Below are 72089 nucleotides of genomic sequence, written 5' to 3' on the forward strand. Positions count from 1 at the left end.
GAGGCGGTGGGGGGAGCTTCGGAGCCGCGGAGGAGTGCACAGCAACTGGGGTGCAGAGGGCAAAGCGGGGAGATTCCCGCACAGAGGATCGGTGCCGACCGGCACTCACCAGCCCGAGAGGCTTGTCTGCTCACCCGCCGGGGCGGGCGGCGCTGCGAGCTGAGGCTCGGGTTTCGGTCGGAGCGCAGGGAGAGGGCTGGGGTTGGCGGCTTGAACATAGCCTGAAGGGGTTAGTGCACCACGGCTAGCCAGGAGGGAGTCCGGGGAAAAGTCTGCACCTGCCGAAGAGGCAAGAGACTTTTTCTTCCCTCTTTGTTTCCTGGTGCCTGAGGAGAGGGGTTTAAGAGAGCTGCTTAAAGGAACTCCAGAGACGGGCGCAAGCCGCGGCTAAAAGCACGGACCCCAGGGACGGGCGGGAGACGCTAAGGCTGCTGCTGCTGCCGCCACCAAGGGGCCTGTGTGCGAGCACAGGTGACTCTCCACACCCCTCTTCCGGGGAGCCTGTGCAGCCCGCCACTATCAGGTTCCCGGGATCCAGGGACAACTTCCCCGGGACAACGCACAGCGGGCCTCAGGCTGGTGCAACGTCACGCTGGCCTCTGCCGCCGCAGGCCCGCCCCGCACTCAGTGCCCCTCCCTCCCCCCGGCCTGAGTGCGCCAGAGCCCCCGAATCAGCGGCTCCTTTAACCCCGTCCTGTCTGAGCAAAAAACAGACGCCCTCCAGCGACCTACACACAGAGGCGGGGCCAAATCCAAAGCTGAGCCCCTGGGGGCTGTGAGAACAAAGAAGAGAAAGGGAAATCTCTCCCAGCAGCCTCAGAAGCAGTGGATTAAAGCTCCACAATCAACTTGATGTACCCTGCATCTGTGGAATACCTGAATAGACAACGAATCATCCCAAATTGAGGAGGTGGGCTTCGAGAGCAAGAGCTATGATTTTTTTCCCCTTTTCCTCTTTTTGTGAATGCGTATGTATATGCTTCTGGGTGAGATCTTGTCTGTATAGCTTTGCTTCCACAATTTGTCCTAGGGTTCTATCCGTCCATGTTTTTTTTTTTTTAATTTTTTTTCTTAATAATTAATTTTAATTTTAATAACTTTACTATACTTTACCTACTTTCTTTCATTCTTTCCTTCTTTCTTTCCTTCTTTCTTTCTTTCCTTCTTTCTTTCTTTCTTTCCTTCCTTCCTTCCTTCCCTCCTTTAGACAACGAATCATCCCAAATTGAGGAGGTGGTCTCTGAGAGCCAGATTTATGATTTTTTTCCCCTTTACCTTTTTTTGTGAGGGTGTATGTGTATGCTTCTGTGTAAGATTTTGTCTGTATAGCTTTGCTTCCAACATTTGTCCTAAGTTTCTATCCGTCCCTTTTTTTTTCTTCTAAATAATTATTTTTTAATTCAATAACTTTATTATACTTTATTTTATTTTACTGTATCTTATTTCTCTGTCTTTTTTCCTTCCTTCCCTCGTTCCTTCCTTCCTCCCTCCCTCCCTCCCTCCCTCCTTTCTTTCCTTCTTTGCTTCTTTCTTTCTTTCTTTCTTTCTTTCTTTCTTTCTTTCTTTCTTTCTTTCTTTCTTCATACTTCTACTAATTCTCTCTACTTGTTCTCCCTTTTATTCTGAGCCGTGTGGATGAAAGGCTCTTGGTGCTCCAGCCAGGAGTCAGGGCTCTGCCTCTGAGGTGGGAGAGCCAACTTCAGGTCACTGGTCAACAAGAGACCTCCCAGCTCCACATAATATCAAACGGTGAAAATCTCCCAGATACCTTCATCTTAACACCAGCACCCAGCTTCACTCAACGACCAGCAAGCCACAGTGCTGGACAACCTATGCCAAACAACTAGCAAAACAGGAACACAACCCCACCCATTAGCAGAGAGGCTGCCTAAAATCATAATAAGGCCACAGACACCCCAAAACACACCACCAGACGTGAACCTGCCCACTAGAGAGACAAGATCCAGCCTCATCCACCACAACACAGGCACTAGTCCCCTCCACCAGGAAGCCTACACAACCCACTGAAACAACCTTAGCCACTGGAGACAGACATCAAAAACAACGGGAACTACAAACCTGCAGGCTGCAAAAAGGAGACTCCAAACACAGTAAGATAAGCAAAATGAGAAGACAGAAAAACACACAGCAGATGAAGGAGCAAGGTAAAAATGCACCAGACCTAACAAATGAAGAGGAAATAGGCAGTCTACCTGAAAAAGAATTCAGAATAATGATAGTTAACATCCCACTTTCACCCATGGACAGATCATCCAAAATGAAAATAAATAAGGAAACACAAGCTTTAAATGATACATTAAACAAGATGGACTTAATTGATATTTATAGGACACTCCATCCAAAAACAAGAGAATACATATTTTTCTCAAGTGCTCATGGAACATTCTCCAGGATAGATCATATCTTGGGTCACAAATCAAGCCTTGGTAAATTTAAGAAAATTGAAATTGTATCAAGTATCTTTTCTGACCACAACGCCATGAGACTAGATATCAATTACAGGAAAAGATCTGTAAAAAATACAAACACATAGAGGCTAAACAATACACTACTTAATAATGAAGTGATCACTGAAGAAATGAAAGAGGAAAAAAAAAAAACCTAGAAACAAATGATAGTGGAGACACAACGACCCAAAACCTATGGGATGCAGGAAAAAGTTCTAAGAGGGAAGTTTATAGCAATATAAGCCCATCTTAAGAAGCAGGAAATATCTCGAATAAACACCCTAACCTTGCACCTCAAGCAATTAGAGAAAGAAGAACAAAAAACCCCCAAAGCTAGCAGAAGGAAAGAAATCATAAAAATCAGATCAGAAGTAAATGAAAAAGAAATGAAGGAAACAATAGCAAAGATCAATAAAACTAAAAGCTGGTTCTTTGAGAAGATAAACAAAATAGATAAACCACTAGCCAGACTCATCAAGAAAAAAAGGGAGAAGACTCAAATTAATAGAATTAGAAATGAAAAAGGAGAAGTAACAACTGACACTGCAGAAATAAAAAAGATCATGAGAGATTACTACAAGCAACTCTATGCCAATAAAATGGGCAATCTGGAAGAAATGGACAAATTCTTAGAAACGCACAACCTGCCAAGACTGAATCAGGAAGAAATAGAAAATATGAACAGACCAATCACAAGCACTGAAATTGAAACTGTGATTAAAAATCTTCCAACAAACAAAAGCCCAGGACCAGATGGCTTCACAGGCGAATTATAACAAACGTTTAGAGAAGAGCTAACACCTATCCATCTCAAACTCTTCCAAAATATAGCAGAGGAAGGAACACTCCCAAATTCCTTCTGCGAGGCCACCATCACCTTGATACCAAAACCAGACAAGGATGTCACAAAGAAAGAAAACTACAGGCCAATATCACTGATGAACATAGATGCAAAAATCCTCAACAAAATACTAGCAAACAGAATCCAACAGCACATTAAAAGGATCATACACCATGATCAAGTGGGGTTTATTCCAGGAATGCAAGGATTCTTCAATATACGCAAATCTATCAATGTGATAAACCATATTAACAAATTGAAGGAGAAAAAACATATGATCATCTCAATAGATGCAGAGAAAGCTTTCGACAAAATTCAACACCCATTTATGATAAAAACCCTGCAGAAAGTAGGCATAGAGGGAACTTTCCTCAACATAATAAAGGCCATATATGACAAGCCCACAGCAAACATCATCCTCAATGGTGAAAAACTGAAAGCATTACCACTAAGATCAGGAACAAGACAAGGTTGCCCACTCTCACCACTCTAATTCAACATAGTTTTGGAAGTTTTAGCCACAGCAATCAGAGAAGAAAAGGAAATAAAAGGAATCCAAATTGGAAAAGAAGAAGTAAAGCTGGCACTGTTTGCAGATGACATGATACTATACATAGAGAATCCTAAAGATGCTACCAGAAAACTACTAGAGCTAATCAATGAATGTGGTAAAGTAGCAGGATACAAAATTAATGCACAGAAATCTCTGGCATTCCTATATACTAATGATGAAAAATCTGAAAGTGAAATCAAGAAAACACTCCCATTTACCATTGCAACAAAAAGAATAAAATATCTAGGAATAAACCTACCTAAGGAGACAAAAGACCTGTATGCAGAAAATTATAAGACACTGATGAAAGAAATTCAAGATGATACAAATAGATGGAGAGTTACACCATGTTCTTGGATTGGAAGAATCAACATTGTGAAAATGACTCTACTACCCAAAGCAATCTATAGATTCAATGCAATCCCTATCAAACTACCAATGGCATTTTTCACAGAACTAGAACAAAAAATTTCGCAATTTGTATGGGAACACAAAAGATCCCGAATAGCCAAAGCAATCTTGAGAACGAAAAAAGGAGCTGGAGGAATCAGGCTCCCTGACTTCAGACTATACTACAAAGCTACAGTAATCAAGACAGTATGGTACTGGCACAAAAACAGAACGATAGATCAATGGAACAGGATAGATAGCCCAGAGATAAACCCACGCACATATGGACACCTTATCTTTGATAAAAGTGGCAGGAATGTACAGTGGAGAAAGGACAGCCTCTTCAGTAAGTGGTGCTGGGAAAACTGGACAGATACATGTAAAAGTATGAGATTAGATCACTCCCTAACACCATACACAAAAATAAGCTCAAAATGGATTAAAGACCCAAATGTAAGGCCGGAAACTATCAAACTCTTAGAGGAAAACATAGGCAGAACACTCTATGACATAAATCACAGCAAGATCCTTTCTGACCCACCTCCTAGAGAAATGGAAATAAAAACAAAAATAAACAAATGGGACCTAATGAAACTTCAAAGCTTTTGCATAGCAAAGGGAAACCATAAACAAGACCAAAGACAGCCCTCAGAATGGGAGAAAATATTTGCAAATGAAGCAACTGAGAAAGGATTAATCTCCAAAATTTACAAGCAGCTCATGCAGCTCAATAACAAAAAAACAAACAACCCAATCCAAAAATGGGCAGAAGACCTAAATAGACATTTCTCCAAAGAAGATATACAGACTGCCAACAAACACAGGAAAGAATGCTCAACATCATTAATCATTAGAGAAATGCAAATCAAAACTACAATGAGATATCATCTCACACCAGTCAGAATGGGCATCATCAAAAAATCTAGAAACAATAAATGCTGGAGAGGGTGTGGAGAAAAGGGAACACTCTTGCACTGCTGGTGGGAATGTGAATTGGTTCAGCCACTATGGAGAACAGTATGGAGGTTCCTTAAAAAAACTACAAATAGAACTACCATATGACCCAGCAATCCCACTACTGGGCATATACCCTGAGGAAACCCAAATTCATAAAGAGTCATGTACCAAAATGTTCATTGCAGCTCTATTTACAATAGCCCAGAGATGGAAACAACCTAAGTGCCCATCATCGGATAAATGGATAAAGAAGATGTGGCTCATATATACAATGGAATATTACTCAGCCATAAAAGAAACAAAATTGAGCTATTTGTAATGAGGTGGATAGACCTAGAGTCTGTCATACAGAGTGAAGTAAGTCAGAAAGAAAAAGACAAATACTGTATGCTAACACATATATATGGAATTTAAGGAAAAAAATGTCATGAAGAACCTAGGGGTAAGACAGGAATAAAGACACAGACCTACTGGAGAGCAGACCTGAGGATATGGAGAGGGGGAAGGGTGAGCTGTGACAGGGCGAGAGAGAGTCATGGACATATATACACTAACAAACGTAAGGTAGATAGCTAGGGGGAAGCAGCCACATGGCACAGGGATATCGGCTCGGTGCTTTGTGACCGCCTGGAGGGGTGGGATAGGGAGGGTGGGAGGGAGGGAGATGTAAGAGGGAAGAGATATGGGAACATATGTATATGTATAACTGATTCACTTTGTTATAAAGCAGAAACTAACACACCAGTGTAAAGCAATTATACCCCAATAAAGATGTTAAAAAAAAAACAAATAAAAAAAACAAAACAAAACAAAAAAACTAAATTGGTATTTGTTTCAAATAAGTTAGTAAAAGTTCTAAAGTTTTTGGATACGTTGTGTATCCAATTTGGATACATTGTTATAAGGGTAGGGGAAACGGCTCCATCATACAGTGTTGATAAGGAATTTGGCAAAAATATATCAAAATTACAAACATAAACATGTATATCCTTGACTCTGCAATTCTATTCTAGGAATGTATTCTACAGTTGTAGTCACACAATGATAAATCTGTAAGCAAGGCTGTCCACATCAAGAGATTGGAAGCAAACTGAACATCCTTTAGTGCATGACTCATTAAGTAAATTGTGGTGTACCTGTACATTGTAATACAATGTATCCATAAATAGACTGCCAAGGATCTTAGAATTGTCTTCAAGGTTTGAAAAATCAAGATAAGTGAAAAAATCAAGGTGTATGTATGCATACACACACATTTATATGTAACAAACATATATATAGCAAATATGTATAGCAAAACATACATGTTTATGTATATATATATATAAACATAAGATTTGCTGTATATGTTACCACTTGTGGAAAAATAGAAAAAAATTATATATGCTCATTTCTGCCTGTACTATCTGAAATATACTTAAGAAACTGGTGGCATTGGTTGACCCCAAGAAGAGATGTGGGGTGGCTAACAGAAAGGGTTGAGGAAAGCCTTGAGTGTACAATTTTTGGGTTTTACAAGAGCAGTTTTGGAAGTCAGATGACACAATGGTCAAATGTATATTGTATTTTCCTTTCAGAAAGATTTACACAAACATTGTGGCATATGTACTCATTAGTTTATTTAATATTTATGTAGTGTTATTGTAGGTCAGAACATATTCTGGTGTGGAAGGGTGGGCTGTGATATCAAGGCATATACGATACTTTCAGTGCACCAGACTCAGTTCAAAGTGTTCTGCTTTAACTCATTTAAACTTTGCAACAACCCAATGAGCATGTGCTACCATTATGATTTCCATTTCACAGACGAGGAAACTGAGGGTCACAGAGGTCGAACTAACTTGTCCCAAACGGAACAGGTAGTGAGTGGCAGAACTGAGCTTTAAAATGTCTCTAGAGTCTGTGATTTAATACCAGGAGGAGGTCCAAAATTTGTGAGGCCAAGTGACAAATGAAAATCTGGCCAAGTGTTCAAAAATGATGAAGAATTTCAATACAGAAACAATAGAGCAAGAAAGCAAGCTGAGGCCCATCTGAACACAGGACCCCGTGGGACTCTACAGGCTGCGCACCCATGGAGCCGGCCCTTGTCACCATCCCACTCCCTTTCACAAAAAGGCCCCCTGCCCTCGTGGAGCTGACATTCAACTAACTGGAGGGGCCAAGTGGGTGACACATAATAAATAAACAGGCCATCAGTATGTGCCAGGAAGGAAAGCACAGTGCCACAGGGATGGTAAAGAGTGCCAGGAGGACAGAAAGGCTCTGCCTAAAGACACCTGCTTAACCTTGTTTAACCCTCTGTTTCCCTAATGTGTTTGACTATAGAATTATTTCATTGAAGTTAATTCAATATTTTTACTCTTTCCCCTTATACTGTCACCTCTGGAACTGAAGTTCTGCCAAACTCTTTTGGGGCAGCTCTGATCTTTATGAATCCTCTTATTCTATAGATGAGAAAACAGGGGCCCAGAGAGTCAGAGGGGCTTGGTCAGGGTTCCACGTGGCTGGTTGCATGCTCTCTAATGTGCCATGAGCAACTGAGGCCCTGCTAAGTTATTCCACGTCCATTGACGTGTTTCAGCAGTCAGAGACCTCACAAAGAACCAGGCAGCGTCCAATTGTGCTTTATGTGTGGTATGGGTTTAATTTCTTATTGTCCAATCATTACAGAACATCCCTTTCATCACCTGGTAAAACCTTTTCCTTTTAAAGCCTTCTTCTCCTTTTTTCTTGTTTTCAATTCTAGACCATGTGTGTACCAATGTTTTCTGAAATGCAAGGCAATGTCATACTTGATACCATCTTAAGAACTAAAGGATTTATTTGCTTCCAAAATAATGAGTTCTGTTAAACGATGAATGTATCAGTTAAGGCAAGAGTGCAATTTTTGCATCTGAAACTAGTGGCTTTGTCTTGTTGTGTGTGTGTGTGTGTGTGTGTACTGGAGTGCAGAGCTGAAATACAGGCAAGTGTTTACAGAATGCTAAATTCATTCATTGTTAAAAGGACACCCGTGGAAATTGTGCCAGAGGCTCTTTAGGTTGTTGAGATAGTGACATTTTTAAAACATTTGTCTTATCTTAAATTTTGCCTTAGATAAGATGCTTCCAAGTAGATTCTCTTCACAGCCATTTGCTTCTCATTAAAGAGGGAGACTTCAAGCTCTTCGTCTTACATTTAGATCAACTATTTGACTGAAACAGTGATTTTTCTTGACTTTATTTCATGAATTTCCTTGTTTGCATTGACCAACTCAGCCAGCTGTTTTGAATTCATGTGAACTCAGGGTCAAAGTGCCGATGCAGCTGAAGAACTGTAGAAATTAATTCTGAAAATGGCAGCAAAAGGAATAAGAACCTAAGCCCGAATGCGTGCTTGGGAGGCTAAAACTGATCAATTTCCTGGTCCCTAATTAAAACAAGACACCGAACACAACAGCAGCATAAAATCCAGTGCTTTTTCCTGGTGATGAATGCGACCAGCCTGCAAATTTCTCCTTGCTGGAAACAGAAATTCCATGAGCAACAGCAGTTAACAGGAAGCTTCCTGGCAATTTATGTCTGGTAATATGGACGTTTATCTTCTCACCGTCCAGACACTGTCCTTACCCTACTCCATTCCCAACATAGGTGCCCTTTGAAATTAAACCAATAAAACGAAAGAGGAAGTTTCTTTATTTCACCTATGTCTTTGAAGGGGTCCATTCCTCGATATTGAAGGGGTAAACAATTACGGCAGGGTATCTAATCTTTTACATAACTTGAGTTGTGAAAATCTGCATGTGAACCGTCTGCTTTTAAAAAGAATCCTGGCTTTACGTCAATTAGCACAGTAATTTCAGATGTAAAGTAGGTTAACTTCTGATTGATCTTCAATTAACACTAGTTCTTAACCATTTATTTTATTTCAAATTCATTTCCCCTCCTAGTTATACAGGGAAGTTGCAGAATGACCTTCCTGCTTTTGAAATGTCGATAGCTCCTTAGGATGAAAGGATTGACATTCCATCCACCAGTCCCTTTATCCCTGAATTAGTAAGAGCTCAGGGAATGAAAAGTCACTATAATTTTATTTTCCAAAAGAGCGTCAAGGAAACAGGAAGACCTCACTACATGCAAGGATGTTTGGGGTTTTTTGTTTGTTTTGCTTTGTTTTCTTTTTGCTTTACTTATTTAGATTGGGAATTTTCACAAAATAACTGACAAAATCATTCCAGGAAGCCCCAAAATAGCATTTGTAAAACTTAAGGAATCTGGTGATCGTACAAAATTATTCGGCTCCTTTCCTAGGACACAAACTCTCAGGGTTGAAAGAGGATTCAAATGTCCTCCAGCCTATATCCACCCAAGGCAGGCATGCCCACCAGAGCACCGACCCCCCTGCCCCCCCCCCCGCCCCCGCCAGATGGTCAGCCAGCTTTTCCTTATTGCCACCATTGGACAAAAGGGCAGAATCTCCCTGATGAGGTTGTTAACAGTGAAATTCTGCCAGCTGAATAATATTCACCAAGTGATATAAATCAGATACTTCTTTTATTAGAATAGTGCACACTGCTATTGATAATTTCTGTATAGCTTATGTTAGAAAACAAAAATTCTACTGAGTAAAATCAAAGAACTAATTGGCTTTATTCAATGAATCAGGGAGCATCCCATAACAAACCCCAGGAGCTGTACAAACAAAAGTGGAAGGTTTCTATAGGCAGAAGGAGGGAGGGACAAGGAAGTTAAAGAGTGGATTATTTCAGGCAAGGTCACCTTCCTGAAGGGGAAGGCAGAGAGTCTTATTAAGCAGATTACCTCACTAGTGTGGATCAGGAAATTCCAGACTGGTGGGTTTAAAATTCCACTCATGGGAGGAGCTGAAACTGTAACCAGTTTAGGTAGTAAGTCTTGGTGGGGTTTGGCATAAGTGACTCCACTTTGGGCCTATTGTTTCTTTTTAACGCTTATGGTAGTATATCATTGTGATATGTTATCTGACTTTCCTTTTATAAATTTGATTCATAAAATATTTATGCCCTGAAGTATATAATTTTATCACATAGGGGACTGTCTTTTCTTCAAAAAAACATATAACTTGTTTTATAATAGTTATCATTGTAGAAATATGATTCTCTTAACAATCATTTCTGGTATGATCAACTTACTGGAAACTTTTTATACCATTAAGCAAAGATAGTTTATTTTCATGGAAAAGATATATGACTTTTTCCTTCTTTTTTATTATATGCATAGTTGTTTTTCTTACTAGCATGCTATGTTGAAAATAGAACAACAAGGGTCCCTGTACAATTTAGACCAAGTAATAATTTCTGCTATAATAAACAAATCCAAATTCTCGGTGGCTTAAAACAATGAGCTTAATTCTCACTCATGTCACAGTCCACTGTCCATGTTCTTCCCTGGATTATGTCTCATATTATAATTCTACTGTCCTCCAGGGATTGGAAAGTTTCCCCATTCAGCCAGCACATGAAGGAAAAAAAAAAAGAGGAGGACCAAAAGTAGGAGTTTTTGTGGGTCTAAAAGTGGCATTTATCATTTCTTTATACATTACATGAGCTAGAACTCAATCACTGACCAAACCCAACTGCAAGGCTGGCAGGGAAATACAGTCCAGCCATAGGCTTAGGAAGAAGGAACAGTGTTGGTGAGTCAGAGCCAGTTTCTGCCACTGTTGCTATCAGCATTTAGTTTACCTCTCTACCCTGGAGACCTATATATCCAGGATAGTATCTAGAATTTCTATTGCATGTGTGCTCTTGGACTTCACTGGAAAATAAACGAAGAGGAATATGAGGCTCTTGTTAAGTGCCCTGAATTCCTGGGTATATACATTGAAATATAGGACATCAAGGGCTCTGCCCTTCAGTGACCCTGAGGGTGCTCTCTCTGAATCAAGGAAGAGTCCAATAAAGAAAATGGCTGCTGGTTAGCCTATTTCCCTTCCCCTCAGAGAATTGCACCTGATCACACCTGCCACTCTAGGTGCCGTGGGCACCTTATAGAGACTCACGCCTACATGTACTAGGGACATGCAGCACGTAGTGGTGTTATGAGTGGTGACAAAAGCATGGGGTCCCTGGCAGTCTTGCTATTCTGGGTCAGACTGGTCTCGTTGAAAGAGGAATCGATAGCCTTCTTAAAAGAAGTCTTGAAGGCCCATAAGCCTGGGCTGGAGGCCCCACTCAACCTCAGCCACATAGTGTAGAATGTAGCCCAAGGAACTGGGCCTTGGAGAGAAGGGCTGTCTTTACTGGGTAGATTACTAACGCTACAGGCAGAATCTATTTTATTTCCTTGGCTACCTTTCTAAACTACAGAGAAGTCTTTCCTAATTGTTAGTTTTCCATTTCCAACATATGTTTGGGGTTATACATAATCTGAGTAGCAGCTGATACTCTTTGAAATTAGAAATGACTGATTGCCAGCTTCCTTTTCTTCAAGCTAACTTTCTCACCAGTGGATTTTTCCTACCATTTGGTGGGTAGGCATGTTGCCATGATGTCCTACTTTCTGGACTGAGGATGGGTGATCCTTATTTTTATTTTATAATTAACTTTTTATTTGTAAAATATACAAAGCCTAATATATCATTTAAACCTTTTGTAAGTGTACAATTCACTGGCATTAAATACAGTCACAATGTTGTGTGACAATCACCATTGTCTATATAGATGGATGATTCTTGCAGTATAATTCTTAAAACATGGAGCTAGAGAGTTAGTTACGATGATGTCATTTCCATGTCCACTATGGGATTGTGTCCCAGTTGGGTTGCCAGTTATGGCAAATGTCACCACTACCTGCCCTAGAGTCCCCCTCTCTGCCACCATCTATAGAAAGCTCTCCCAAGACCAGAGAATCTCAGCATACGGTCTCTGATACTCCATTACCTTGCTGACCAATTAAAAACACTATTAATTTAAGTGAGAATAATACATTAACTTTGATTATCATTCTATAATTTGTGGATAATCTTGTATTTTAACTTCTTGGATAACTTCTATTTATTGTCAAGGATGCTTTGCTGGGCTGTGGGAATTTTACCTGGCTTTCCCTGCTACCCACGCAGCATGCTCTCACTGAGACTGTTAATTAGTGCACTTTTTAAGCCAAAGTGAAACAGATTCAGAAGGAGAATTTTCTGCTAAAGGAAGATATAATACTGATTGCCTCACTTATCTGGACGTGTATTGATCAGGAGACCCTAGAAAATTCTCTTTTTTTGTGCAGCCTGAGCCTTGCAATGACTCTTTCTCGAATTAGACACCAGCTTCTACCTCTAATAAGTTAAAGCTCAGAGATTTTAAATTGTAGCAATAGCGACAACAAGAACACTAGACAACATTTAGTGAGCCCTTATTACATGTCAAGCCCTGTTCTATGTGTTTAGCTGCATATCTCATTTAATCAACCTCAACTTTAGAAAGTGTAAGAAGCAGGCACTATTCTTTTTCTCTTTTTCTTTTTTTGACCCAATTCTTTCACAGGCTTTTTTTTTTCTTCTTTTTTTTGTAAAAGCTCAAATTCTAGCAAGGCAGTAACAGGTACAAGTTCCCTCCTTGAGTAATCCATTGTACACTGTCTTTTACATTGCTTTTGAGCATTTTAGAATAGTCATATTATAATTTTAAAACTTTTTAAAAAGCTGCATTTTAATTAAAATTTTTTTCCAGTTTTATTTAGATATAATTGACACAGCACTGTATAAGTTTAAGCTGTGCAGCATAATAATTTGACTTACATACATCACAAAATGATTATCACATAAGTTTTGTGAGCATACATCATCATGGATATAAAATTTTAAAAATAGAAAAAAAAATGTTTCTTGTGATGAGAACTCTTAGGATTTACTCTCTCAATAACTTTCGTGTATAACCTACAGCGTGTTCATTGTATTTATCATGATGCACATCACATTACCAGTACTTATTTATCTAACTGGAAGTTTGTACATTTTGACTACTTTCATCCAATTCCCCCTCCTCCCACTCCCGTTTCTGGTAACTACAAATCTGATCTTTTTTTTTTCCCTATGAGCTTGTTTGTTTGCTTTTGAAGTATCACTGACCTATAACACTATGTTACTTCCTGTTATGCAACATAGTGATTTGGTATTTCTATGCATTTCAAAATGATAATCACAATAAGTCTAGTTATAATATGAAACCATACAAAGATATTCAAAGTTATTGACTATTTTCCAACACTGTACATAGTTATCTATCTACCTATCTGATTATTTTTAGTTGCTGAGCTCTTATGTTCAAATGCATTATAACAGCCTTGCATTTTTATTCCCCTCTCCCCACATTTACTGTTTTTGACATATTTTACATCTTTTTGTCTTGTGCATCCCTTAACTACTTATTGCAGATATAGGTAATGGTACTACTTTTGTCTTTTAACATTCCTACTAGCTTTATGTATGGCTGATTTACTACCTATACTATATATTTTCCTTTATGGATGAGAATTTTCCTTTTGTAATTTTCTTGTTTCTAGTTGTGGCCTTTTCTTTTTGAGTTACAGAAGCCCCTTAAACATTTCTTGTAAAGCTGGTTTGGTGGTGCTGAACTCATTTAGTTTTTGCTCGTCTGTAAGATGTTTAATCTCTCCATCAAATCTGAATAAAACCTTGCTGTGTAGAGTATTCTTGGTTGTAATTTTTTTCCCTTTCATCACGCTAAATATATCCTGCCACTTCCTTCTGGCCGGCAGAGTTTCTGCTGAAAAGTCAGGTGACAGACTTATGGAAGTTCCTTTATATGTAACTTGTAGCTTTTTCCTTACTCCTTTTAATATTCTCTATTTATCTTTAATTTTTGCCATTTTAATTACAGTGTGTCTTAGTGTGGTCCTCTTTGGGTTGAATTTGTTAGGGACTCTCTGTGCTTCCTGGACCAGGATGTCTATTACCTTTCCCAGATTAGGGCAGTTTTCAACTATTATGTCTTCAAATATGTTCTCTGCCATTTTCTCTATCTCTTCTCCTTCTGAGACCCCTATAATGCACATATTAGAATACTTGATGTTGTCCTAGAGGTCTCTTAAACTGTCCTCATTTCTTTTTATTCTTTTTCTGTTCAGCTTCAGTGATTTCCACTACTCTATCTTCCAACTTGCTGATCCAGTCCTCTGTATCATCTATTCCACTGTTGATTCCTTCTAGTGTATTTTTCATTTCAGTCATTGTCTCTTCATTGCTTTTCGGTTCTTGTTTATATTTTCTAACTCTTTGTTAAAAACTTCTAACTTTTCACTCTGTTCATCCAGTCTTTTCCCAAGTTCTTTGAACATCTTTACAATCGTTACCTTGAACTCTCTATTGGGCTGATTGCCTATCTCCACTTTACTTAGTTCTTCTTCTAGTATTTTATCTTTTTCTTTCATTTTGAATGTATTTCTCTGTCACCACATTTTGCCTAATTTGCTGTTTTTATTTCTATATATCTGGTAACTTGATTATGTTTCCCAACCTTGGAGAAGTGGTCTTTTGCAGAAGACATCCTATGTGCTTCAGCAGAGCATGGCCCTCTGGTCACCAGAGCTTTATGCTCTAGGGCTTCCCCCTAATTGGGCAAGGATGTGCGCATCCTTCTTTTGTGGCAGGCTGATTACTGTGGGCAGTCTGGTGGGCATAGCTGGCCTCTGGTCTGCTTGGTTGCTAAGCCCTGCCTTGAGCGGAGGCTGTTGGCTACTGGTGGGCAGGGCTGGGACACAAGACTGCTGGCTGCGGGGCCTCAGGGGGTCCTGAGGCTAGTGCTGGCCCACTGGCAGGCAAAGCCAAGTTGTGGAGTGTGTTTCAGTGGGACCAGTGTTCCTGGATCTAGTGTTCATCCTGCTGGTGGGTTGAGGCAGTTCCTGACACTGTGGGTTACCAGTGTCCCAAAGCTGGCGTTGCCCTTCTGGTGAGTGGGGCTGGATCCTAGAGCAGTTGGCTGAGAGGTCCAAGGTGTCTTGCAGCTTGTATAGGCCTGTTGATGGGTGGGACCATGGCCCAGTGGGTTCTAGTGTTTTTGCCTACACACTGGTGGGCAGAGCTGGGTCCGAGTGTCTCTGACTGCAGTGCTCTGGGTGTCTCAGGGTTAGTGCCAGTGCACTGGTGTGCAGGGGCAGGTCCTGGGTACTCTTGTGGACAGGGCCAGCTCATGGGCCAGCTCTGGGCTCAGGGGGTCTTAAGGCAGCAGGATTGCTGGTGAGGGGACTGTGTCTCCACCTGGCTAGCTGCTCGGCCTGAGGCATCCAAGTACTTGTGCCAACAGGCTAGTGGGCAGAGCTGCATCCCAATGCTAATAGGCTAGAGGGAGAATTTCAAAACGGTGCTTCCCAGCACCAGTGTTCACATCGTAGTTCAAGCCCCCAGAATGGCTGCTGCCTGTGTCTGTGTCCCCAGAATGAGCTCCAGTTTCTTCCTACCTCCCTGGGAGGATTTCCAAGATCAGCAGGTGGGTCTGACCTAGACTCCTTTCAAATTACTCTTTCTGCCCTGGTTTCTGGAGTTTGTGAGATGTTGTGTGCGCCCTTTAAGGGTGGAGTTTCTATTTCCCACAGCCCTCTGGATCTCCTGAAAGTAAGCCCCACTGGCTTTCAAAACCAAATGTTCTGGGAGCTTGTCTTCCAGGTGTAGGACCCCTGGGCTGCAGAGCCCAACATGGTGCTTGGACCACTTGTTCTTTGGGAAAAACCTCTGCAATTAAATTATCCTCCAATTTGTGGGTTGCCCACCCAGGGGTATGGGTCCTGACTACACCATGTCTCAGCTCCTCCTGCCCATCTCATTGTGATTCCTTCTTTATAACTTTAGTGGTAGGAGTCTTTTCTGCTAGTTTTCGGATTTTTCTCATCAATAGTTGCTCTGTAAACAGTTGTAATTTTGGTGTGCTCATGGGAGGAGGTGAGTTCAGGGTCTTCCCACTCCAACATCTTGACCACTCTCCTGGCACTATTCTTGTCAACATTTGAAATCAAACTGAGTTACAAGGAGATTCAACTTTATTACACTGATATTATTTGAATATAGGTGCAAATGTCATATTTGATTTGGGAAGATGTGGCTGACTTTGAGGGGTATAAGTTGAAAGAATTAGTGTAAGTCTTAGCATGGATCCCCAGCACATGAATATCTAACTAGTAGCCACTTCCCTCTCGGGCATCCTATCATACCTGCCCATTCTAGAACCTGCAATAGAACTGATGACCCTCCCTGTGACCAAAAGAGAACTCAGCACTTTTTCAGAGTTCACAGGCTACCAGGCCAAGGTTTATCCATCAGCATTGTCTTCACCCTGTTTGAGCTGGTGAGAGCTATAGACCTAGACCAGAGATGCTAACTTTTCTCCCGTCTTGGGCTATGAGTACAGAGGGTGGCATTAAGGTTTGTTCATATTTTACTTACGTCTAGTGAATGTATGGGAACTTCAATGTGAATCTATGTGAACCTCCTGTGAAATGACCCATTTGGTTAAAGGAAAACCCTGCTCTTATTTATTCCCTTAGCATTGGACATTAATCTTTAATGGGACTAAAGCAGAGTGTCACTCAATGACCCCAGCTCAACTGAAATGTAGTGAAGAATGAGGAAGCAAATCAAGAATACCCTCAGTTTGAAAGAGATGCCACTATCTAAATTCAATAGTTAGAAAGGAGTGTCAATGAAAAATTAATCAGTCAATCTAAGAAAGAAATAGAAAATTTTATTTGAGCCAAATTTGAGGATTATAACTTGAGAAAAGCATCTCAGAAAGCTCTGAGAGCTGTTCTGGCCATTAGAAGTCAAGGCATAGTTATATAAGATTTTTTTTCTTTTCTTTTTTTTTTTTTTTGCGGTACGCTGGCCTCTCACTGTTGTGGCCTCTCCCATTGCAGAGCACAGGCTCTGGGCGCACAGGCTCAGCGGCCATGGCTCACGGGCCTAGCTGCTCCGCGGCATGTGGGATCTTCCCGGACCGGGGCACGAACCCGTGTCCCCTGCATTGGCAGGCGGACTCTCAACCACTGCACCACCAGGGAAGCCCTATATAAGTTTTTTGAGATAGGGGCTGAACATTAAATGAAGTATTATTGACAGTTTATACAATCCAGATCTAAGTGCCATGTGACCCCTCATCAAGAAGGAATGCTATCTTTAAGGAGTTGTCTTGCTGGTGCTAGGAGAATGCTGCCCTTTATGGCTGAGCAGGCATTTCTGCCTATGGGGAAGGATTGCTCAGTGCATAATGCAGATACACAATGCTCAGTTGGGGGAGAGGGGAGGCAGAGAAAACTTTTTTATGTTTAAATTTTTCTTGTCTTGCCATAAAATACAAATTTTATTTCACAGGAGAGATTATGCAGACAAAACACTAATTCCTACAGAGGAGGCCTTGGTCTCAAGGTGTACAGCCCTTTCCTTTTCTTGGGCAGTTGAGAGTTGGCTCTACCCACTTCTTGAGGGTGACAAGGATGAAAGGTGGCAGGAAGAGGGATGTGGCTCTGCCATCAAAACCATGTTGGTTTCCCATGTTCATTTACCAAAATTAATGCATTTGACCCTCTGTTTAAAATTGTCTGCTTGAGAGGTCAATAGTAACGATGCTAAAAACTTGGCCTTTGTGCACTGGTGCTGAATCAAATCTCGGAGACAGAGTTTTGGGTGAAGTAGAAAAGGATACCTTTATTGCTTTGCCAGGCTAAGGGAGACACAATGGGCTCGTGACCCGAAAAACTGTGTGTCCCAACCCCGGAAGATTTGGTGAGGAGTCTGGTTCCGTGGAGCAATGGTTCGAGGGCGGGGCTGCTATAAGGATCAGAATGTGTCGAGGGCCTGCCTTCCTTTAATCTGGCCTCAGGTGGTCTCCTGATCTCTGAAAAATACCTCTTCAAGTAATTAGCATCTTCCATTTGTTGGGGGCTTCAGTTCTGCAGAAGAGCTCAAAGATACTGTTACGTGATGTGTATGCCTTGAGGTGGAGCCAGGACCCTCCCGGAAGGCTGCACTGTTGTTTCATGGCTGCCTCTCCCTTGTCTCTGCATTCCCTCCCTTCTTCGATTACCAACTGTTTGAAAAGCTTCTGTGCCCAGGAGCCCCACAGGGTCCTGCTTAGTTTCTAGCAAAATGTACAGGATTTTCTTTTTTCTCTAACAAATGATTCACTCATAACACTAAATCTCTGTTCTTCTCTCTTTTTTCTCTCTTGCCTACTGATGGAGACCTCTACCTTTCCTTTTTCTGGCCAATACATTTTTTTCTCCTTTTATTGGTCAGTATATTCACCTCTCAATTTGACTTAAAATAGCTTATGTCCCCTTTTCCAAAATGCAGCCAAAGATTGAGTGAGAAACTCATTCATAGGTGTTTAGTCTTGAAATCTGGGGCTGGGGTGGAGGGGTAAATTTGGAAATCTAGATTTAAATATTCTTTGATGACTAGCTGTGATTAAAGAATTACTCTGATGAGTGTCTGTTACCTGGGGGAAAAAACAAGCAAATCAGGTGTGTTAAAAGGCTCTTAGGCCATATGAAAAATTTGGCCTTTTACAATGAAAGTGCCTGTCCTTTCTCTCTGGTATGTAGGAATGTGAAACAGAGAAAGTTCAGAGGTAATTTGTCTCCCACTATGCCTATCACAGTGCCTTAACCACGAGGGACACTGAATTCATGATTTTTGAGTGTTCTGATGGAGGCTAGCCTGCAGGTGTGAGAACAAAAGACAAGGGAAATTACATAGGAGGGACAGAGGGCAGAAAGAATGGTTTTTCAATTTTAAGACACTGTGAAATGCTTGAGGGGGCAGAGGTCAGTGCATTTTGATCTCTGGGGAGATGAAACACCCTGAGTCTGACAAGAGAAGAGGAAGCCCAGAAAAACACAGTTAACCTCAAATTCTATAAAGGACGTGGTGGTGAGGGTAAGAAGTGCAAATCCCATTAGTGGAGAAAGAAAGTATTTTCACAGCCACATTTTAAAAAACTGAATGGTAAGAAACAGAATTTTTCTTTCCCTCTGCCCTCCCTTCCCGTTGCGACGGAATGAGGGGACCAGAGCCGGCACACTAACAATAATGGCACTAGAGCAATAATGAGACCTTTCTCCAAGGACTGATTTGTCTGCAGAAAGGAGAAGTCATCAGGTATCCATTGTGAGGAGACTCGCCTTCTCTTAACAATGGCTCTGATGAAGCTGCTAGAAGGTTCTTATCAGGGAGAAAATACTCCTAGCAGCAGGAGAAGGGGAGAGGGAAAAAAAATGAAAGGCTACCAACCCCCAAATCATCCTCCAGGTTCAGTGCAGTGGGGAGAATGAGGGAGGCACATTTCCTGAATGCAAGTGATGTTGGCTGGTCAGTCAAACCAATCCTCTAAAGAGAGATTTAAAAAGGTGAGAGAGGCCAGCTTTCCCACAGGCAGGCTTTTAGCAGGGAAGGCAAGGGTGGCTGGGCTTAAGCTATGGAATTCCAAGTTCCTCAGGCTGAAGTAAATAGCGAGAGGTCATACAAGCTTCTCCCCTGGCCTACAGGGTGGCCCCTTCTTTAGCTGGATTCTGGGAAGGAAGAAGACGTTCACAGACAGCAGAGCCTTGACAAGACTCTAGGCCCATTTCTGCAGCTCACAGACACTCAGATTCAGAAACAATGGATTTTCTGCATGCTGTAGATGGGAGAAGAGAATTAGAATTAATCTTATACTGATCAAAATTTGTGAGATGCTTTACTGTTTTGGGTCTCACTCCTCATCACCTCCCAAGAGGTAATGCTGAAAACTTGGCCTCTATGCACCAGTGCCAAAGTGAATCTCAGAGACAGAGATTTGGGTGAAGTAGAAAAGAATAGCTTTATTGCTTTGCCAGGCAAAGGGGGCCACAGCAGGCTCATGCCTCAAAAACTGTATGTTCCCAACTGGGAGGATCTGGTGAGGAGTTTTATAGCGATGGTTCAAGGGTGGGGTTGCCGATAAGGATTACAGTGTGTGCAGGGCCTGCACTCCTTTAATCTGGTCTCAGGTGGTCTCCTGATGGGCTTCTTGAGGTTATCAAGCTGTGATCTTCTCTGGAATGAAGAATGCTATCATCTTCTATTTGTTGGGGGTTTTAGTTCTGTAAAGAGCTCAAAGATATTGTTATGTGTATCCCTTGAGGTGGAACCAGGACCCTGCCCCAAGGCTGCACTAGTGTTTCTTGACTGCTCCTCCCTTGTCTCCCTTGTCTGTCTCTGCATCCCCTCCCTTCCCCGATTAGCAACTGTTTGAAAGGCTTCCATGTCCAGGAGCCCCACAGTGTCCTGCTTGGTTTCAGAGGTGACTATTATTATTTGCCATGTGGTCAATGCATGCTGATCAAAACTCCAATCATATTGCTCCCTGTCCAAAATCCTTCATTGGCTCTTTATATTTAAATTGAGTTAAACTCTGCCCTTCCTCTATCCTCAGAATTTAGTTTCCAGGATGTGGCTATCACCCACCTGTCCTACTCTTTCTCTACTTATATATGTATCTCTGATTTCAAGGCAAAGTTGACTCCTTGATTTTATCCAATTGAGATCTCACTGCTCCAATTTCCTGCCTTGGTTGATGCTATTCCCTCCACCTGGAATGTTCTTTTGATATTTCTGCCTACTCCATTCACTTGTTGAAATCCTACCCAAAAAATTTCTTTCCTTTTTTTTCTTTTTTTAGCCACACTGCACAGGCTGCAGGTTCTTAGTTCCCCCAACCAGGAATTGAAACTGCACCCTCAGCACTGAATGGAGTCTTAGCCACTTGACCACCAGGGAATTCCCATACCCATCTTTCAAAGTTGGGTAAATTCTCCTCCCTCATGAGGACTTTATTGAAATGAAAGTAACTTCTCCCTCTCTGGAACTCTTAGAGCACTTTTCTTCTCTCTCTTATAGGCCTTCTCCTATTGCACCTTATTTATGATAATTCACGTTCCTATCTAACCCTCTTTAATGAACTGTGAGTTCATCAAGGGCAGGGACTGTGTCCCTCTTATCTCGATTTATCTCCCAGTGACTAGTGCATAGCAGGTGATCATTAAATAATGATTGAATTAGAATTTTCATTAGCATCTGTATTTCTAATTTTTAAGTAGAATAAAATTTCTAAGTTGATTTGGAAAACAAATTTACAGGAAACAACTGGATCTGTAGAGGCAACAAGTCCTGGATGGAAGGTCACATGATTCTCAGCTGTCACTGACTGGCAATCTTACCAGGGACAGACTGTTTAAATGGATTTGGATTTTGGCTCTTTTTACTGCTTTTCCTTCTTCTCTAAAGAGGGTAGGATAGAGGGCTACAAGGTGGAATTTGTTGCGTACTTACTCTGTGCCTAGCTCTTTGTTAACCATTTTACATCACTAACTGGCTTAATCTTTGTAATAATCCTTTGAAGGAGCATTATTTCCATTGCATAGTTGAGTAAACAAAGGCATAATAAAGTTAAATAAGTTGCTATAAGTCATATAGCTAACAAAGGTTCCAGCTCAAATACTGGCTCAAAAATCATGTACTTGCCCCCTACACTATGCTTCTCCTGGACTTAATCCAGAAATTTCTCTAGGAAAGAAAGAGCCAGGGAAATCATGAAAGATGCAACACTGTGTTAAAAATGAAATTTTTAAAAAGTCCCTCTAGGATAGACTAGATGGAAAGAAGATGTATTAGTGGGTCCTATGCCTATTGATCTTCATAATACCAGAGGCAATTTTGATTATCATCAGATCTGAAAGCCACAGGTCTGAGAGACAGAACGTGGGTGTTATCCTCAGAAAACTATGGTTCAAGGTCCATCTCTGCCACAAGTCAGTCAAGTGAAGTTTAAGGAAGTTATGCAAACTTTGTGGGCTCAGTATTCTCATCTGTAGAATGGGGAGCATAATAATCTATAGAATCTTTGTTGTAAGGATTTAAGGAAAGGATTAAATGTAATTAAATGTCCAAGGAAGAGGTGAAGTTTCCACCATGATGCTTGAGACACAATCCCTTAGAAATTAAAAAAAAAAATTTTTTAGATGCATTCTCTTATATTACCTATAAGTGATCAACTCCACGTGATACAATGTTTTATTTTAACCCATTTCTATCTCTGTGCATGAAGTCTTCCCAATCCAACACTAAGCTAAATGCTCTTTCAGGGTGTTCCTGGATCTTCCTATGTACACATCTCTCTTCACTCTTCCGTGCTCACAGAAATTATCTGTAGAAGAGTCTTGTCAAAATGGCACTCAGGCAGAATGTAGGGCTGGAGAGGCAACAATATTTATTTATTTATTTATTTATTTTTTGCGGTACGCGAGCCTCTCACTGTTGTGGCCTCTCCCGTTGCGGAGCACAGGCTCCGGATGCGCAGGCTCAGCAGCCATGGCTCATGGGCCCAGCTGCTCTGCGGCATGTGGCATCTTCCCAGACCGGGGCACGAACCCATGTCCCCTGCATCGGCAGGCGGACTCTCAACCACTACGCCACCAGGGAAGCCCCAGTATTTCATTTTTAAGACCACCAAAATTTTTTAATAACTTCTGAGTCCATGTGATTAATTAGAGGCAGAACTACAGATCAGACCCCAGGGCTCCTCTCCCTACACCAGGAAACAGCAACTCAGGAGGACTTGTCCTGGCCTAGGGAATAGGTGACAGTCCAGAGACAGATGAGATTGGTTTTTAACTCATCTCTAATTTCCCTTGATTTCTATACTCTGGTTACATGTTAATGGTTTGGCAGAAACTTCAAAATTAAACTTGTGAGAGACATCACTGTTATTGGACATTTAGGCAAATACAGTAGCTGTCAAAGGTTTTAGAGCCAACATCTAACATGACCCTTTCTAAATGAGTCAAAAGTGACAGTTAAATGAGAAATGAAGCAGAAAAGTTTTTTTTTTTTTTCTTAAACAGGAGTTTTTATGGGGAAATTGGCACTGAATTTTACTGCCCTTCCAAAGGGTACTGGTGGGATGGGGGAGCAGAACCTAAGGCTGTTGACTTTTGTTTGTTACCTCTGCTCCCTTAGTCTCTCCCACTGGAGACTCTCATGAGAAATCACACAGAGGGGTGCTGAAGAGTTACTCCCCAGGAAGGCTTCATGCTCATGGGTGCAATTGGGATAGCTGAATTACTAGCTCCAGTCAATCCCCTTTTCCTTCATCTCTGGGCTTGGTCAAGAGTAACCTACTGGGTGCCAAAACTGAGTTACTTTTTTTTAAAGACAAAATTCATACACCATAAAATTCACCCATTTAAGGTATAAATTCAGTATGTTTTAGTATATTACCAAAATGTGCAACCATTATCATTATCTAATTTTGTAATATTTTCATGACTCCAAAAAGAAACTCATACCCATTAGCAGTCATTCCCCATTCTTCCTTTCCTCAGCCCCTGGTAACCACTAATCTACTTTCTGCTTCTATGGATTTGCCTGTTCTAGACATTTTATAAAAATGGAATAATGTATGCCATGTTTTGTGTCTGGCTTCATTCACTTAGTGTAATGTTTTCAAAGTTGAGAAGTCAGAGGGAACAGTTTGCAAGATCAGTCTCACTTCCGATATCAATTGCAAGTTTGGGGGTCCCCAAGACCACCCAGTTTCAATAATTAGCTAGAGGAACTCACAAAACTCACCAAAAGCTGTTATACTCATGGTTACAGTTTATTGTAGCTAAAGAATAACACCAGAGACTTGGTGTACAAAGTCTATATTGGGGCTTGATTATGTAAACCTGATTGATTACCCATGTGGCTGACTTCAGTCTCCAGTCTTCAGAGGTTAACCAATAAAAAGTGTCTCAAAACCCCATCCTAAATTCCATTGTTAGAATCTGGCTGGCCTAAGGCTCCAAGGCAACAAAAACACTTTTAATAGGACATTGTAAGCCTAGATTCCCAGGAGTCAAGGGAAAAGGCCAGATCTCTCTGGGTAAAAGTGAATTCTTTACTACATAAAATTCATCCATGTTGTAGGCTGTATCAGTATTTCTTTCCCTTTTATGGCTCAATAATATTCCATTGTAGATATACTGCATTTTGTTTATTCATTCATCAAATGATAAGTTTTGGATATTTCCACTTTTTGGCTATTACGAATAATGCTACTACATACATTTGTGTAGTTTTTCCATGGACATATTTTTCCAATTCTCTTGGATATATTCTGGGACCTCAAAATTGTGTCACAGTCATTCTTTTGGAATTGAATTCCATTGTCACATCAGTTGGGATAATGAGATAAACTGTTAATGTGAATTACTTTAGCATTAATTAAGAAAAATGGACATTGAAAGTCCAATTCTGGTGGGGGAGGATGCAAAAAAGTTCTAGAAAACAGAAATAGTGAAAAGCTAGGGTTGCTGTGAGGGTCTGTGGGAACAGTGCCAGGAACTGGGGTTACTAGAGCAAGAAGGGGTGCTCTGTAGAGGGAAGTGAAAAGGTACACTTCACACACATCACAGCCTTCTATCTGTGTAGGCTTGGTTACTGAAGCAAAGCTACTTGACTTTCTGACTCAGGCTTGATTTTCCCTTCGTGATTCCCTTAGGATTCTTGTTATAGGACAGTGGCAACAATGGAATAAGACATGTTTTCTTACCCAATTCTTTTGGAGAGAGCAAGATTGATGGGAAACAATGCAAATATCTTCCTGGAACAGACGGGAAGAGCATTTTGCTTGGGGCAGATCAGTCCTAGCATATTGGAGACAGTTCGAAGAACCACATCAGAAGTGCTTCAGGGAATAAAGGAGTTGGCTGGGAAAGGAATAACCACAGGAGCTAAATATGGACTGGCTGGCTCATCACCTCTGAAGGGGAACCAAGCAGTAAGGCTATGATCTTGTGGGTAAAATACTATGGGGAATTTGCCTGGGCTGTAGGCATAAGATGAAGCAAATGAAAGGTGAAGGAGTATCCAGGAAGAATACGTTGCACTGATGGATTTACAGGGGACTCTCTCTCTTTTTTCTTCCACTGACATTATGCATTCCTCATCTTGGTTGTGTGTGTATTTCCAGTGTAAAGAAATCTGAAAAGACAACTTGAAAATTGCCTGAAGAAAGACCACAGCATGTGTGGTGTGTGCTCACCTAAGCAGATGATGTGAATAGCAAAACCTAAGCCTCCTCCCAAGTTTATGCACCTTGATAGGTGGACACCATTTGGAACAAGTCTTCTTCATAAAATGCTGGGGCATTCATTTTTCTTCATTTCTCTTTTGTTTGTTGAAGGAGAGGAAAAAAAATATTTCCTTCTATCCTTTGAGGTTTTCAACTGGAGATCTGTAACAAAAGACAGACTAGTAAGAGAGAAGCATACACATGTATTTAATATAAATTTTATATGATATGGGAGCCTTCATAAGGAAATGAAGACCCAATGAAATGGTTAAACCTGACAGTTTTTATACCAGGTTTGGTGAAGAGCGGACAGTAGTGGGAAAATGTGATAGGAAAAAGGGGTATGAGCTAAGAGTAGTAAACTGGGGGAAACTTAGCAAGGCCCATTCATTCAGATTCCTCTTGGAGTTCCTCTGTCTTGGAGCTAGGGTGCTCCTTTCCCCTGGGTGTAGGGAGAGCACCTCTTGCCTGAGGGTCTTATGAACTGCTTCAGGGGAAATTCAGAAAGTCCTTCCTGCACTTACTGTTTCTTAAATTCCTTCAGCTTAGAATATTCAATATGCCAAGGTGTTGTATTTTGGGGTAACGTTCCGAACCTTGTCATTGCAGAGAGAAGAACAGTAAAATAGTGAGGGTTTTAAACTTTATTTTTAAGCCCCTGAAATAGTTTGTTGGGTGAAAAAAGACTTCAATTGCTCTTGTAACTGGATCATTATCATGATGGTACTTTTAAGTTCATTGTTTTTCTTATTTTTTTAGATAGATTCAAGCTGACACTGGATAATGTCTTTGAAAGCAAGCAAACAAGCAACTCTGTGATCCCACCCATAGGTTCATGAAACATTTTGGGAACAAGTCTTAGAATACTGCCACAACAAGTGGGCAAGGGTGATTACTGGGTCTGTTGTAGATATCAAGGAATTAACTTTTGCTTCAAAAAAAATTTTTTTTAAGTTTCATATAACTGGGTTTGATATGGCTCTCCTGTTCATTTGTCTTAGGACTTACTAGTTGGAAGATAATTGGCTTAGACCTTTAGATTTTTGGGTGAAAGAGAATGAAAATAGAGAGACAAGATGAAGGAGAGAAAACCGGACAGCTAGGAGCTGAGCTGAGCCATATACCTCCTGGTAACAACCCTAATGCGTGAGGACTGCTAGGCTTTCAACAGGGATGTGGAAGCTTGAGCACCATTATTTATGGGGAGCACCGCTGGAGCCTGGTCTTGAAGAAACGGCTCGGCCTGTCCCTTTGTAGAAATGGCCATAAACATTTACGAATCCTGAGCACTTCCAGGATGTGGCAGGCAGGGTTTTCAAATGCAGATTGTCCTCTTGCCCGGCACATCTCAGGCCACTTATAAACACTGTCTCCTTGGAAAATGTGCTGACTTCTATTTCATTCCCCCCTCAACCTCTCTTTGACTTTAGGAACAGGAGTTTCAACTAAACCGCCTCCTCCTTCCAGGGCTGGTGGGACACCATGATGTGAGAGTGTGTTTTTCCACCTGCAGCCCCCTTTGATGACAATGACCTCCATCCTGTGTGTAGGAAGTATGCATGGCTCTGTGAAAGGAAGCTGGCTGATCCTGAGGCAACCACTGCCTCTGTAGTAGAAAATATGAGGCTGAAGGACAGGCATCCAGCCAGATGTACTAATTTAATTTCATGCCCTGACATCAGCTGGTCCTCTCCACTTAAAAGGAACATTTGCATCCATCTGCCATCAACTCTCCCTTTCATTTTAAAATCTCTTTGCTCTTTTCTTTCCCTTCACTCCTCCCTCACCACCACAATTTGATGAAATAATGGGGCACATTTAAAATCCAAACTCAGGCAATTCAAGTACTGAACGGGTGTGATTTTGTTCCATTCTAAGTCAGCCTCAAAGAGTGTCTGGGGAGTAGAAATCAAGGGACCAAACAAAAAAAGCAAGTGAGAGAGAGAAGATTTTGAATGCAAATCAACCCCCTCAACCCATCTGAAACAACCTGCTGTGAACTGGGCTAGAACGTACGGCCCATTAGCACCTTGTTAGGCTGTCAGAGCCTGAGCAACTGAAAGGGGTAATAATGGGGAAGAACAGGCCGAGACTTCTGCAAGCTTAGCCCCAGCTTAGTGCTCTTCTACCCGACCCACTCTTGGGACTCCAGGGGCAGGGCTGGTAAGAGTAGCTGCAGAGGAAAGGAAGGTTAGAGAGAACAACTTCATTAAGTTTATCGTTGACTTTTTAAAAAGTACCTTTCTAGCAAAAAGGAATACAAAGGTTAATTTTACTTTTCTGGAGTGGCGAACTATTTATTTACTTGTTTTTGGTGGGGCTCTCTTTATGCTTGCTTTGTCCCGCTTCATCAGATACTGAGTTTTTGTAAAAAAAAAAAAAAATTATAGGATATTAGGGACTGCATGGCAAAGTATCAGTGATTAAGTCTTAGTTCTCAGAAGGCAAATCCACAAATAGAAAATGTATCCTAGACACACATGCCAGTTACATTCATTTGCAAATGCTTTTAAGAATGCAATACTTGCTTTAGAGAGGGAGACACTTGCGAGAACTCCATTTTCTTCCCTCCTAAATGCTTTGGTGTTCAGTGGGGTTAGTGACAGAGAGGCCACAAATCTTGCTAATGACAATATTTATTTCTAGATATTGAAGTTAGTAGATATTCTATTACCAGGGAATGGAAGTATTTTCTTTCTTTCCATCCTAAAATCACAATTTATCTGGTTTAGTATGAAATAAACTAGAAGAGCCTTACTGTCTTTAACGAACGAATAGAAATGACAGTAGGGGAAAAAAAAATCTATTGCATGGTTTTTGCTGAAAAGTTTAACTGAGATGGTGCTGCCTTTAAAGTCAATGACCTTAAAAATTTAGGACTAGTGCACAGAGAAAAAACCCAATCACCATATGAATTAGTATGGAGAAGTTTGGGCAAAGACAGTTACTAGAGAATCTGTGGTTTCCCAAATGAACTCTGCCATTTTCAAGCCTAACTTCTTTGAAGTGTCTTAAAATTATTCTGCTGTCTTTACCAGAATGATTTTTTGTGTGGTTTTCCTTGGTGGAATAAAGGGATAGATTTCATACCCTCTTAAGGGTACCAGAATATTTGTCTCTTCTCAGGCTACGCACCAAGAGATAAATAACCCAAGGGTATTTGTTTTAGTTTTCATTTCAGACACGAGGTGGAGATTAGGATTTACAAACTAGGACGCTTCTTTTGTCTCTCTGTCAGGATAAAAAATGAGAAATAAATAACCATATTATACTTAATTTTATAAAGTGCAAAATTTTGCAAATTTTTAAATAGTGCAATGTAAGTGCTAAATGCTAATAGTCCTTTGCTTTTATTCCTAAGGGAGCTTTCTCCCACTTTTTTCTTACAGCCAGGATCTCTGAGGTTAACTCAGCATCCTGCTTTTCTTAAGGGATATGGAAATGTCCACGGGACAGCTGTACTCTGCTGGCTGAGGAGCCCACAAGGTTAATGATCACCCACAAAGACTGAGGAGGAAAGGGAGCATTCTTCACGGGGATGATTAGCATGCTGGTATTCTTTCCTTTGTGGTAATGATGGTCAAGAAGGTGCCTGGCGATAGAAGGGAGAATGGAGGGTTTCTGCTTCTTCTGCCTCCAACGCTTATTAAAATTCATTTCCATTCAAAGAGCCATCCTCTGATTTTCATCATCAAATAAGCACACACTGTACATATTTAAGCAGGCAGGAGACCTGTGCCGAGTTCATGTCTTTTTGAAGTGAAGGCCTGTTCTCTTAATGACTGTCCATGCTTATCTCTGTATGTAAATTTCTCCCCCTCCTCTTTCTTACCCCCTTCACTCTACTGCTACCCCAGTTCTGGGATCTCTGATGGGCAGCCTAGATACCTATTATGACAATAATTCATTTGGAGCGGAATGGAATCTCCTTGTGTAGTCTAGCTCATTATAAAGGTGAAGCCCTCGGGAGGACAGGCTGAGAATGAACAGGTTTACAGAGTTATTTTTTCTTCAAGAGGCAGAGGCAGGATGTGGGTGTGGTTTCCATACTTCTCTCTGCTTTGGGTTTATCTCCCTTTGGGTCTAGGCCCCAGACAGGGCGATTGTCCTCTAGCACTCCTGGGGACCACCATCAGCTGGAAGGTATTTCGGCTCAGTCAGTTCTATATTGAACAGCTGCTAGGAACAGAAACCAAGTGGCAAACGTGAGTATATTGGGCTTCCTTAAAGGGTTCACGTGAACTGATAATTCAGTAAGTACAACATAAAGATGTTGTCCTCTCTTGTAGTGTGCCACATAGATCCTGGTGAGGCTTGTTTAAATTTTATTTAAGCATAAGGGACATAAGAAATCTCTTTGAGAGCTTTGGAAATCTCAGAAAACATGATCAAGAAGGGTATCAAGAAAGCAATCATATTAATGGTGAGAGCTCTCTTAAACTCATGGCAAGACTGCATTTTCTAGCATAATTCAATTTGTAAATGATCTTGTTATAATTATAGTCCAATCAGGGTAGAATAACAAGTAATGTCCTTTTATTTTATTTTTTTGTTTGTTTTTCTCTCACTTCCCTTAAAAACAACCCAACACCCAACAATAATTTTTTTAGTTCTAAAATTATCTAACTCAGTCTCATGGGTTGAAAAATCATCTCTACACCTACAAAGAGTCCTGGTGAGGAGAATGGGGGAAGAAATTAGTTTTACAAAGCATATGCTGAAGCAAAATATAAGACAGGTGAGATACGGGGTAAAGCAGAGAAAAGTATCCCTTGCTCAGGGTCTGGTTCTTGTGATTTCTTTCTTCTGTTGAAGCATATTGTGTCTCCTAATTTTAGAAAGTTGATTATTCATAGGAAGTTCATTCTTTTTATAAAATTAAAGTATAGTTGATTTACAATGTGTTAATTTCTGCTGTACAGCAAAGTGATTCAGTTATACACACACACATATATATATATATATATATAAATATTTTTCCATTATAGATTATCACAGGATACTGAATATAGTTCCCTGTGCTATACAGTAGCCCAGCCTAATTTAGGCACCAAATGACCTGGCAATATCTGATTCTTTATTGCTTTGGCCACATGTTTTTTTTTGCCTGGGGAATGCCACTCATTATTGGTTGAACAGTAAGAATTAAGTTGTATAGATGTAGAATTATTAGAGTAGCTGTTCCAGTCTCATCAGTATCAAGATTGGCAGACATTCCCCTTTCTTATCTGTAACAAAAACCAACCAAAGCTATGTGAAGGATTCCAGAAGAGACAATATGGATGAAGCCATTTATTAGATTTATAAGAACAGAAGGAAAGTGCTAAAGCTGTCCATCTTCTATACTTTATTGAGAATATGACCAATGACTCAGACCATCAGGACAATATCTCTGAGGCAGAATTGAAATCCTAAAGTAAGCTGAGAATAAGTGCATGCATTTTAGGAGAAAAGGGATCAAAGGCTGGAGTGAAAAATGCATGTAAGCCTCCAAATACACTGACTACAAATCTGTCTGCAACAGTTATGCAGCTTTGTTAACATAACTTTGTAAATAAAGATCTCATTTCATAAGGCTTTAAAGATTTTTTACCCCCTAGTCCTTTCCTGCATTGAAAAATCATGCCTCCAAATATCAGGTGACAGTAGGCAAAATTATTATTTGGATTATATGAAATGCATGTGTGTGTAGATAAATAAGTAAAATTGAGAATAATGAAAAGAACAAATAATACCTTTTAATTGAGAAATACACAAGTTAGCTCTTCTCTCTCTCTTTTTTTTTTTTTTTTTTTGTGGTATGCAGGCCTCTCACTGTTGTGGCCTCTCCTGTTGCAGAGCACAGGCTCCAGATGCACAGGCTCAGAGGCCATGGCTCACGGGCCCAGCCACTCTGTGGCATGTGGGATCTTCCCGGACCGGGGCACGAACCTGTGTCCCCTGCTTCGGCAGGTGGACTCTCAACCACTGCGCCACCAGGGAAGCCCAGCCCTTCTCTTTTGTCATGATGAAATTCTCAGAATAAGTCAAATTGGTTAATTTTTTTTTTTTTTCTGTGTTTAAAAGTGTCCTTAGTACATATGAGTTTGGAAATTGAGTAAATCTAAAGACATTTACTTTAGAACCTTGACAACTTAAAGTTCTAACATGTTCATCTAAGGGCATGAATTTCATTTTTTAAGTTACACATTGATTTCAAAATCTGTTTTTTTGTTTGTTTTTGTTTTTGCTTTTGTTTTTTTGGCTAGAATTCCGTTAGATCTAGCGGTTTCAGCCCTGTAGATGGTTGGTTTGCTGTTTACAAGCTATGTGACCTGGGACAAGTTTTATTTGTCACTTTTTAGGCTCAGTTTTGCCTGTTTTAAAATGGGGATCATAATGTCCTTAGTGCGAAGATAAAGCTTGATAATGAAATTAAGGCAGTTAGTTCAGTGTTCAATAGCAAATATTGACTATTATTATTATTCATAAAAGTGGATGACAGAGACCTGGACTCTTCCAGAAGAGTATAAAGCAAGAAGGGAGCTGTGAACCAGGAATTCTCTGAGGGATCTAGTCATTGCAGAGGATTGAGGTTAAAATATTAATTCCATGGAAAAATATTCGCTGAACATCTATCAGTTTCAAGTTTCACACTCCCTGCTCTCTTAAAGACTGTATTTGAGTAAAGAGAATAAGAAAACTACACAACTTACTTTGTTCCAAGCCAAAATAATACAAGTGTTACAAGAAAGGCATATACATGGAGTTATGGACTTTTAGAGGAGAAGCACGCCAACTTCCGCAGGGATGGAGGTGGTCAGAGAAAACTTAGTGAAAGAGAAGTGAAGATGTATGCTTTAAGAATGAATATAAATTTGAAAGGCAGAAATGTTCATTTACCTAAAGATATGTATTGAGTACCTGCCGGATACTTTTTCATGTGCTAGAGATTCAGCCACGAGCAAAGCAGATGAATTGCTTTGCTTGGTGGAACTAGGAAGGAACATTTGAATGCATGTTCTTTGGATTTGAAAAAAAAAAAATCTAAATTTTATGATTATAAGCAACAGTGATTTCTGAATAAATATTTTAAAGTCACCATACCTCACCTCTATCCAACATGCATAAAATTGTGGTCCATTTCTCAAAATTAGAAGAAGACTAGAAGCAAAATTTTATAGATAGACGTAAAGATATAAAATCTTAAAGCAGAAAGTATACTCTGTTTCCTTGACTCATCCCACATCCATTAAGTTTTTCTATTTGACATAAAGATAATAATTTTTTCTATATATCTATATTTATAGTTATATCTTTCCATCTCTCAGTATAAAGTGTTTTTTGAAAACAGCGTGTCTAAGTTCTTTCATAACTAAAAGTCTACATTTTATTTTCTAACTTGCCCACTTGGTACATTTCAGCTCCTGCCCCTTTATTTCTACTTCTAGTTCATATCATTGCACTCCAAAATATCTCTCCACCACACACAAAACAGGTTACTGAAAGAAACAAAACAAATCCAATTATAAAACAGTACTTTTGATGACGGCCTCACCTCTATCAATCTCCTCAAGGGAACAAAGTAGAAACCTAATGTTGATGGATCCTGGCCTCTGCTTCCAAAATACAAAATTATTGAATTAAAGTCAACATAATTATTAGGAAATCAGGTGACATGATGATTTCTAAAAAATATTTTTTCTATTGGACTGGCACATTTGCCCTTGGTCTGCTTGAAGGTTTCAGCCTCCTGGGCAATTTCGACCTTCACTGAGTTTTGAAATCCCAGCAGCTCCTACAGGCCAGATGCGCCCCCCCCCCCCCCCACAAATTAAGATGAATGTGTGTAATTGTCATTCAAACTGTCAATATTCAATGTTGCCATATGCAGTGAGAAGTTTGCTGCATGTGTCCCTGTCCATGGTGCTAAAAAGCCCCACCGTGACCAGATGTGGGAGAGCCATTAATGAAGACAATAGTAAATATTAGAAAAGTGTGTTTGAAAGTAAGGTTCTGGCAGTGCTGTTTCTCAGAGGTATATGCACTTCATTTATAACTATTTTTTTATAGTGCGGATTTACCAACAGTCTCTTTTTAATTATCATCCTCTCTTTTTCTCTGACTGATTGACCTTGGGTCACAGGAAGAAAATGTCAGGGTTTGCAGGGGGAAAGGAACATGTATTTATTAAAGGAAGATGGTTGAACTTAGCTAGTTTGTCACTTCCTATTATAAAATCCAATTTTCAAAGGTTTTACAACTCAACCATAAAAAAATTATACTGTCGGATAAAATTTAAGAAAGAAATGACTCTTTGCAAGCTAACTAATTAGGGGAAAGTCCTATAACCTACAAGTTATGCTCATGATAAATAAAGCTATGCTGGACTATAAGGGCCCAACTATTTACCACTTATTATGTAGAATCATGTAACTTGGAAATCGATAACTAGGTAGTGTATTTAAGACTTCCAACCCCAGAGTTGCACAATGCTAACCAATTAGAATTGGTATTTGGGGAGAAACATTGATACTGGTGCCAAGAAATGGCTGAGACGTTGAAGTTCATGAGCCAGCTGTTATGCATCCGTTGTACTTTTTTACCAGTGTCATTATGAGGAAGAGAGTGAGTTGGCAAGAAAACCTAATGCCTGATGCTTTTGAAATCATTAAATAAGATGGCATTACTTCAGCTCATATTAGGGCCACCTGAGCCCTTTTAGACTAGGTACAGGGATGTCTTAAAATAGAATTTAAAAGTTGAAAAGAGGACAGGCTCAAATTCAAGATTTCTAGTCTTGTGCAATAAATTGGCTAATATACCTCTTGCTCAACAGGAAAATAAAGAACAAAATAAACTCTTTTTTTTCCTAGAGTGGCTGAAAAAGTAAAGCCTATAATTCTAGTGTAAAAAATGCTTGAAACTTGTATTTCAGATCTCTACAACCATTAATATGTTTGTTCTTAAAAAAACTTACTGGTATTTAATTGTATGGTAAATTTGTCACAGCTGTGACTAGATAAAAGACAAGAACATAAAAAGGATAATTGTATGAGTGCTACATTAATTCTTGTGAATGAGTTAATTTATTAAATGACTTACATTGAACCCTTAGAACAATGAATGGCACATAGCAAGTCCTTTTACTGCAAATATATTCTGTTTTGGCTGATGTTGTCTTCTTTGTTGTTGTCATTGTAACAGATAGGGTAAAAAAGCTTATTCCCGTCACCAAAAACCCACATTATCAGTTAAGTACAATCACCAGAGGTGTTTGGACAACCTTCTTCCCTCTCTTCATTTCCATCCTGTTACCTATATCTCAATATGTGGTTTCCTGTCCTGATAATCTTGGGTTAAATTACTATAGCTTAAATAAAAGTCAATTGTGAAAAGGCAGAAAGATATCTCTGGATGATCTCATAGTGACAGAATGATCCTTGGTTCAAATAACAAAAAATATATTCAAAGGATAGTCAGAGTTTTAGTCTGAAATCCAAAAAATAAAATAATAACCTCAGTTTCTTCACTTGGAAAATGGGCATAATAAGACCTATCTCATACTGTGTAATGAGGATTAAATTAAATATCTTCAAAGTGATTAGTACTGATGCTTGGCACTTGGCGTCTAAGTGTTTTTAAAGAATTTTAAAAAATAAAACTAAAAATTTTTGTCATTCTTTTCGTTCTTATTTTTCTCATTGAGACCAAAGTAGACATAGAGACCTCGGAGTGTCTGAAATTGTTTGAGTGGAATCCAGAGAGTAAAGCACTCATTCAGCAAACTATCTTGTCAGAGGTAATAAAATTAACTCAGTTGACAGGGCCAAGGGAGTTCTCATGCCAGGCTCCCACTTTGTCTCTGTATAAACTTTCCCTTTTATATCTCTCCGAGGGAGGCCTTCTTCCTAAATAGAGAATGCACCTAAAACCTGCTCAGTCAACCGTGAGGCATGTAAAGCCACTTTACTCATCTAAGGGGAGAAGGTCATACCTGGTAGTGATTGTAGTGACTCCAGAAGTCATTGAATCCAAAAAGACTCTGCTGAAGGTAATGCTTAGGATTTCAGGGTAGCCTCTATATTATATTTTTAAATTCTTCCTTGATTTTCACCTCTACTCCAAGCTAGAGGCCACCTCTTTCTATTTCTGTGTGGATGGAGGCAGCTGGCATGCCTAGTTTCTGGCTGGTGTCTGTAAAAGACTTACGGGTAACCCAGCCTTCAACATTCTGAGCATCCCTGTTCCCTTAGTTTTCCGTCACTAACCATCTTCTTAAATTTCTTTTTTTTTTCCAAGTCATAAATTCTGTGACTATCTCTGTTTCAGGTTTTTCCTGGGTGGCTGTCTCCCTGTAACTCTCCATTTTGTATAGTGGCCTGATTTCTAAGTTTCCTCCATGGCCAACCTTCCACCGCCAACTCTTGTTTGTTTATTTTCACTTCTAACTTTTGTTTTATTTAGGTATGCAGAAGGGACTGAGCCCATACATAACATGTTTAATTCATATTCATATCGTAATTACTTCTGCCAAAGTTAGGCATTATGTCCAAAATTTGGGAGTGTTTGCACCATAACCCAGGAGAACTGATAGAAATATTTATAATTTAGGTGATTTGAACTAATATTTTGATCTAGACACAGGTTATATATCTATTTTCAGTATTCAACCATATTTTCCCCCAGTAAACATCTTTCTTTAGCTGGTTTGGGTGCGCTGGCTGCATTTCTGTAGTTGCATATCAGAAAATGATATACAAATTCCTATCTCTTCACCGCTTGAAGTGTGAATTGCAAACTTTGTTTTGATAATTATTGATTTGTTTTAGGTAGGGCAATTTAAGCTGTCCGCAGATTTAGGATGACAAAGTGGAAAGATAAAAGAAGGAAGAGAATCATTTTCCTAGGCAATAGTCAAGAAAAAGGCCTAAGCCTTCCAGGGGTGGCGGAATGGTGAACAGTCTTCTGAGTCCTCACATCTTCTGGGTCCAGTTCTCTGAGATAACTCAGCAGGGTGACCATGCACATACAGATAAACAATCATCTTTTATTCTTCAGAACATTCTCCAGGGCTTGCTTGTGTGGAGGGAAGGATGCAAACCCTGTTTGTTTTAATATCTCAGAAATTCCCTTGTATTGCTAAGTTGCTTTGAATAGTCAACTGTTGAATCTTTGGCTACCCCTATGTGTAGAGTAAGGAGATAATTGCTCTGATCCCAGGGCGAACCATCTGCCAGTACAAATTGCTCTGCTATGTGCTTCATTGAAATGCCTGTGTTCGTTATATTATGTTGAAATGTTCGTGAAACGTGATTTATACTAAGCTGTGTTCCTGGAAAATTTGATTCTATAAACGGGCAGAACACTCTTAATTGCAAAGGCTCTTCTCTCTCTTTTAGATTTCTAAACTGCTTTGCTGATTTGATGTGGGGCCCTGGAGAGCCAACATTCTGTAATAGTGGCTGATTATCGATGCCTAGGAGGATACAGCAGTGACAATCCAAATTTACAAGACTCAACAGTTTCTGAAACCTCCTTCAAAGCAGACGTTCCTGAGTTCTGGAATCTGAAAAAAATATATCTTATTATTATGATATAACTCGAATGGTCTTTGTTGGTGCTCCTATTGGAGAGTTCAGTTACTGCCTCATCTATCAGCTTTATGTTTGTATTGTAATACCAGTCAGGGGAAAGTATAATTTGATAAATGCCCACTCCTAAATCTTTTATTGTGCTGTGTTAATGTAAGATTAATGACCATGATGTCTTGAGATGGGATTTTTTTTTTGATTTGTTGCTTTATGTCTTCCAATATCACACAGATCTACAAGATGTATCTGTGGCACAAAGGGAGAAAATAATGATTTAAGTAGAAAATAGGAGTAGGGCCTTCAATTAACAAGACATTGTTAACATTTGTAGGTAGATTTTATAATTTTCCAAACATGTCTGCTAGAAATTTTAGAAGTAAAAGTGGTGAGAGGCAGAGAGACTTAAGATATTAGCAATTTCTTCCTGCCACAATATTTCTTACTCCACTGTGAATAAATCTAATGCTAATTTATTTATCCATCTATCCTTTGAACTGCAATTTAAAAAGCCATAAAGCAAAGATTCAGGCAGGATGGCAGGCTTGCTCAGATTAAATAGTCCAGTGATTTTTACCATCTGAGGTCTATTGACATGTAATGAATATTAGTGAACCTGGAATCACCAGGTTGTGTCTCGCTCACTGTTATCTTCATGATCCATGATGATTTGTACACACCAAGTATTTCTTTGGGTGGAATGGTTTTACAAATAATGCTTGGAAATTTTATATATAAGGCTAAAAGTTAGTAGATCCAGCTTCAAAAAAAAAAAAAATGTATGTGAGAATCTTCTATCACTCGTACACTAGACAGATAGGAATTTAGGCCCTTGTGTGGTGAAATTAGCTTTAAAATTCCTCCTTTGTCTTTCCCAGCAAGAGCTATTTATTTGAAACATCTCTCTTCCATCTCTTCCTCATTTTTCATAAATTTGATTCCCTTTTTATTATCATTATTTATGTTTTGTATAACTAGAAGAAGAATTTGTCATGGATTACGTCTTATTTGCAAGAGGCTCTAGGAAGATGGCAACAAGGCATGCACAATATATCATAATTTAGCAGCTTCTCTCGCAACTCTGCTGAAGTAATGGTGGAAAAAATACATATAAACTCTGAGGACAGATTTTGAATGATCGAGTAATTTTGATTTATTCTTGGTATTTGATGGAGCTGTATTAGCAGTTAAAGTCAATGGCTAAATGATTCCCAGCACAAAATGAGCCAGAAGTACAAAAGAAGCTTTACAATGCACAATTGAGAGCTCCAAGCCTCCCAGCTGAAATTTCCAAAGTGCGGTGTAAATTACAGGCCTGGTTGTCACTTTCAACTAACAATTCGACCCAATATGGTCTAGCTAGGTAATTTGTCCACTATTCCTTTATGAAGCAGTAAACACCAGCTTAATTCCATTGGCTTTTCTAAAGCAATCAGCCTCATTTCTTATATCTACTGCAGAGGAGGGGTGAATCTGCTGCCTCTGGTGACAATAAGAGTGTGGAACCTGGGATGGCATAGAAACGCTTTCCATGCCTATTAATAACATTGGCTGCCAATCATGTTGAAGACATCTCAACCTTCCCGAGTTCTCTAGGGAAAAGGACTCTCATATTCCTATATTTATTTCCTTTCCTCATCCAATACTCCTGCTTATCCCTAAACAGCCATTTTTTCTCTTCCTTTTTCCCCTCTATGGCTTTCGCTGTCACAAAGAGGAAATAAATGAAAGTACTGGGAATCAAAATCTAGCACTCTAACTACCAATATTAACAGAAAGGGAAAATGTTCCAGATATCAATGAGAGCCTCAAATCCAACCAAGCAAAATATGCAATTAAACAGGCAGATGCTGGCTCGGCAGCCACTGAGATAGACTGATTTCCACTGCTTCATTAATTTGACTTGGCTACTCTGAGCAATTTGGTTATACCCTCACAGCAGATTTCTTAGCCAGAAACAGATCCCCAAAGATTACAGATGTTATGAGGGAGGGACCATTCAAACATGAGATCTTTGATCTTTCCAGCCCAGGTGGGAAAGCTGATAGATTTGTATAAATGCTTCCAGGACATCTCTATTTAGCAGTGATATGGAAAGTTTAATTTAAGAGGTTGGATGTGCAAATCCTCTTTCTTCTCTAACTTCACCATGGCATTCAAGGGCAGAGAAGTCAATCCTTACATCTACCTACTGGTCTTTATTCCTATAATTTGAATCAGTGGGCATGAGCCCTGATACTGTTACCTAATTTGTTGACTGAACACGCACCGGGGTCCTAACCTGGGCCAAGACCCCCTGTCCCATTAGGGAGGTTCTTTTTTCGATCAGATTTGTGTAGCCAATAACAAAATTGGTGCTGAGACTGGAACAGCACAAATTTTATTCAAAGGCCAAAGAATGGAGAAGCGGGAACTTAGTTCACAAATCGGCTTCTCAACCCAATTCAGGCGGAGACACCAAATATATAGGAGGGTCGAGATAAAAGGGAGAGAACTGAGAAGAGTGGGAGGAATATTCATGAGTTATCAGAGAATAGGGGTATGGTTTGGACCTGAAATGATGCAACTCTCCTTCTCAGTCCTTATGTGGGCTTTTCTGGTTGTTGTCATGGCAACCTTCAACTGTCATGGCACTGGTGGGTGTGTCATTTAGCATGCTAAGGTATCACAATGAGCGTATAATGAGGCTCAAGGTCTACTGGAAGTCAAATCCTCTGCCATCTTGGGCCTAGTTGGTTCTAACCAGTTCTTGGTTTTCCTCTTTGTAGCTTCCTCTTGAAACTTAGATAAGAGTAATTGGTTTCTATTCAAGGGAGGGGCAGGGGTATAATTCTGGTGCAACAGCCTTGGTGACAATATTATCATTCATTTGAAAAGAATCATTGGGGGACTTCCCTGGTGGTCCAGTGGTTAAGAGTTTGTGCTTCTACTGCAGGGGGCGCAGATCCAATCCCTGGTTAGGGAACTAAGATCCCACATGCCACGCAGCACAGACACAAAAAAGAAAAAAAGAAGAATCATTGGAATCATCCCATCATTTATTCATTCACCAAATATTTGCTAAATTCTTACTGTTGCTAAGCATTGTAATGGACATTAGGGATGAAAAATGAACACTGCTTGGTCACTGCACTTGCAAAACTCAAAGTCTCATGGGAAAGTCAGATATGTAAATAGACTATTATAACACAATAATCACAATAGGTGTATATTACTGTTATAAAAACCCTGAAGAGGGAGGAGGAATTGGGAGAGTTATGAAAGGGTTATAAGAACAAGTGGTATTTGAGTGTATTTCTAAAAGATGCCCAGGAATTTGCAACTCTTGGTAAGGAGTTGCTGTGGTGGGGAGGCTCTGGGGGTGTGTGGTCACTACTCAGGAAGATTTTATTGAGCCATTACTGTCTTTTCCAGCATTGTGTCAGGTGAATTCATTATGCCCACACAACTCCATTATCACCATCAGATCTTCCCGGGAGACATCTCCAGGATGGAAAAGAAGGGGGTGGAGTTGTGGTGAGGAAACTTTGAGGTTCATTACCTAAAGGTCATTTGGAGAACAAGGTGATTGTGTTCAGCTCCCCTTTGGAAGTTTCTCCTGAGCTGCCAAAATGCCACCATTTAAGAAGACAGTAGCAGAGTTTTTCTCTTTAATTTCTCTGCTCATTAAGCCTTCACTTCTGAGGTGTGAAAATGACTCCAGGCTGGTAATAAACTGCTAGAGAAGTCATTATTTTAAAACCAATCTTGCTCCCAAAGGGGATGTGTTGGTACAAAGCACAATTGCTCTAAGATCAGCTCCTCTGCAGGACAATGATTGTTCAAATGTTTCAGTTATCATAAGAATAAGAAAGGGCTGTCTAGTTACTGCAAGAAAAGATGAAGCACAAAGCTCCCAGAGCTATGCAATAATCACACTAGTCTATTTTGGGGGGTGGGGAGAGGGTACATTTCAATGGGGGGAAAATTATAGTATTGTTAGCCTGTGTATTATAATGCAAAGGAAGCTGAAAGGGTACTGAAAGGACCAAAGTAGACAGAAGTCACTTTCAGGGAGTTTAGTGATGTTAAAGAAGGGACTGGGAAGAAGCAGGACTAACAATAATGCAGTTAATGATAACAAGATCCTCTGAAGCAGTAAATGTCACTCACTTTCACTCCCAGGAGAACTTAGTCCTGGATAGACGGACCTGCTCAATTTTGCTTTTTTCACATTGGTTCTCATTTTGCCCCCAAATTAGCAAGGGGCAGGAAAGTTTCTCTTGACTAGCACTTTCCCAAGGCAGTAAGTCTGTATCCTTCTGTATCCTTTCTCTTCCTCCCCTTCCTTTTCTCCCTCCCTGCCTCCCCCTCTGCTTCCCTCCTACCATTTTTCCTTTCCTTTCCTTCTTTCTTCCTGTTCTTCATTCAGTGCTTAAGGCTGCATGTTTCCCCTTAAAACCATCATGTACCATGCAATCTCTGAATTTCTCTCTAAAGAAAAGTGAACTAAGACAATTTGAGTTCAGGAAATTTTTGAGCATACAGTGGAACCCAGTGAGATAATCAAAGAGCTCCTGTGTTGTTGCCTAAGTGGGGATTGTGGGAGGTGTAGAGTGAAACATGATTGATTAAATGTGGGTAAAATGTTATTCTAAGATTTTGGCTTTTCATCCCCTTTGAACAATCAATCCCCTCTGCTTGGACCAATTAAGGGTCATGATTAGATGGAAACTGAAGCTTCTGGCTGGTGATACAGGGATGCTGTTCCTCAGGAGCTAATCTCTTCTCTGGGGAAAGGAACCCATCCAGTCACCTCACCTCTGACCTAGAGCCAGTGAATCTGAGGGGGAGAAGGAATAGTAAAACCCCTGTGGTCTACACAAAGTTTTGGCTTTTCTCCTGAGGTTACCAATTATTTCCTTCCATGGCAATTTGGTCACATGTCCTCATTGTAAATCACCCAGGGACCTGCCCTTCACCTCTAAAGACCCATCCTCAGCTTTCCTTTGGCCACCAGGTGCATGGCCTTGTTCAAACACATAGCAGTTGTTACTCAAGGCATAAAATGATTAATTGTTCTTTTGGTAACTGCTCTCGGATTCTATGGTCGCATCAGCAATCAAAAGTAATATCTTATAGCTCACCTCTTCTCAAACCCCTTACGTTATATGGTCCACTTCCACGTGATGGGTTATTCTCCAGCCCTTTGAAGATCAATTTAGCACCAGATGGCAACAAATGAGGAGACTGGATGTTAGGGATCTAATCAGAGCACAAAGGAAAGAAGAGAGAACACATGGTGATCTCAACTGGAGTGATGTGATAAAATTTCTCATGTTTTTTGGTTCATATTGATGACTAAGCCTTGTGTGTTGCCTAGGAAGTTTGGCAAATAGAACCTCTGTGGCCTGTGGGAACAGCTCCAAGAACTTTACCATCAAAACCCCGACCAGAACATGACCACTACCTCCAGACCCACCTTTACCACCACTACCTCCACCTCCACCTCCAGCACGTCCTCCATTTCCACCTTCACATCCAGTGCCACAGCAATCACCAGTACCATCACCGTCATCACCACAATCCCACCACCACCAGCACTGCCACCCGATCCACTTCAGATCAATACATGAGTAGGCAGCGGCACCTTCCCTATATTTGAATGAGGGCTTTGTGAGTCTGCCTTGCCCCTGGTTCCTTTTCTTTTGGGAGCTACAGCTGATCATGTTTTTCTTTTTAATTTAAAATTTTTATTTACTTAATTTTTAAAAGGTATAACCTTCATTTTGTTTAAAACTCAGAAATTATGAAGAGTATAAGCCCTGAAAATTTTCAAAATATAAATATATCCCTTTTACACAAATGGTAGCAGATTATATACATTTATTTTTAACTTTCTCTTAACAATATGTCTTGGACATCATTCCAAAAGAGTCCATAAATATCTTCACTCTTTTAAAATTATTTTTAAAAGTTAAATTTCTGCTCTTACCTATATTAATTCTTTTCCTCTCTGTTACTTGGGTTTATTTTGGTGTTTTTAATTCTAATTTCTTCTGAGAGACGCTTAGCTTATTGATGTTAAATCTTTCCATTTCTATTTCTATTTTTTTCTAGTATAAATAATTATGGCTATACATTTCTGTATATTCCATTAGCTTCATCCCAGGTAAAGTATATACATAATTTTGTTATATTTTTATTCAAAATATTGAAACAAATTTATTATGCTTTGTTCTTTGACCTATTTAAAAGTATATTTCTTAACTTTACCAAACAGGGCTTTTTCAAGTTGTCTTTCTATTGTTGATTTTTAGCTTAATTGAGTTGTTGTCGGGGAGCATATTCTATGAAGTTATTTTTTTTTTAAGTTGTTCATTTTGCTTTATGTCCCAGTGTATAATTATTTAAAAAAATGTTCTATGTATGTATGCTTCAAAATATATATTCTATAGGTCCTGAATTGAGTCTTCAACAGATGTCTATGAGATTTATTTTGTTAATTTTGTTTTTCAAATATTCTATTTCTTTACTGACTTTTTTCTTGTTATATCAATTCCTAATAGTTATACATTTTTGCTTTATATATTTTGAGGCCCATATTATTAAGTGCATGCAAATGTAAAATTGTTATACTTTACTTTTATATTTAGCCTTTATCATTATAAAGTTATCTTTATCCTTATCTCTAGTGAAGCTTTTCATCTGAAAGTCAATTTTGACTGATATTAAAATAGCTGCATGAGACTTCCTTTGTTTAAAGTTTAACATTTTTAAAAGCCTTTTGTATCCTTAACTTTTACATATGTTTCTTTTAAATAACATATTACTATGCTCTTTGAAAGTCAGTCTTTTATCTAGAATATTTTGTCCATTTATAATAATATAATTCCTGGGGCTTTTGGGTTTAAATCCAACATCTTATTTTGTGATTTATATTTGCCATACCTTCTCTATATTCATTTTTTACTTGTCTTGCAAAAATTTGGATTAATAATTTTTTATCATTGTATTTTTTTCCCTCTACTAGTTTATATGTTAGAGACATAGTTTCTATTGTTTTCCTAGGGACCTTAGAATTTACAGCATGCACATTAGGTAAGTCTAAAATTAATTAATATGCCTACCTACCTCCTAGATAATTCAAGAACCTCATAACATTTTAACGCCTCATGGATTAGATGGATTTTTTGTTGTTCTTGCTGCCATGTACTTCAATATTATTAAAAAAAATAACCCCACTAGGTATTGTTATTATTCATCTATAAGCTATAATCACTAAATACATGTTGCTATTATTATTTTGACAAACTGAAGCTGTTATCTGTTAGTCAATTCAGAATAAGAAAAAAATTTTAATTTTATTTTACCTTTATTTATTCCTTCTCTAATACCCTTTCTTTACGTAAATTGGAGTTTTTGGTTGATATCATATTTCTTCTTCTTTTTTTTTTTTTTTTAAGAATTTCTTTTAACATTTGTTGCGAGGAAAATCTACTGGTGATAAATTTCTTCAATGTTTTTTGTCCTAGAAAATCTTTATATTTCCTTTACTTTTAAAGAGTAATTTTGCCAGACACAGGATTCTAAGTTGGTGTTTTTTTCTTTCAACACCAAATATTTTACTCTACTTTCTTCTTGCTTGGATGATTTCTGAGAAATCTGATACAATTTTTACCTTTGCTGCTCTATAAGTTTCTCTTTCCCTACCTCCTGAAACTTTTTTCAAGATTTATTCTGTGCCTGATTTTTTGCAGTTTTAATATAATATGCATAGGTGTAGTTTTTTTTTTTTTTTTTTGGGGGGTATTTATCATGAGCTTGGTGTTCTGTGAGCTTCCTAGATCTACAATCTGGTGCCTATCATTAATCTGGGGATGATATCAGTCATTATTGCTCCAAATATTGCTACTATTCTTTTCTCTCTTCTCCTTATGGTATTCCCATTATGTCTATGTTATACCTTTTGTAATTTTTCCACAGTTCTTAGATTTTTGTGATGTCTTTTTCTTTCCTTTTTTCTCTTTGCATTTCCCTGTGGAATTTTTATTGACATTTCTTCAAGTAAATTGATTCTTTCCTCTGCTGCGTCTAGTTTATTGATGAAACTATCAAAGGCATTCTTTATTTCTGTTACAGTGTTTTTGATTTCTATAATTTGCTTATGATTATTTCTTAGAGTTTTCATCTCTCTGCTTACCTTACCCATCTGTTCTTGCATGCTGTTTACTTTTTTTTCATTAGATCCTTTAGCATAGTAATCATATTTATTTTAAATTCCTGGTCTGATAATTCCAGCATTTCTGCCATATCTGAGTCTGGCTCTGATGATTACTTTTTTCCTTCAAATTATGTTTTTTTCTTTTAGTATGCCTTGTAATTTTTTTGTTCGTAGTCAGATATGATCTTCTGGGTAAAAAGAAACAGGTAAATAGACCTTTAATGTGAGGTTTTATGTTTTTCTGGCTAGGGGTTAGACTGTGTTTTACTATTTGCTGTAATTCTAAATGTTGAAGCTAAAATTTACTCTGGTATCCTTGTATTTGTTTCCCTCTTGTTTTTTGATTTCCCTATACAATTTTTAAAGAAGATCTGAGACAGGCAGTTTTTTTCCAGTTGTATTTCCCTGTTATTATATGGAACATTATTGATGTAAGGTGGGGAGGAACAGAAGTATTCTATAGTCTTATGATTAGGTGTCAGTCTTTTAGTGAGCCTGGACTCCAGGGCTGTGACCTTCACAAGTGCTTCTTGTTTTTTCTTGTTGTTTTCTTCCCCTTTAGGTGAGGCAGGAGGTCTAGCATGGGCTGGAATTGGGTGTTTCCCTACCTCCAGGTTAGATAGGCTATGTTAAAATAGTTCCTCTTAAAGGCAGGCCTTGTTAAGAAGAACAGAATGTTCTGGTGTATTTTAAAATGGTTTCTTGAGGGGATTTAACTGTGCGAACTTGATACAGCTTCTGGAGGTAAAACTCACAAAAGTGTGTGTGTACCCCCAAATACTGAGCCTCTCTGGAATTTTTAACTCTCAGATTGCCCACACTGAGGCTCCAGCAATTCATCAATTACAGCTCAGGTTTTCCTACTCCAGTACTGGTTCCTGGGCAGGTTTTTGTTTCAAGTTGTGATTCTTTATATCTACCTGTCTGTCTCTCCCATTCTGGGAGTATCAGTGTGCCCTATGACCTCAATTCTCTGATGGATCTAAGTTGCTGATTTTCAGTTTTTTCAGCTTTTTTTTGTGAGGATGGGAATGATGACTTCCAAGCTCCTTGTATACCAAGTTCAAAACTGTTTTCCTCAAATGCTGTCATTTTTAAAAACAGATATTTTAACTTCTATTTTCTTTAAATAGTAAGTACAGTGGTTTAAAATCGATTCTAATGGTTTCAGTATCTGAAGTCTTTAGGGATTCGTTTCTGCTCCTTGTTGCTGTCTGTTAGTTCTCATTCCTGTTATCCTTTTTCCTTACATAATTGAAAACTGTTCGGTGTCACTCATGGCCTTTGAGAATTATTTGTTTAAGTTCTCAGAAGTCCTGGATGAAGACAGCACCATCCAGAGTTGGTCTGAGTTTGCTTCTTCAATTATTTTGAATTCTTTGTCATGCAATTCATGTATCTCCATTTCTTCAAGGTCTGTTACTGGAAGTTTATTCTGTTCCTTTGGTGGAGTCATCTTTTCCTGATTTTTCTTGATCCCTGTAGCCTTGTACCGGTGTCTGTGCATTTGAAGAAGAAGTCACCTCAGATTTTAAGGACTGATTTCAGTAAGGAAAGACCTTCACCTGGGCGTGGGACACCCTGGAGTATGCTGTGAGCCTGGGTCTAGGGGTGCAGGGCACCAAGTGCAGGGGAATGGGAGCGTTCCAGCTAGGGGAGGTGTGATGTCTCACCAACTCAGGCTGCTGGGGTCCATACACTGCCCACTGTGTGGACCTTGGCAAGAGAGCCATGGGCGATGCGCAGTGGCTGCAAGGGTTGCTGGGGTCCTCAGCAACACTTCCAGGTCCAGCAGCCAGGGACCAGGGCAGGTAGGAGTGGGTGGTGCACACATGCTCTATTGCAGGGGCCTGGCTGCAGGTGTCTGCGTAGTGGTGAGAGCTGGCTACAGACACACAAAGTAGCAAGGGCTGAGGCCGTCAGCAGAGGACCAGGCCAACTGCAGGCTCAGTAGCAGCTGTGGGGCCCTGGCTGTCAGTGTACTCTCCCGAGCTGCTGGGGCTAGCCAAGAGTGCATGGTGGTGGGCGTCAGCTGTGAGTGTCTAGACTGGCATCTTGCATGCCCACAGCCATAGAGGCTGGAGCTGGCTGTCCCTATGGGGATCCTGGGCTCTGGGGAGGGGAGAGGGGTTGGGGTGGGGAGAGACTCTTGCAGCTGGCATCTGCAAATGTGGAGGAAACTTTAGCAGTGAAATCTGCAGAGGGTCCAGGATGGCGGTGCTGACTTTTGGTCTCTTCGTGGGCAAAAAGCCATTGGGGTCCTCTGCAAAGCAGTGTCCTGGGGTCTGCGGCAAGGTTCTCAGTGCTGAAAGTTGGGAGTGCCCGAAATATCCACCAGGGCTGTTGTCCTCATCGGTGAAGGCTACTGGGGTCCTTTGAAGAGCAGGCCACGGGGAACCATGGTGGCTCCCACCGTGTGGCTGATACTGGTAGCCCCTGCCGTTCTTCCTTGTTCCTAGCATTTTCTAGGTGTCTCAGCTTTACCGGTCTTTGGTTGGGGTGAAATCAAAGCAGGTCCTTCATGCAGTGCCTTGAAAGCTGGGGAATGTGATTGCTTACCCCACTTCCCCTTTGCTGGCAAAGGAAACTCTTTTGAGTTGGGGGGTTTCCTTTTGGTGCTGAGCAGTGCTGGCCTGGAGGATGGGATGATGCAGGCAAAATGAAGCTATTCTTTCTACCCCTTGTTTGTGGTATTCTCAGATTCTTTTTCGTTTCACTGTGTTACTGAAGCTTCTTAAATGGACTCCTGAGCTCTCCCAGAGCTGTTTTCAACCATGGATAAGCTATCTAATTGTTGATCTTTGTTGGGGAATGGAGGCTGGGGTCTCCTATTCTGCCATCTTGGTGACATCACTGCCTCAGCTCTTCGATACTTTAAAGAAAACATTTAAAAATATTTTGTGCAGCATTTTATTTTTTCTCAGCTGAAGAATTATTAGTTCAAATACCCTAGCCTGCCATTACTAGAAGCAGAACTCCTCTGTATTTTTTCAAACTGTTCCTTGATTACTCTTTTGAACTTGTTTTAAGATGTGTATGTTTTTTGTACCAATCCAAAAAAGCCCATTTTCAAAACCATTTAAAGTTGGAATTCTTTAGAGCAAAGTCTAAGGCAGCCTAGTCTCTACCGCTGTTTATTCAGAGATACACAGAGAAGGGGATGAATATAGCCCTAGTGATCTGATCTGTTTGACTGGTTCTGATCGGGGGCAGAGGGTGGGAGGAGTGGTCCTGTGATCCCAACCTCACTTAGCTGGTCCAGTTGAATGTATGGTCCTAGAGTCATGGGATTTCAAATACACTTAAATCCTCTTCACCCTCAGATTTTACTCCACCAGGGATTTTTCTCTTCTTGCATCATTGTTGACTGTCCAGTTTTCTTTGACTTTCTCAGATCTAAATCGTCTCTTGTAGAATGTCAATTCTTTTTTATTTCCAGACTGTTCCTAATTTACTACTTCTTCTCTGTGAACTATATGAGGAGTCTAAAAGGCCTGGATCCAAAGTAATGCCTTTGTACTTTCTAGGCTAAATTACCTTGTTGAGTCATAAACAGTGACATTTATTGAGTGCTTACTATGTGTGATAAGTGTTTTTACTCATTATCTCGCTGAACCTTTACTCCTTTGTCACATATGATTATCTTGGTTATTTTGAAGATTAAAGTTATACATGAAAGATTTGTCTTATAAATGTGCACATTTCAGTTTTCATTTTCTTGTTTTAATTGTTTATTATATTGCTTTTCTCTTTGTTTCAGCTTGAATCTTTGGGGATCATTGATCTAAAAGTTTTCAAAGATGACTAAACTGAGACTCAAAGAGTTTAATTTTTCAGCGTCATACAGGTAACTTGTATAAAAGTTAAGTTTAGATGTACAAAGAGTTGCAACAATACTCCTTATTCCTTTAGCCTAGATTCCCCTACTGTTAATATCTCATGTAATCATCTTACAGTGATTAAATCTAAGAAATTCATATTGGTACAATACTATTAGTTAAGCCGTAAATTTTCTTCTGATTTCACCAGTTTTTCCACTGATTTTCTTCTTCTGTTCCAAGATCCAGTCCAGGATGCTGTGTTGTCTTCTCAGTTTCCTCTAATCTTTGACAGCTCCTCTTTTCCCTTGTCTTTTATAACCAGGCCATTTTTGAAGAGTGCTGGTCAGATATTTTGTACAATTTTCCTCAATTTGTGTTTGATGCTCTCTCATGACTGATTGAGATTATACATTTTGGGTAAAAACCCTACAGATGTCATATGCCTTTCTCAGTACAGGCAGACCTTGTTTTATCATGCTTCCCTCTATTGCTCTTTGCAGATATTGTGTGTTTTGCAAATTGAAAGTTTGTGGCAACCCTGCATCAAGCAAGTCTGTCAGCACCATTTTTCCAACGGCATTTCCTCACTTTGTGTCTCTGTCACAGTTTGGTAATTCTTGCAATATTTTAACTTTTTCATTATTATTATGTTTGATATGATGATCTGTGACCAGTGATCACTGATGTTACTACTACGACTTGCTGAAGGCTCAGATGATGGTTAGCAAATTTTTTAGCAATAAAGTATTTTTAAATTAAGGTATGTACATTGCTGTTTTTAGACATAATGTTATTGCACACTTAATACAGTACAGTGTAGATATAACTTTTTAAAAACATTTTCCCTGAGATATAGTTGATGTACAATATTATACAAGTTACAGGTATACAACATAGTGATTCACAATTTTTAAAGGTTATACTCCATTTATAGTTATTATAAAATATTGGCTATATTCCCTGTGTTGTACAATATATCATTGTAGCTTATTTATTCTCTGCATAATAGTTTGTACGTCTTAATCTCCTATCCCTATCTTGCCCCTTCCCTCTCCTCATTGGTAACCACTAGTTTTTTCTCTACATCTGTGATAGACATAAGTTTTATATGCATTGGGAAACCAAAAAATTCGTGTGTCCTGCTTTATTGCAATATTGGCTTTATTGTGGTAGTCTGGAACTGAACCTGAAATATCTCCAAGGTATGCCTGTACATCATATCAGGGAGTACAAGACATTGATATCTTATAAATGTTGATGTTGACATTGATCATTTAGTTAAAGTGGTACCTACAAGGTCTCTCCCCAAAAAGGTGCTATTTTCCTTTTATAAATATATATTTGGGGGGGAGATATACTTTTCCTGTTTCTCCATAAATTTCACCCACCAATTTTAGCATCCATTTGTTACTTCCTATATATTTTACCTTTTATAGAGTGCACTTGTCTGGAAAGAGAATGGTATCAGATTTTCACATTCTGCCTGAGGGACCAAGGTGACAACATGGGACAGTTTTGGTTGAAATCAAAGGAGAGGTGATATATGAGTTTGAACTGTTACCGAAAGGTGATGTGTCAGAGTAAGGCATAATCTGGAAATACAGATCAAAAGTATAGGTGAAACCCAGATGTAACTGGTATCCAGTGTTAAGACTAGGCTGTCACATTAGCCAAGAAATAAAGGAAATGTGGACAAGACACATGACCTAAAGGCATGCAAAATAATGAAAACAACTACTCAGTTTGAATATATTTTAAGTTTTAAGTTTGATGGTGGAGAGCAGGGCTCCTTTGTGATGGGTACCTAGGTCTCAGAATCTTCCATTTTTTCCATATTGCTCCCAAGTTTGAAAAGGCAACTTCTCCAGAGGAGGGTAAGATAGTTAATCCAAAGCACATTAAAATCAATCAGCTTATCAGAGATAAACAAAACAGCTATTTTTGAAACACTTAAGGCTCAGTACTAGTTTTCTATTACTGCTTTAACAAATTACCAAAAATTAGCTGCTGTAAGTAACACAAATTTATTATTTTACAGTATCTTTAGCTCAGAAGTCTGAAATAGCTTTCATAGGACGAAAATCAAGATGTCTGTGGGGCTGTGTTCTTTTCTGGAGGCTCTGGGCAAGAATCTGTGTCCAGTTCACTCTGAGTTGTTGGCAGAATCCAGTTCAGTGTGGCTGGAGAATTGAGGTCTTGCTGGTTTCCTTGCTGATTGTTGGATGAGGGTTGTTTTCAGCTCTTGGAGGCTACCTGCCTCCCTTGGTTCATGGCTCACTTCATCATCAAATCCTGCAATGATGGGTCAAGTCCTTTCCACATTTCAATCTCCCTGACCTCCACTTTTCCCTCACCTTTCCTGCTTCTCTTTTGTCACATCTCCAACTGACTCTTGCTGGAGAAATTTCTTACCTTTTAAGGGCTCAAGTGATTAGATCGGACCTGCATGAATAATCCAGGATAACCTCTCTATTTTAAGGCCTATAACAATTAAATCTTCAAAGTCCCTTTTGCTGTGTAATGTAACATATTCACAGATTCCAGGATTTAAGGTATGGACATCTTTGGTGAGGAGGGACATTACTTGGCCTACCATAGGCTCAAACAACACAAAAGGAAGGTTTTACAAAGGGTTGGGGGAAGAGATGTGACATTTGGCCAAGTCATGGAGTGCTGCCTGTAATAAACCATGGGAGGACACTGAGAACACCACAGTGATGGGCAGGGATGATGAAGAGGAGTAGGAGGTGCTGGTCTCCTGGGTGGGTACCTGGGAGATGAGGATTTAAACTAGAGAGGCTCAGCTGGAGGCAGAAGTGATGCAGGACAACACCGTCTTCTTATATGTACCTAGGCTGACTTCACTGAGGAAAGCATGGGTGGCGGTTGGGTGGGGAGGGGAGTGGGGTTGATCTCTGGAGCACTCAGCTTCCTTGAGAAGTATGTGGGTATCTGTCTAGCCCTGATAGGCCAGGCTGCACACAGGCCAGTGGCAGAAGACAAAGAAGAACTTGGAAAATCCTGGACTTACGTGACCTGCTGGATCCAGTACACAGCTTTCCGGCTACCTCTCTGCTTTGCTAGCAGTTCTGCGGCAAGGACTCCCTTTGAGCTCTCCGACTCTTCTTGTCAGTGGCACGGGCCCTGATGGTCCTGGCTTCTGAGAAGCTCTCACACTCCCCTGCATGCATCCTGACTGCCATCCCTCCTCTCTGCTTGCTCCTAAAGGAAACTCTGGTGCAGTCCTGTCACTGAGACTAGACACACCTGTTATAGTGGACTCTTCACATGCATCATCTCACATTTGCTGGGCCCACTCTTTAGCCCAGCCATTGCCAGGGCAGCTAGCTTCACGCCAATGTAACCTAATATTCCCTTGCTTGCTTTCTGCCTTAGGATGGTGCAACACTACAATAGTGATGGTTGGTACAGAAAGTAATTGTCATCCATATACACAACTTAGAAGTCAGTGGGAGTTAATATTCCATGGAACAATCTTTGCCCAATGAGAAACGTGAGCTTGTGGCAAATGCTACCCACTTCCGTCCCTGAGGTGGATGTGTCTGAAGCGTATTCTATACCAGCTGCTCAGACGGACGGTCCTAGTGAAATCGATGTCCAAATGTCCACAGCTCAATAACACCCTCTCACACTGGCTTTTCACCCTCTTCAATTTTGTCCTCTCTGGGAACTCCTGTTCCCGGAGACTCAGGTGAGGGAATGGAACTGGACATAAGGATTTGGAAGTAACCTGCATGTACATAATTGTTGCTGTGAGACTGGATTACCAGCATGCAAGCTTTATCTCAGGTTCTGCTAAGACATATGCCAAATATATTAACTGGCAAAGCTGAGGAAAATCTTTATCAGAATCAAACAAGTTTAATAAGATAAAGTTCAGTCTCTTTTTACAATACCCACCTGTGAGTCACAGGCCAGAACTGGGGGAAAACAGCTTGGAGCCTCTCTCCCCATGACGCCTAGCTCTTGGGGAGATACATGGCTCTGTGATGCTCTTTTAGCTGCAAGCCAAGCTGGAGATGACTTGCTTGTGTAAACAAAAGAGGCAGAGAAGCATAGAGGTGGCATTGAACTAGTATTAGACATAGCTTATATAGACATCATGAGGAAACAAAGTAGAAAGCCTAGGATATATCAATTAGTCAAATGAATTGATTGCTGTATTTTAGTCCTGTTCTTTGAAAGGAATTGGGAGGAGGTGGAATAGGGATAGAGTCCACATAAATCTCTTATGTAAATAAATGTAGCAGGAGCTTAAGGATTGAATTATCTTTAGTGATGGTAGAAAGTCCAAACACTATAAGGTTGGAATGAAAACAAACACCCTAGAAAAGAAGAGTCCTTCGCTGTGGATGAAATATAGAGTTTAAAAGTGTTTCTTTCCTATCTGTCAGACCTTGTTTCTAGTGACTTAACATATTTGAACCATCATTTTCTTGTCTGGAATTTGGGGATAGTAATAATTTTGTTATGATATGTGATAAGCATCAAATGATATGATGTCTGTAAACCAAAATTAACATAAAGCAAACATTTGGTAAGAGCCAACTATGTACCAGGACTGCCCTGGGCATGGCAGGATACAGAGATGAATGTTACGTGGTCCTTGCCTTTGAGGAACTCCACTGGTATGAAGCAGACAGGCACATGTGTGAATTTATATAAAAGGCAATGGCATTGATAGAGGAGAGAAAAACCTGAGGAATCCAGAAGAGAAGCAATCCATTTTTCTAGGTGTGGGAAATGAGAAGTTGACACCTAAGCTAGAAGGTTAGTAGTTTTGTCAATGTATAGAAAGCAATGAAATGTGTGAGGGAAGGTAAGAGCATTCCAAAAAGATGGAAGAACAGAACTAAAGGCATATATTATGCAAGTGAGAAGTCGAATGAAGAAAAGAGTAAGTTTTTGGGGGGATTTATTAAATTTAAAGTTCCCATGGAACTTCCATAGTGTTATTATTCAATAAGAAGTGGGAATTAGGAGTCAGAGATTCAGGTGGGGGAATGGAACTGGACATAAGGATTTGGAAGTAATTTGCATGTACATAATTGCTGTCATGAGATTGGAAAAACTGCTCAGAGAAGACAAGTTTATTGAGTGAAGCAATAATTAACTCAAGGACAGAAACTTGTGGAATACCAATATTTAGTGGGTGGGGAAAGGAAGATGAAACAGGATATTAAACTGGAAGCTTTCACTAAGACAAGAAAAAGCAAATATAAAAATTGCAAAGTGAAGGATCAGATAGAAATTTAAAATAGATGTCTGAGAATGTTTTGCTAGCTTTCATGTCAACAAGGAAAATATGAAAGGATCTGTAGAGATGGATAGAAGAATTTATGATGAGGGCTTCTTCGGGAAAAATCTATTCTGGGATTTCTATTATTTCTTACTCCACTCTCTTGGGAAGAGCCTCAAAAGAGATCACTTAGAGAGCTTGGTATGTAAACCTTGTATTTAGGGAGTGGGCAATCACCTGACATCTAGCATATACCTTAGTAATCATAATGTGAGAAAGCGGCCAGCTGAACTGACCTCTGACAGCATTATAGTGAGAGATCATTGAATTTCCTTCTGATAATGTGTCCAAGGTGGATGATTCTGAAGAAGGGATGTGGACCTCATGACAAGATGTCATTTAAAAAGTTATTTTGGCCAAGAGACCTTATGTCAGAGAGCAATCTAGTTGGAGGCTTTAGTAAGGGAGCCTCCAAAATACCCACTCATTTGCTCATGAGAGGAAGGGTCAGCTTCATATTGTTGCCAAGCCCAGAGACAACTGAACCTCCTTAAGACAATACCAGTCAAGGCAGAACCTTCTCATTCCTCTGCCCTCCTTCTTTCATCCTATCCCCAGTTCAAACATGGCAAGTTTAAAAATAGCAACTAGGATGAGGTAATAAAGGAAAAGAGAAAAAAAATGAACCTCACCTCCTTTCTTGAAGGTAGTCAGTCTGCTTTCAACTGTGCCTTATTTGGGGTATGAAGAGCAAAAAGGGGCTATTATAACTTTAAATGAAGATTGAAATGCCAATTAACATATTTAACTAGGAATTTCTAACTTTCAAACTGAGACTCTATGACTTAACTCATTCTTTCATTTATTTATTTCCCAAGAGTGACTGCCCCAATGTTTTATCCAGGGACTTGGGAAAGACATCTTCTAATGAAAAAGTATAAATGGACAGTGAAATATACAAATAAGTTTGTATTTTGAGTAGATCCCACAAACTGTGCCTTTTCAAGGCTTGATATGAAGAGGATTTAGACAAAGAAAGAGAATAAAAAGCCAGAGAAGTCAATAAGATTAGAGTTGCAGAAACTAAGGGAAAGAAAAGTATCAAAAATAGGGCTGGTACAGGAGACAATTGTTTTCATCTTAACAAGGAGGACAATCTGGATAAACCATAAAATCATAAGTGTTTTCTAAAAATATTTAATTAATGAATGAATGAATTAATTAATTAAAAAAATTTTGGCTGCATTGGGTCTTATTTGCGGCATGCGGGATCTTCATTGTGGCATGCTGGATCTTTTGTTGCGGCGCATGGGCTCTTCGTTGTGGTGCGTGGGCTTCTCTCTAGTTGTGCCGAGCAGGTTTTCTCTCTCTAGTTGTGGTGCACAGGCTCCAGGACGCGTGGGCTCTGTAGTTTGTGGCACGCAGGCTTCTCTCTAGCTGAGGTACGCAGGATCAGTAGTTGCGGCATGTGGGCTTAGTTGCCCCGTGGCATGTGGGATCTTAGTTCCCTGACCAGGGATTGAACCCACTTCCCCTGCATTGGAAGGCGGATTCTTTACCACTGGACCACAAGGGAAGTCCTCTACAAGGGTTTTTTGAAAAACCTGCCAGAGATCTGAGGATTTGAAGAATTCTAAATGAATTAGATCCAGAAAGAGATGAGTCCTTCCTAAGAGAAAAGAGTCTCACAGCTGCTTTAATTGCTGGAGACATATTAAAAAAGAAAGTGAACCCACCATGAAAGGGTAATGAGAAGTCAGCCTAACTTTTTTTTTTTTGGCTACGCCATGCAGCCTGCTGCGGGACGGAGAATAAATTGTAAGCGTCATTTGGCGATGAGCTTGGGTGACCAGCCCATCCCAGTTTGCCTGGGACCCTCCTGGTTTTGATCCCATGTCTTAAACACACCCTCATTCCCTGGCAAAAGTAGATGTTTGGTCACCCACCCGGCGGGTCAGCCTCAGTGTTTCATAAGTCTTTTTTCAAACCCTAGAATCCTTTCAATCCGATGCCTGTATATGTAAGCGCAGTATTGCCTTCATAAACTCGACTTGATGTAACAGAAAACAAAAGTTGTGGCACTACTTTGGTCTAGAGGGCAGAGTGTTGGACTGGGAGTTGGTGGGTCTACCAATAAACAACTGTGTGGCCTTGGGAAAAAGAAATCTCTCCTCTCTGAATCCTTTTTCCCCCCAGAGTGAAGTACCTCAGATGGATGTTTTATAAGATTCCTTCCAACTCCACCACACTATGGCTTTTTCCTATGAATTTAAATTATCTCATGTGAGAAGGTGCTTTTGCATACCAATTCTCTGTTTCTCTGTGTGTATGTGGGGTGGGAAGGAGTGTGGGGGGGTGAGGAAAGCAAGTTTGTAGAAGCCAAAATAAGGTGTAGAAAGGACAACAAAAAAAATTAGGAGAAATTTGTAGCTTTTTTTCCAAGGAGGTCAGAGGACATATTATAAATTTATTTACTTACCACTACAGAATTTTTTTTTAGGTGCCTAACAAGCAAGATCCATGCTTTCCTCACCTTAACGACCAGAGAGGAAAAGAAGTTTGTCCAAGGTCACACAGTAAATTACTGGCACAGGAAAGAAGTAGAGATTAGGTCTCCTGAACTGTTTTCCTGCCAGGCTGTGCTGCTTATGAGGTGCCCCTAATTAGAGTAACTGCTCCTTTCTCCTTTCATTTTGAGCCAAAGAGAGGAGTGTTATGTCTGATAAAAGAAAACACAGTAGACAGGGAATAATTTTCAGGCTCTTGCCTTCTCAAAACCCATTGTCCAACCCTTGGCTTTGTTGACAATTTCAGATGGGTTAAATACAGCAAGGGGAAGTCAATGCTGCACCTTAAAAATTAATTGTTCAAGTACTAGGTCATTTCAAAGTAATGCACTGTGAAATTATGTTATTCTCCAGAAGAATTTCCATAAAGTTTAATATGCCATGACACATTCTTTTGCCACTGGAGTTCATTTTTAAAAAAAGTACATAAAAAGAGTCTTTGGAGTCCAGGGGTGTGTATATCCCTGGCTGCAGACAAAGCAGGATGTGTTTTGTTAGGGAGGACTCTCAGAGCAGCAGATACTGTCAGATTGCTGCTAAAGAAGACCCCATTACTAAGACATGTTCCATGAAAGTGCAGTCTGGCTGGGATCAGTGGAGGCAAGCGTAGAAGTCATTAGTCTTGGTGCTTTTTTTTTTTTTTTTTTTTAACTGTTATTCACACTGGAATAATGAGATTATTGGAATATTTTTTTTTCCTAATGAGAGTGAGACAGAATACCTTGGTCTCTAAATGATTTAGTCACAGAGGGAACACATTACTCTTCCCTTGATTGCTGTCAAATGCTGGAAAATTGGAATATTATACTGATATTTATCGTGATGGGCAATATTTTTCCTGCCTTTTCAGTGTCAAATGAGATGGGGAAAATATTTGTCTGAAAAGCAGACTCCTTTACAAGGTTTGTAGAAAGGAAGACTGATGAAGATGCAGGATAAGGAACTGGGGGCAGAAGTTAGAAGGAGGATAATTGGAAGAGGGCTTTTTGCTATTTCTTCTTTTTTCATCAGTAAAGCTAGCCCCCATTTTAATTTCCTAGAGCTTTCTCTTCTAGTTAGCTCACCAGTGCTTGGGGCTAATTAGACATTGTTTAGATTCAGAATAGAAGGTTAATTTCAAGGGGAAGTGGGTTTGTGTTGGTCTGGAGGTCATTAGTAGCAGCTAGTTAACTTGTGTTTCTTGGAAAGAAAGAACATCCTCCTGCTGGAGAGTTCCTTGTAGAGGAAAGAAGGTTTTTCTGCTCTTACTCTCAAGAGCCTTTCACCTGAGGCTCCTCAGCCCAAAGTTTATGGAGCTGGTACAGAATAACTGGGTGTCCTGGTACACTGCAGCCAGGGATACAGGGTTGAATCTCAGTGTAACAGGACAGGTCATAGGTGGCTTTGCAGCCATGCTGGACAAACATCCTGGGGTCTAGCTGCCGGTCTTGTCACACCCCCCACCTCATCCTTCAGGAAAACAACCACCACAAGAAATCAACAAGTGAAACACTCCCTGTCATCATTACCTGCTGCCATGCGGAAGAGAAATGTCACAATATATCTATATCATAATCAGGAAATTTCAGTGATTTCAACGTAACAGGTGGAAGAAACTTACACTGTGAGCATTGGTCCTGTAAGTTACAGATACAACTATTCCTTAGATTCATTTAGGCATCCTGTCATAAATATAGAAATTTAGGTTGACCCACTGTGGTCCTGATCAGTTAGTTGGGGTGAGGGCCGATTCATCTGTATTTCAACAGGCTCCCAGGAGACTGTCTTTCATCCAGGGACATAAACAGTGCCTCTTCCAGGGATAGGAGGTGCTCTAAATTCTTAGGAGATTTGAGGAGGGGCCCAGAAATCAACGTAGAAGACAAAGTCAGAATGAATGAGATACATGACTGTGGATGCATCATGTGAGCAAACTTTTACACCTGGAAATATCTGGAAGCAGTTTTACATCATCAACTCATTTGTCATTTTGTACCACTGTTTCCTCTGAGATGAAGAATTGTCTTTTTTTTTTTTTTTTTTTTTTTTTTTTTGCGGTGTGCGGGCCTCTCACTGTTGTGGCCTCTCCCGTTGCGGAGCACAGGCTCCAGACGCGTAGGCTCAGCGGCCACAGCTCACGGGCCCAGCCACTCCGTGGCACGTGGGGTCTTCCCGGACCGGGGCACGAACCCACGTCCCCTGCATCGGCAGGCGGACTCTCAACCACTGCGCCACCAGGGAAGCCCAAGAATTGTATCTTTTTACCGTGAATCCCTGGAAAGGAAAAATTCCTCCATGCCAGGAAAGAGGGCATTCATTTACCTTAGATGATGCCCAAATTTCAGCTCCTCTAAGAAATTTCCCACCTCCTGCCAAGAATCTCTTCTTCTTTAGTAATGTCCAATTTGTAATATTGGTATTTGTGTCTATAATTTAGCCCCAATTGAATTGTGTGCAAGTTGAGAGCAGAAAACATATATCTTGCTCATCTCCATATCTCACCCATGAGGATTTCCGGAGAGCCTTGCTGATAATTGGTGCTCAATCTGTTTGTACTGAATTAATTAAGTGGATAAAAAAACTGCCACAGAGAGAGACCACCTAACACAGTGAATGGCCCTGTACTGCACCTGTCATATAACCTCTTTCTGTCTCTTACCGCTTTCTTTTCCCTGCTCTGATGTCCCACCCTCTGCCTTCCATCATCCCAGGTTCCCAGATGATGGCTTGTGTTTTTCTTTTTTTATTGCCTCCTCCTCTTCCTTATTCTTCTTCCTTGCTTAGAGTCACCGGTAGGAATGTTACTTAGCCCATTACTGGGTCAGTGTTCCTTACTGCTGCTGAGGACCATGGTGAAGTTTCGGATTCTAGCATCATTTTGCATTCAGAATGCAAATGATTTCCCGGGAGGTAGGGGATGGTGTATTCTGGTCACGTTCAGTTAGTTTCAAGATAGCTTGCATCTCACTTCCAGTAAAACCACTTATTTATAACATATCAATATATTGACAAGGTTGCAGAACAAGGCTGTCCTGAGATGAGACACAAATTCCAAAGAGGTGGGCACTAATTGTTCAAGTGATTATTTATTGGCCACGACATTATTACTCTCCTTGGGGTTATGCATTCGCCTCCAGGTTACTACGTGGATGTACCCTTGGGGTCAGGCCAGGACAGAGTGTGGTCACTGAGACTCAAACTCCCAAAGCAATCAGCAAGAACCTCCTAGAGAAGGTGGCAGACCCTGCTTTCCGAAGGATGTTGAGCGGTGCATGGGTGGCTTGGATCTTAACCCTGCCCTGGAAGCTTTCCTGCTCTTCTTGGAGTATTGTAAAATACTATGTGGGCCCAATGTGTGTCTCAAACGACCACAGATATACGTGGGTACAGAAGATGAGTTAAGAGCCTGGTCCTGGGAAACTAGTACGGGTCTGTGCATTCAGAGATGCGTGACAAGGCATCTCCCATTACATGTCCCTTTTATTTTGTAAGGACATGAAGCTCTACAATTACACAGCTAGTGATGAACACCTGACAGGTAATTCATGGATATTTTTAAAGCAGACTCATTTGACCTGTATCCCTCCACCCCAGAGAATAGATATCAGGCTCTATTTCTGATTGGTAAGCAGTCATTACCTGGCAGCCTGGCTGAGATCATTCTGGACCCCTTTAGGGACCTGCCGATATCCTTGGGATCAGGGAAGATGAGACACTTAGGGCTCATCTGCCACAGCCTCCCCTGGGGGCTTCGACACGAAGATGAATAGGTCTGTTAATTTTTTTCCAGCTGAAGCACACTTGCAAGGGTCAGCACAAAACTGGAAATCCAGTGGGCTCCTCCAGCTGCAGCAGCGGCGAGCTGGACCCCAGGCCCGCAGCAATCTGTTCCCTGCAGCAGACCTACGTTGGGGCCTGGGGTGACTTTCATTTGCACTGTTGTCTTACATGGCTGGAGGCGCTCTCTGGGAGAGCGAAGAGCTGATGCAGGGAAATAGCTGAACATGGGAGAAATGGGTTTCCACCAAAGCAATTTGCCCAATTTTTGTTCTTTATTTCCTTATGCATTTTTATTTATTTATTTATTTATTTATATAACTTTATTTATTTTATTTATTTATTTTTGCCTGCATTAGGTCTTTGTTGCTGTGCGTGGTCTCTCTCTAGTTGCGGGGAGTGGGGCCTACTCTTCATTGTGGCACGCGGGCTTCTCACTGCGGTGACTTCTCTTGTTGCAGAGCATGGGCTCTAGGCACGCGGGCTCGAGTAGTTGCAGCATGTGGGCTTCAGTAGTTGTAGTATGCGAGCTCAATAGTTGTGGCTCATGGGCCCTAGAGCACAGGCTCAGTAGTTGTGGCACATGGGCTTAGTTGCTCCGTGGCATGTGGGATCTTCCCGGACCAGGGCTTGAACCCGTGTCCCTTGCATTGGCAGGAAGATTCTTAACCACTATGCCACCAGGGAAGCCCAATTTCTTTATATATTTTTAAAGCAGATTTTTTGCTAGTAAAATTGCTGGCTGGACAAAGCTCTCTCATGCTATGTGTTTGTTTTATCTTCTCTTGAATGTTTTAAACCTGTCTAGGTGTTTTGTCTCTCTGACATAAACTGGCAGAGAAACAACGTAGGCAGCCTGGATTCCCAGATCACTGCTATAAAGGCTTTGCTGCTTGCTGGCTGTGCTGCCTGGCTGGCCAACTCCAGCCCTGCAGGACCCACGCAGTAGGGTATGCAGTGCCAGATGGAGAGGAGAGAGGGAAGGCAGACCCAGCGAGAATCCTCTCGAAGAGGAGCGAACGGCCCAGGGAGACGAAAGATGGTGCTGGACCAGTTGGACAAGAGCCCAGCTCTGAGTAACTCCCCCCATTCAGGGAAAATAAAACCACAAATGAGAACAGTTAGGGGCCAAGAACCAGCTGGAGACAAAGGGGTGTTAGTTTTGGGGGGGATGGGGGCTGTGAGACAAGAAAGGCTCTGACTAGATGTTCAAAAGTCTGGCCTGCTGTGGACAGCTGCCACCCAAGCTCCAGGCCCAGAAGATAGTCACAAGCCCAGGGAACTGCACCGTTCGCCTCAGCCCAGGATGGGGAAGACTGATGAGATAGGAAAGGCTTCAGCCTCCTGCCCTCCTCACCTTTTAGCCTTCTTGGTCCATCCCTGGCCACTTAGCGGGTAGGGCCAAGATCCCTCCCCTTAGGCAACTGGTAGCAGGAGGAGGAGGGGAGGAGGGGATGGAGGGAGAGAAGGGGGAGAAGGAGAAGGATGAGGGGGAGGGGAGAGAAGGGGAGGAGGGAGAAAAGGAGGGAGAGGAGGAGAGAGTAGAAGAGGGGTAGAGGAGGAGAGGGAGGGGGAGGGAGGGAGAAGGAGGGGGAGGGAGAGGGAGGGGGAGAGAGAGGGAGGGGAAAGAAGAGGGAGGGGAAGGAGGGGGAGGGGGAAGGAAGGGGAGGGAGAGGCAGGGGGAAAGAGAGGGAGGGGGAAGGAGGGGGAAAGAGAGGGAGGGGGAAGGAGGGGGAGGGAGAGGGAGGGGGAAGGAAAGGGAGGGGAGGGAGGGGGAGGGAGAGGGAGGGGGAAGGAGGGAGAAGAAGAGGAGTAAGAGGAGGGAGAAAAGGAGGAGGAGGAGGGAGAGGAAGGGGAAGGGAGGGGAGAGAGGAAGAAAGAGTGGGAGAGGGAAGGGGAGAAGTGGGAGAGAAAGAGGGAGAGAAGGAGGGGGAGGAGGAGGTGTAGGTTGTGAGATCCAGTGAGTTTCAGAGCAGAGGCTGCTTCTCACCACCCCCATCTTTGGGACAATGTCTCTCATCAGCAACTGAAATGGTCTTTCTGGAATGTTTCAGGCTCTCCAAATTTCAGAACATGGAATAGAAACAGAGATCCATAGCAGGAGGATGGCCTGGGTCTGGCCATCCCTGTTCTGTTGTGCTCACCACTTGTTCTGTCCCATTCTTGATGAGCAAATTATTCTGGCTGAACTTTTCATCCTGGAAGATCACACGGCCTGTCTCACATCAGAGAGCTTCTCCCTGCCTATTACTGCACCACTCGGGAAGATTAAAGATTTCTTACTACTCAAGCCTTGCTCAGAAACAAAGGCAATGAGAAGTGCCATTTAGTCATTTCTTCCCATTAATAGGTGGTCATCCCTTGATCTGGCTTGATGGTTTGAGGGCACTTTCCTACCTGGATAAAGATATATAGGGCTGAAAAATAGTCCCAGTGTGGAGGAAGAGTATGGTTAGTTTCTCCTAACTATATGTGTGTTATGCAACACACACACACAGACACACACACACACACACACACATACACTATATATATATATATATATATATATATACACACACACACACATATAAAATACAATATATATACATATATATTTATATACAAATATATATATTATATATATACACATATATATGCATATAATCTATGTTTAAATGAGATATTTATATAATCTTTAAAATATTTTTATAATGATTTATATTTTAAAAGTATTTCCATATCTATTATCACCTTTGATGTGACTCACGTGATAGCCTGGTAGGATATATAACATTAGAATGACCATTTTAGAGAGGAAATGAAAGTTCCGAGAGGTTGTGACTTGCATCAGGTCACACAACTACTGGATGGCATAACTGGAATTCAAAGCTAATTTTCTTTTTTAACGTAACAGTTTGCGTTCTTTCCATTGTGTGATTCTGCCTTTCACATAGCAGGTGGAAGAATGGGGGTAGCACTGTGTACCCGTCAAAGTGGTTCCTTCATCTTTCCCAGGTAATGCGCTGGAGAACTATTTTATGTAATTTAGTTCTTAAAATAGTTATTTAAGATTAAAATTATTCTTCTTAAGTATGTAAGCAGTAGAGGCAGGCTTTGAACCAGATCTGGATGACCCTATAGCCATGTTCTGTCCATGACTCTAGGGAACAGATAAGGTGACACTTTGCAGGTCAGTGGGGGCAGAGTAGTCCAATGGAAAGGGGTAAGCTTTTCCATCAGTCAAACCTGGGTTGGAACTCTAGATCTATCATTTATTAGCTCTGGGAACTTGGACAATATGGTCAGTTTCCTCTGCTATGTTAATGGGATTAACATTGACCCTACTGTGTGCTATAGGATTAAATGAGATAAAGTAGGTCTTTAGCATAGTGTCTGACACATAGTAGGTACTCAACATGTGACACTTCTAGTCCTTCTGTCTATATTCTGTCTCTATTGCTGATTTAGGTGTAATTCCCTAGTCCTCACTTAGACCAAATAACCCATATAGATCCAGGAGTGTTGTCTAAGTAAAAACAGGACATTAAGATCCAGAAGAGGGAATTCACGGCTAAAACTAAGACTCTAAGGGAAGAAGAGGAAAATTTGAGAGCAGAGAGGTCCTGAGAATCATCATTCTTGGTTCTTCCTTTTCTACCTTATCCAACTTTCTGCTCAAGTGAGTTGGGAGTGAAACTGAAGAGCCACACAGATGCCTCCAGCACTGCTCTGTATTCCAACCAGCACAGGGAGGCAGTGTCCATCATGCCTCTCCTTCCATGCTCCTCCTTGCAAGCTGGGGGCAGTTCTTTGGCTTTACCTTCCTGAATGACAGAAAAGAGAATAGTAGCTTAAGCAGTATATATTGGGGTGGTAGGAAATTCCAACACAAACCCACCTCTGCTTGCAAGCCAGCAGGATCCCACCCCCATCCTGCTTTTCTGCTCATTGACTGCATGGTCACGGACTCTGGGCAATAACAGAGACAACTGAAAGATAATGATTAGTTTACAGACTAAGGGCTGTGCCTACTTTCTCTTCTTTGCAGATGCTATATTCCTTGGAAGCTTTAGATTAATGAAGATTTCTGTCTCTTTTTGTTCTTTTGTATTTTAAATCAATTTTTGACTTTACTGTTTTAAAAAGAGAAACACATTTGTTCCCTACTCCTTCTCTCCTTTGACACATGCAGAAGCTACATTTTTAGGCTTTTAGTACTGTTTTTCTTCTGATGCATGTGACATCTTAATAATTCTAACACCAGGGGTAGAGAAATGAAAAAGGGAACAGCATGACAAAATACTTCTGGGCCATTTTGGAATTAGTGATATTTTTCAGGAGTGATCAATTACATTACTTAACTGGAGAGCTCAGATTATAAAGAGAAATATAATTAGTGGCAAATGTGGTAAGATATATAAAGATAGATAGGCGGGCTAAGGAATGAGAGCTCATCAATTTTTCCAGGTTCCATCAGGAGGGCAATTGTTTTACTGCAAAGCTCCATCCCGATGACTGGAAAGCAAAAGCAAGCACACTCTGAGCATTGGCAGTCCTCAAAGGAAAGGGCATCAGCTGAAAGTCAGCAGGTCTGCATCTGGTCTACCATTGATTACTGGGCAATTCACTTACCCTGACTGTGTCTCAGTTTCCTCCTCTGTAAAACAGGGTTAATGATGCCTATTCTTCCTGCCTCCCTTGGAGCTGTTGTGAGGATAAAATAAACTGTATGGATGTGGACTTGCTTTGAAAATTAAAAGCCCTACATACATGCAAAGGAGGATTAGGAATATTAATGCTATTTGAGCTGGATCTTGCAGAATAAGTAGGATTTGACTTTCTGGAAATAGATATAAGGGATATCAATTAAAGGATACAGAACAAGCAAGGCATCAAACCCATACATTAGTTTGGCTGTAACATAGAATATTGAAACAGAAGTGGAAAATATTACATCCAAAATGTGGGCTGGAACAAGAACACAGAGGCTTAGGAGTTGCAGGTTTTTGCCAAAGCAGGAGCAACCACTGACTAGTTCTGGTGAGGAAGAACAGGATCCAGGCAGTTTTACAGAAAGGTGAAGCTAGGAGTGCAGAGCAGAAGTCATTTGTCCGAGGGGAGTTGGTTAGAAATTTATGGTCAGAAATAAAAGATGCCTACACTGGGGCACTGGATATGAGAAAAGATGCATTGTGGGAGAATTACTGGGACAGAACTCACAGGGCTGATTGAAATGCCATGGAAGGAGCTGGGGATACAGGAAAAAGGGAGGAATCAAAGATTACTTCAAGGATTGAAGTCTAAATTCCTGGGAGGATGGCCATGCCGCTGACAAAATCTAGAATGCAGGTTGAGGGGCACTTTAGGGTGGGAATGGAGAATTTATTACCATAAATGTGATAGATTCTGCTAATGTTGATTTTAAAGTGTTGTTGAGACCTACAGCTAACACTGCCAGTTAACTGCCTGTAAAAATTGCCAGGCTTAGAGCTTAGGAGAGTGGTCAAGGCATTTTGAAATCACTAGGAAAGTGGAAAAACCAGGAGAATTGGGGAACTCTTTGAAGGGTATGAGAAGAGACAGGGGGATGGTGGCAAGACTTTCAGGAAGTTTACCGGAAGGTGAGGTGGGTGTGTAGATTTAACGCTTATGGAATTTCCTGCTGCCCTTCGAAAGCATCTTACCTTCTCCCAAGGACAGGAAGGCGGAGAGGACTCAGTATTATCTCCTTCTGTGAGGAAGCAACCTATGGGCCACAGAGGTTGTAAGAATGTTTGTTAAGATGCGTTCAATCACTGGCGCGGCACTTAAGGAGGGGAAGGGATGCAGTTCTGTTGGAGTCCTCCAAAGCCATCATTAGCCGCTCTGGCTTCCGGGAGTCTGGGAGATTACTTTGCAGCTAATTGGGAATCACTCTTGAGGATCAATACCATAGGTTGATTCTCTGTGTCCAGAGCCAGAAAATTAACTCTTCTCTGAGAACATGGATGGCCTGTGTGGCTGCTTTGTTAATAGAAAGCTACACAGCTCTTGACTGAAGTGTATTTCAAACCAGCAGCTTCCAGATATGGAGGAGACATCGGCTTGCAGCTTCCCTGAAACACAGTGATAGGCTCGGCACTGTCATCGAAGGAAGGAGACTAATTGTACCAGCCGACTGGAAACTAAATTCCACTCCCGATTTGCAATGCCAAAAACAGCATCTTTGCTTTGGTATCTCCCAGTGCTTGGGTATTATTTTTATTGCTCTGTTTATGTACGTGCATGTGAGTGAGTGTTTATTTTTGAAATCTCAGACACATGTTTTACGGGAAGAGTATTGGCATTTCAGAAGTCATTGATGTTTTGGGTTATTTTCTACCAGGGATGTGGGTCATTGCCGAGCAACCTGACAAAACATCATCAGGCTTGCAAACCTGTTTTCAAGTGAGATGTTCTAAAACAATATTTATAGCAAAATTATGACCTCGAGGCATCTAAATGTAATCCGTTTTTAAATCTCACTTTTTCTCTCTGAATCCTTCAATCTAATTAGGCTCACATTATTACAGAGAGTAATCATTCCTTTCTTCTAATAACATTCATGGATAATTTTCTTTCTCATTTCCAGCCTCCTACTCCTGTGGTGTAATTAGTGTCTTTGGCACCTCGTGATGCTCAGAATGAGTTGCAGCTGCTAATTGCTAATTGAAAAATTAGAAACTCAGTTAGAAAAAAGATCTAATTAAAATGAAATTAGATAAAATCCCTTCAAACCAGCTCCTTTGTCTCTCACTCACTCTTCTTTGTTTTTTTTAAATTTTTTCCCTTATGCCTTCAGTTTTTCACCACAGAACTATTAGCACTTGCAAAATATGTGTAATTGCTTAAAGTAAAATACCTTTCTATATCAGGCTATCCAATAGTCTTTAGGAGGGAGCTAGGGAGAGGTTTTTGACAATTGAATTCAACTTCAGAACTTGAGTTTTCTTTCTGTTCCTGTTCCACTCGTGAAACATGAGTTCTACCTTATAAATAAGACTTCCAAGCTCTCTCTGGGGGACAAGTGTGTGGTCAGCCCCAGGTCCTTTTCCTTTGTGTTTGGAAGGGTCATTGCCAGCCTCGTAACTGGGAGCTATAGGGATCCACTCACTTCTTACTGCAAATCCATTCCCACCCTCTTCTCTATTGCATTGTTCCACCTGACAAATAATGATCTAGTAAATTCCTAGCCCTATAGGAGACACAGAGTTAACCAAGTCCCTTCTGCCTCCAAAGTGCTTACAATCTGTTGAGAAGTCTAGATAGATAGGTATAACAACAGAATAAGAAAACATATCATCAAATGCAAAATATTTAGTTTAACCTTTCAAATGTTTTTGAGCACCTTCTTACTACATGCCAGGCACTAGTCATACAAAATATACACCACACATTGCCTGTCCTCAAGGAGTTCATATCTTGACATACATGAAACAGTGATTTATAATATATGAAAAAAGCAAAAATAGCAACCAAAAGTTGTTGAATTAATGCAGAAATATGGGTGATGAATTCTTGTGGGTTAAAGAGGTTATCAGGGAATACTTTACTTAGAAGTGACCCACCCATAGGATTTTGAAGGATGAGTAGGAGTCCACCAAGAGGACAAGAATTTTAGACAAGAAAACCTGTTCCAAAGAAGACACATAAAACAATATGGTGACTTCGGCAGCTATGAATTATTTGGTATTTTTGAAGCCTAAATTGAGAGGTGCGTAGCAGGAGATGAGGCTGGGAAAGTGGATTAACCCAAATTAGGGTTTGGATTACAAAGAATCCTTTGTGCTTTTGAGGGTTGAAGGAGACGTGCACTTGAATATTTGGGAGAAAGTTTCTTAGACAATATAGGATTTAAACAATAGTAGGATCCATAAAAGTGTCCAGGAGGGAGATTTTTTGGAGTAAGAGGAACATTCCAGATTAAACAAAAAGATAGGAAAACTTTGAATAGTTCAGTTTGATTACAAGAGAGGGAGTAGTGTAGGAATATATATAGAGAAAAATAAAGGGAATTCAGATTATAATTAAAAATCAAACAAGGAAGTTTATTTTATAAAACAATAAAAGTAGGCACTTTCACGCCTTCCTTTGCAGATGTGAATACTGAGACTTGGAAAGCTTAAATAATTTATCCCTGGTCACACAACTAATTTGGGACTTTGGGGGATTCCAACCCAACTTCTGAAGCTATTCCATCTACACTTCATCAGCCTACTGCTGTAGGCTCCCAACTCAGGTCAGTGTCCACTGCACCATCTCTACCCTCTATACATTCTGAAGGGGGCGACTGAGACTCTGCAGACTCGGCAGATGCCCTCTCCCTCAGTCCGTGGCAGGCATGGGGAATGGATCCTGGCATTGTCTGACTTGCCAGCGCCTCCTGGTTCAGCAAAAGAGGCAGTCATTACCAACTGATCTGCGAGCTGACACTTAGGGGAAGCTATTCTATCCTTTAAGAATTCTCAGTAGACAAAAAGCAAGGAGATAAAGGAGAAAAAGTGGTGGACTCATGGGCCAAGGGACTGCTTCCCTGCGTGTGCTGTGGAAGGAGAGAGCTGGGAACAGCCCAAACCAGGAATTCATTCACACAATAATATTGTGTCTAGGAAGCTTCTACATGAGTAATCTTATTTTCTGCTTGAGGAATGACTGCCCAAACAGAAAACGTAAGTATAAAAGTTCTATTCCTCATCATTTATTCTAATCCCAAAAGATAATGTAATGATAATTAAAATATGCCTTGCCTTCAAGAAGTCCTTCTTTATAGCTAACTTACATTTTCCATGATGCAATTCAGCTTACTTTCTTCTAGTTTATCACAAGGATACCCGCTGCTTTTAACCAACGTACAACTTCTAGAATAATTAAAGCTCTCTGGTTTGTTCATGAATCAACATGCTTAACAGAGCTAAGGTCAATGGGTGAGGAAGATATAAAGTTATGTTAGTGTGTAAGCATCAGATCAGACTACCTGGATTACAAATCCTAGCTCTTCCACCTAACTGTGTAAGTTGATAAACCCCTCCATGATGATGGTGATGATGATGACGATGATGACAAAAGGGACAGTAAGTATTTGTACAGTTTGGGGACAATCAAATGAGATGTATACTTGTTCAGCACATGTTTGACACACCCTGTGCTCAGTAAATGTTAGCTATTATCGTTATTGGGACAAGAGAGTAGGAAGGAAAAAAAAATGGTGAGGAGAGAAGAATAGGAGAGAGTGATGGCTGATCTTATTTATAGCACTTAGCTCCGTGCCTGGCAGAGACGATGCACCCTGTGCTTATGGCTTGATTACAGAATGGATGCCTGGATAGCACCAATTCTTTGCCTGATTTGCTACATGTCATTTTTAGTCATCTAAGCTACGTTGGTTGGTCCCATGCTATTTTTTTGGAGTGAGATGTTTTAACGCATACTGAGATAGGAAATGATACACTGACAATCGCCTGTTTGTCACTTCTGGAAGGAGACTGAACAAGTAAGAAAAAAGGATGGTAAACTAGTCAGGAGAATAAGCCTAAATTCAATTTTAGGAACCGACACCAGAGGGAGCTCCTCCTGCTGTGGCAGGAACAGATGCTTGAGCTTGCCTGCTCTTCCGCTTCTCCATGCTTGCTGAGCTCCTGGGTCTTCTCTCAATAGGTATAGCCCGGGGACTCTTCTGTAAAGTTTCTGAGAAGTTTTCTTCACCCTCCTACATCTTACTCACTTTTGGGGAGAAGTCTGATAACTGGATAAGATGTAGATAAAAACTATGGGAAAATTAGGTAAAATTACCCTTTCCTGGAAAAGAAAGTTAAAGATTTTCTATACATGCCAATTTACCCCAAAGGGCATGTTTTAGAAACAGGCTTCTAAAACTGTTCAAAGGTAGCATTTATGGATTACAAATTGTGATACCTTTACAATTCAGCAGTGATCAGCTCAAGTCTCGAGAAATAGATTGGGTAACTTGCCTCTTTGCTAAACGATTCCCTTGTATATCACCTCTTTCCATTTTCCTCTTACACAAAGCATCCTTGCACATCAACACAAAATAATTCAGCATAACATACCGGGGGAGAAGCATTTTCCCCTGCTTTGACCTAAAGACTCTCTTCCCTCAAATAGGTATCTGGGGAGCTCCCCAGCTTTTCAGACTCTATGCTCTAAAGGTGAAGCTGAGAAATTGTGCAAAGGAAAGACAGAACATGAAGCACATCCATATTCAAAGCATGATTCTGTTGGATAGGTCAGTCCTTACGGTGTTCAACTTCCACCTCCACACACCCTGCAAACAGTAGCCAAGATGGCAAAGCTATTGCTATTCTGCATCATAGCAAAGGGATTTAAAAAGAAAGGTGACTTTGAAGGATTCAAGGTGAAAGTCACTGTCAGCTGGCAGAGCCGGCTGTTTGCAGAGAAGGAATTCACTAGGGGATAGAAGATGGGCTGGGGGCTTTAAGTCCTTGATATGGCTAAGCTTCCCATCTCAGAAAAACAGGTCATCCTACTAATTGTCTGTCATGTCACTCTGGCTCATCACAGAAACAGATAATTTCCTACTCTGGGTTTTTCAAATCCATTTATAGTTGTGAAAAACCCTTCCCAACCTTTCTTCAGAGATTCTAGGAACAAGAGTAAAGGTGATATCACTGGAACAATTTTCTTCAAGGAATTTTGAATATGTTAATATCTTTGCAGGAAGGCAGATGTTCTAACTCAGTCACCACAATACCTTTAAGAAAATAGATGCGGTTTTATGGTTTCAAGCTACTTGGAGGCAGAGATAAAATAGTGGGAAACGTACTCAAGGGGAATAATAATACAGCGTATTATGAGATCTGGGTAAATGTACATAGGATTTGGGTAGTCTGGCCCAAGGGCTGCCAACATCAAATATTCAAATAATCTAGATTCTATTATGTGCAAACACCTTGAATCATATCACATGGTGTAGAAGCTATTAGAGAGAAATAGTGATAAGAAATGCAGAGGGATGACACCAAGGGAGGCCTGGCTTCTAGGAGGCCTAATAAGACTGTGGTGGATTTGCCAAGGTTTAGAGACTACCTCTCAGCTTTATAGGTTCAGAGGCTCAGTTTTGTCCATTTCCTAGAGTTCATTAGGGAGGCTGATACCATCAACAATGACATGAGATGTTTAATAAAACTGCACCTATTGTGTGCCCTTCACAATGTTAAAGAATGGCAGAGTTCAGTGAGGGGTAGAGAGTGACCCCCTGGGGAGGGGATCTGGGTACTATTTTTCTCTGTAGCTTCAGTGTCCAGCCTTGTGCCTGGTCCCTAACTACATTTTGATAGATGGCAAATGAACACTCAATGACCTAGTGATTTGCTGGCTGGTTGGGTAGATGAGTGAATAGATGGGAATAAATGGGTGAAGAGATGAGAGGCATGGAGAAGAGAGAAAGAGTGAGGGAAAGGACCATAGCAATGGTCCTAGCTGATATTTATTAGACAGTACTATGTGCCCAGCTCTCTGCTAAGTGGTTTTACATACATTAATCTCTAAATCCTCATTACAACCCAAAGAGCATGGAAAAGTTGTATTTTCCATTTTATAAGTGAGGAAGCTGAGGTTTAGAGGAAGGTAA

Source organism: Phocoena sinus, chromosome 1, assembly GCF_008692025.1.
Source record: "Phocoena sinus isolate mPhoSin1 chromosome 1, mPhoSin1.pri, whole genome shotgun sequence".
NCBI lineage: Eukaryota > Metazoa > Chordata > Mammalia > Artiodactyla > Phocoenidae > Phocoena > Phocoena sinus.